The sequence below is a fragment of the Papaver somniferum genome, chromosome 5 (genome assembly GCF_003573695.1).
Source record: "Papaver somniferum cultivar HN1 chromosome 5, ASM357369v1, whole genome shotgun sequence".
NCBI classification, from domain to species: domain Eukaryota; kingdom Viridiplantae; phylum Streptophyta; class Magnoliopsida; order Ranunculales; family Papaveraceae; genus Papaver; species Papaver somniferum.
The window spans coordinates 24,398,361-24,470,449 of NC_039362.1; the positions used below are offsets into that span (position 1 = coordinate 24,398,361).

The window sequence follows — 72,089 nt, forward strand, 5'->3', positions numbered from 1 at the left end:
AGGGGCAACCAGGGGGAGATAAGGGCGGCACCCTCCATTAGGGAGCTGATAAGTGTCTTAAGACGCAAATGTCATGAGGCTTTTTATTCGCAAGGATATTAAGGCTTGTCATATTTTGCAACAATCCTGAAGAGGCAATAATACAAAGAAAAGGATAAGACGAGATCAATGGGTTTTCGCATGAAAGTGCGAAGACGTCCTGCGATTTCGTCGCAAGACGGCAATGTCATGGGACTTTATTTTCGCAAGAATATTTAGGCCTGTCATATTGTCGCAACATTCCTGAAGAGGCCATAATACAAAAGAAAAAGTTAAGGCAAGATCAATGGGTTTTTGCATGAAAGTGCAAGGACGTCCTGCGATTTTGTCGCAATGACAAGAGGTGGCATAATAAGACCTTTAATTAGGAAGGCAAAATAAGACCATATAAAAAACAAAATATTTATAAGTATTCGTAACAGATTATTTTTTGCAAGAAAGATAATGAGAGGCAAGTATGGGAATCAATACACAAGAAGCATTATCTTTCTCATCAACAAAATATTAAAAGGAAAAGTTGACTCCAAAGTTGGTTGAAAAATGTAACTCGCAAAAGTGATAAAAATAAGACAGTTCAAGAAACAAAGCTAGATAAGAAGCTCAAGCTTCAGTATTAATTTCAGTAGCAGGAGATAACAGAAATTCTTCGCCAATATTCTCGCAAGCCTCTCCTTCATTTCGGTTTTGATCTTCGCCTTGACTAGCATCTTGATTATCGCCAGCAATTACTTCTTCAGGAGAAATTTCTTTCTCATTCTGATTAACACCAGCAGATGCTTCTTTAGAAGGAATCCTTCTTCATCTTCCAAGAAATTATCCTCTGCACCGCTTTCGTAATCATAATCACTATCAGCAGGACGAGGAACTTCATCATCATCTACTTCTAAAGGATCAATTGATGTAGGAGGAAGAGATTGGACAATAAAATGTCATTTACAAGGACTTCAGCCCGGAGATGAACTTGGCGAAGAAGTGCTCTCTGATGATTCCTATCTTGAATATCCTTAAAATAAGCAAGATAATCAAGTCTTCTTTCTGCTCGGTCGCGAGAACCAGTAAGGGTAGAGACGAGCAATGCATTTTCTTTGCGAATTTTGGCATATTTAGCCTCCAAAACAGAAATGGAAGAATGAAGATTCTTCTCAGACTCTGCGAAAGATAGAATACAAAATTTCATTAAGATGAAGAATTCAGAGAGATATGACAAAGAAAAGATAATTAAGGCAGTCAAACTATTATGACTACCTTCCTTTTGCGAAATAAGGTGTTGAATCAAGGACAAACAACTATTCTCCCAACGGTCCACTGCGTCATCAAATTTATCTCCAACTAAACCTTTAAGTCGAGACTGAAGATTTTTCTCTTTAGAAATAAGAAAGGCATTTTTCTTCGCAAGAGAAGAATAAGATTCTTCTAATTTGGAATACTGTTCTTTAAGATGATTCGCCTTTACACTTAAAGCTATTCTACCTTGAATGAGTGTATCTCTTTCAGCGATAGATGACTCTGTTACTTCTTTAAGTTCATTTCTCAAAGAGCGAAGAGATTTATCTTGGTCATCACATACTTTTTGAAGAATACTAAGTTGTTGCGAAGATATCGCCATCTTGTTTAAATAAGTTCTCTTCTCTTGGGATAAGGTTTTATTCTCATCTGTTAAAGTTTTCATCCCTAAATTAGATTTAGTTAAAGAATAAGAAAGACGAGATACTTCATTACTTAATAAATCTTGTCTTTGAATTAATTGGGTATTTTCATTGGTAAGATTATTTATATGATCAAGAAAATATGAATAGAGGTTATCAATTGGTTATATTGATCCATCAAGATTTCTTTATCAACACGGGCTTCTTCAACAACAGATTCAAATTGATATCTCTCCATTATTCGTTTCTGGTTTAAAGCTTAACATGCGAAAGAGGGATTTCAAGGATAATTAAATATGGGAAGGATAGAACCATTAAAAAGGCAAATTAAAGACACAGATAAGAAAATCATACCTCTCAATTCATCATTCTTCTTGCGAAGATTGTCACGATCCATTAAAACATTCTGAAGCTTCTGATTTTCGAGACGAAGAGCATTACATTCTTTTTCCAAAGCTGTCTGCGAAGCAGCTCTGTCAGAACCCAAATGCTTGCTCAGAACTTCGCAAACATTAGACTTGATAGGATCAATAGAAGACTTCTTGACATCATCCATAACTTCAGATAAAACTTTGAAGGCTATATTTATCCCTTCCACGGTTTCTTTCGAAAGAGGAAGAGACTTAGGTAGAGAAATGGTAGAGATGGAAGGTTGAGAAACATTCTCAATGGGAAGAGAAGAGGTTTCATTCATAGCAGGATCAACAAGGGGAGTTTCAATCATTGAGAGGTCAGCTGAAGAAATGAAGTCTGAGGCAGCTTTTTCGTGAATTGGAGATGAAGGTTTATCTTGCGAAGATGTCGCAGAATATTTAGAAGAGATGAGTAAGTGGAAGGGAACAAAAGTTGGAACAATTTTAAGGTGGCGAGATTTCTTGAGAGGTTTATTAACATCTTTATCACCCTGCGAATTACAATCCAGATAAGAAACAGAGGCAACAATATTGTTATTATAAAAGGATAGTGTTTCTTACTACCTTCTCATTCGAAGACTTTCTTTTATGCGCAACAACCCTATGCTGCGATTTGGGAATGTTAGCGTTCTGAACTGTAAATCTAGTGTTGGAGGCGCTTTTGCTGAAATAACAAAAGTATGGGAATCACATAAACAACATCAAATAAGACAATAAACAAGATCAATTTCAGCAAAACTCATAAAGAAGAAAAAATAAAACTAACCTTGATGAATCCATGGAAGACAATAGCAGGGAGATTGTTTCGAATAAAATTACGAACTATGAAGATATGCAGAAGAAATAGTATGAAGATGAAGAAGAACTTAAAAAGATTGAAGAAGAAAGAAGAAAAGTTGCAATAATGGAATTTGCAGAAGAACGATGAAGTTGCAGAGAAAATAAAAAGAAAGAAAAAGAAAGTGAGAAGGAATATATATAGAGGGAATTTCTCCTCGAGAAAATAAACACGATTAATACGGAAAGATATAAGCGGTTAAAAAGCAACGGTTACAAAAGACGTGTCGAGAAATAAATAAAAGAAATAATACGTGTGATAAATGTAGAATATGAAGAGGAAAACAGCTGCGACATTTCTCACATCATTCTCTACTTCGCAGAAAAGATATGAGAAGAGGCAAGATGTAGGATCAGAATCTCGCAACGACAATATTTCAGCAAAATTATCAACAACACAATACAATAGCGTCGCAGAACAATTTCAGGAAGAATATAATAAATGACGTCACCTAAGATCACGAGAAAGATGTGATAGTCCTGCTAAAATTAGAGAGTTTGTGAAATTAATATTTGTAAGGTTGCAAGAATGTCGCAAATCATACCCGAAAATAAAGGATAGATTAGCTGTCACCCACTATGTATTTCCTTATAAATAGTCGTTCAAGTTGTAAAGAGATGAGAGAGATCTTTTTTGAGTAAGAAACAATTAAATAGGAGAGAGAAAGTCTAGAGCAGAGATCATTCTTGATTTCTTTATCTTTTCTTGTAAGAATATTCAAAGATTGATTAATAAAATTAAGAGTATAAACCTAAAATGAGTTGATTAATAATGAAATCATATGAGGGGTGTAGTGTGGGATTTCTTGCAACTACAATTAATTTACCTTGAATGAATGTATACTGGTGTTTTAATTTATCAGATTCTTGTTTATGTATAACGGAGTGAAATCTGATACTGACAATCTAGGGTCAGTTATGGCTAGGATTACCAGCGGTAAATTTTACGTACGACTAGAATTACCAGCCAGAAATCTGACAGTACCCAGAAATACGGTTGGGATTTCTAGCCGTGAACCTATTCACGGTTAGGTTTTTCAGCCGTAATTCTGCGACACAGTTAGGTGTTGCAGCTGTAATTATGCGAAAAGCTGATTTACCTGTTCATTGGGTCATTACGGCTAGGTCGTGTCAACGTATAACCTAGCCGTAAGCACCTCTACATATAATAAGAGTAAATTAGATTCTTCATTTACAATAATTGATTCAAAATACATAGGTTCACACCACATTGTTATCATATTATCATTTTAATCACCACTGTTCAAAAAAAATTGTTATCATATTATCACTAACCTTCACATCACATTTACTCATAGTCATCCTCATCGGAAGTCATTAGTATAGAAGGGATATCCCTCGACAACTGTAATGTCTCCCGCAATTCAAATCTTTCTTCGAACCTAGTACACCAACCCAATGGTATTTCACCGCCACCACTGTCTCCCTTCCTTAATGGAGGTAATGGGAATCCTTCTTTCAATTGGAGGCCGATATAATGGTTCATGTTCACAAACCCCATGATGACTATCCTTGGTGATTCTTCTTCGATAAAAATACGTCTTGCTGGTGCGTATATTACACTATGTGCATAGGAGATGGAATGAATAACGCAATGAAATGAGTTGGCGAGTAGATAACCACATATTGGCATTCACATCCAATATTCACTTGTAAATCTAGTGTTTCCCCTTAAATGCCATTCAAATGCTTGGAACTTTTCATTTAACACCGTCTCTGTTTCATCTCTTTCGAATCTCATCACTGGCTTGTAGAAATAGGGGAAACCACGTAATTCAAGCAAACATTTTCCCTTACATAAGTAATTTTGTCTACATTCCAATCTTTTGCATCCTCAAAGGGTCCAAGTTGATCTACAAACACATGGTAACCACAATTTTCGTCGCCCTCAACATCCTCGGTGGGCTTGACGTACTCATGAATAAAATGTGGTAAAAAGTGCATGTAATTTTTATATATTGTGTACGTAGATCATATATAATTACCTTCCTCATCTATAAGGGGTGATGTCATCAAACCTACTTCCATATAAACTGTCTCTTTCTCACCACTAACAACTCTTTGTGGGGTAATTTGCGATGGTTCGACCATCGGTGCTTTTCCTTCGACATCATTACCTAGGATTCTCGCTAATTGCTTAATACCAACTACACTATCAACTTTTATTTGGACTCTAGTACCTTTTTTGTTGTTGAACCTTGTTGGGATGGGACAACTGGGTCTTTAATTTTGACTACACTAGTAACTTTTCTTTTTGAACTTTCTTGGGATGCAACAACCACCATTTTCTTGGGGCCTTTTACCTCATTTTAGTAGCTCGGCTTGCTCCGCCTTTTTCCATTTCCTTTCGTTTACGTATGTTTGTAGCCGTATCTTTCAACTCGTTGTACAACTCGTTCTTCTCAAAACCCGAAATATCTCTTCGCATTGAAGGAGTCAATTGTGGACCCTCTTGAACCTTTCTCTTAGCTTCTGCCGTTTCCTTTTTTTTTGTTATTTTGTTCGAAGGCCTACCCTTTCCCTTCCCCTTGGTAGGTTCAAAAATATATTTTCTAGTAAATGGACAGTTGAATTTCCGCAATTCATACAACCAAAGTTGTCTTTGCACCGGTAGTAAAGAAGCATACTTCTCAAAAAGTTCCTTGTGTGCGTCGGTGTCGCAAAACACGTCCCCAAGGCCTTGATTGGGTAATGGATCACTGAATGATAATTGTTTCCAAAATGGATCTATATCTTCAATCTGAATCATCTTTGAGGGATAATTGGCTACCGCATGCTTACATGGGAGGCCCAAAGCCGGCTTGATGGGACAATTACATCTCATTCCCGGTGGAAAATCAGTTTTCTTCCAAGCCTCCACTTCTGTTATAATTTTTAGGATTGCCCATTGAAAAACGTATAAACTTATTCCTTGGAGCCAAGGGTTATCCCTGTAATCGATAAACTTTCTAGATCGGATATTTCCAAAATCCCCTTTAATTCTATCGAGATCACACTTGAAATACTCGACCATTGCTTCAAAAACAACAACAAATCCACCTTCACAACTATTTAACTTACTTTTGGTGAGACGACTCCACCGTGCTTGTGGCTTAATTGTCATAATGTATATAACGGTTTACCCATGCGCTAACAAACTTTTCTTTGTGGGAATCCAATAACTCGTTCTTCAAATATGCTATAACATCCGGGTAGGTAGCCCATTTTTCCGATACAAAACGCTCCCTTAGAAAAAAAACTTCTTTTGTGAGCGACCATATTAGTTGTTCCCAATCACCTTGAAAATCCGCCCATTTCACCTCGGTTATTTTCTCATTGATCTCAAGATTATCTTTCTCTTCTTGTTGTTTCTCCAACGGTAGTTTTTTAATCCTCTCCATCTCGGTCATTTTTGCTGGCCAAATAACCCTCTTACAATTAGTTTGCACATTGTTCCATAGATGAAACGTGCAAAGATGATGATGCGCGTCAAGAAAAACACGTGGTATGGCCCACATTAGTGCTTGATCCTTATCCGTAATCAACACCTTCGGAGTATAACTTTCTTGATACAATAACTTCACCTTTTGCGATGCCCACATATAACTTTCCTTCATCTCGTCTTTCAAGAAACAAAACGCAACGGTAAATGTTGACTTGACAGATGTTTTCCAAACAAAGTTCAATATCGGCATGTTTACTTGGTAGTTTTATACGTGCAATCCATAAAGAGAATTTGATGAAAGCATCTTGTCAATTGTACACATTCCGTATTCGCGATGAAAAGATATTCCACTTTATTTTCTTCATTCTTGTCATAGGCGGTAGAGTACTTTGCCTCCTCAAACAAAACAATAATTGTTGCATAAGAACTCTCTCTTTCCATATCTCATTTCTAAATTTTTCTCTTTCGTTGTAGATAGTTGACAATAAGGATGAGTTTTTGAGGTTTAACACCTTCACGCCACTAAGAATATCAACAGGTCTTGTGCGTCTTTTACTCAACACGTGTACTAACTCCTTTTCTAAGGGGTTGAGCCTTGTCGAATAAGGATCATTGATCAAACTCTCCGTAATAAGATGATTATGATAACCCGAGACGACTTTGACCATAAACCACATTTTCTTATCCTTGTTACATTTAAAATGAAGCTTAAAAGGGCATCCACACTTATTCGTATTATAATGTCCCTTCTTCCTCGTGCTTTTTGGTTTATACTCACTACCCTTTTTCTAATGGCTTACATACTTTCCACTATACTCACAAACCATTTGAAAGGTGGTGTTTGTAACTTATTTATTCTGAACTATGATGCACATATTTTTCAGCCCTTGTGATCGAGCCCACTTCTTTGCATCTTCCTTATCTTTTCACTCATAGTTGTTTGCGTAGTGAGCACTTGTGTCCTCGGAAACTTGCACAGGTGGGGGTTGCTCTTCCACAACCACCTCTCGGTCTTCCACCGGATGTACAATACAATTTATAATAAAATGAAATATGTCACATCATTTGTCAATTTTAAAAAAACAGAAACGTCTGGGTCGAAAAGGGAATATTCAAAGAGGGCAAGTAATGAAATTCTTAACAAGACCTGGCAATATGCAGAGGATGGAGTTACCTGAAACTCCATATTATAGGTTTGAATGATTGATTCAGTGCCTTATTTGGCACTAACAAAAATTTGAGTATTTGCTTTTTGCTTCTTCTGTTGGGACTTATACATGTGGTCCTCTTTAGCTCAGTTTTCAGTGTTTTAGTATTTTTCTGTTTTTTCTCTTGTTCCTTTTTTTTTGTAACCTTTTCATTTTAATTAATAAAAGAGGTTTTTTGTGGAAAAAAAAGTGAACATTCAGCCGTCATTGAGTATACGACTAGGTCTTACTAATGATATTCCAACCGTCATAATTTACACGGTTAGGTCGACTAGTGATATTCCAGCCGTCAAAACTTACACAGCCGGGTCGACTAGTAATATTCCGAACTGTAAAACGTTTACGTCCAGGAGTAACGGGCCGTTAATTGGCTTGTACATGGATGAGTAAGCTTACGGCCTAGAAAATGAGCCGTAAAAAAAAAACATCCAGAAAACCAGGACGTTAAAGTAGATACGTCTGGGTATCCCAACCGGCGCCGACAACATTAAATAGCATTTAATACTTACGACCAGGAAACCTAACCGCTGCCGATAATATTAAATCCTAGTTAATACTTCCCATGCACGTAGAAAAAACCTGGCCGTAATTTTTCAGTTACGTCCAGAAATATTCATCGTTCTATTCGTAATAGTTTGGAAACCTAGGGTTTTCAGAAGGAAAAAAATCGAAACTTCTTGCTACTCTGAGCTTAAAAACTGAAATTGGAGTTATAATAGAGGGTATACCTGGTAATTTTGAGCATTTGTTTCTTCGATTTCTTCTTCTTCTTGGGTTGGTCCTTCAAAATCATAGTAAAGTTCATAATAGTTATTTTGAGTTTGAGAAAGAGTTTCATGATTTTCTGAAAAATCAGCAAAGAACTGATCGTTGTTGATGGGTATTAATATGTTATCGTACTTTGAAGATGCGGGTTCACCTACATCAAAAGTCTTGCTTAAATCACTCATTTCCAATTTTTCCCTAATATTTTTTTTCTTTTCTTCTTCTTCTTCTCTTCCCTTCCCTCTCTGACTTTTTCTTGTTGTTTTGACTTTCATCTTCATCACTTAACTTAAAAAAATGAATCAGTCTTAATCGATTAGCTAATCATGATTAATAATATTAATCAAGTTTATTATCTCAAATCAAATCGGTATCATATTAGTCATTATATAAATATTTGGATATGGGTATTCACTATTACTACTTGGTGACCGGATATAGCCCCAAAAACCAATCCTCCATCGATATTAAATCTAAAGTTGCAACACATAACTCCAAATATCATCCTCCGGTCAAAGTCGATGGATTGACTTGACTGATCCTGAATTTTGTTATTTCCCATGGAAACTCATTTAGTCAAGCACTATAGTATTGGCATTTTCCTCCTACCCATGACTTAGCTATAAACCCTAATTTTAGCTGAGCCAAGGGGGTTTGCATCCCTAAGGTGGCGCTTGAGTCCAAAGGGCCAAAGGCACACACTCAGCGCGCTCTCCCCTCTCTCCAAAGTCCAAAACCTTTGTAAAACCCTACTCTACATTTCAATTCTGAAAAATGAGGTTAAGAAACTCGTCCTCATCATCATCATCATCATCCCACGGTAGAAAATCATTTACATCACCCAGAATTGTACGTTTCTCAGTCACTGACGCAAACGCTACCGATTCTTCTTCGGATGATGATGGTGGAGGTGATGATTACAAAGTAAGAGGCAGTAAAAGGTATATTACTGAAATCTCCATTCCTCCTCCTCCTCCTCCTCCTTTTACTGCTGCTGCTGCTGTCGCCGTTACTACTAACGGTAACAGAAAGGTAAAAAAGAAGAATTCCCCGAAGAAATCATCAAAAAAATATATTGGTGTCAGACAAAGACCATGGGGAAACTGGTGTGCGGAGATTCGAGATAGACATAGAAGTTTACGGTTATGGTTAGGTACATTCAAGACAGCTGAAGAAGCTGCATTGGCTTATGATAGGGAAGCTATTAGGTTAAGAGGTCCAAAAGCAATTACAAATTTTGATTATACACAGCCAGAATCACAAGTGCCGCTGGTTGCCGGACCTCCTAGCCGGGCTAGTAAAGGTACATTTCCAAGCCATGGAGAGTGTGATACTCAGGCAAGCTTCCAAAACCTGCAATTCTATAATATTATTGTTTCATGTAGACAATTAGACATAAAAATTGGCTTATGGGACATGTGCTATGCGTAGATGTCGTGAATTTGAAGTAGTACCTGACAATGTGGATCCCTGGTTTTAGCCTTTTAGCTAACCATTGTATTTCAATAAGAATGCCACTGGGAAATGATGCTATGTAGGTCTTGAATCCTGTGCATTCTTGATTGCAGTGCAGCTAGAATGCAATCTATTTTTCTTATGTAGACAATTAAACATAAGATTTGGGTTCTGGGACATGTGCAACGCATAGATGTCGTGCATTTGAAGTAGAACCTGACAATATGGACCCCTGGTTTTAGCTACGCGTTGTATTTCGGTTAGAATGCCACTGGGAAATGATGCTATGTAAGGTCTTAAATCCCATAGATTTTGATTATCACACTGAAGTGCTTGCGTTGTGCGTGCATTCTTGATTGCATTGCAGCATGGTAGAATGCATTCGATTTTTATAGACACGGTTAACAATGCTTGTGATTTGGAATTTGCATGTCCTGAAGTTTGCCAGGCTCATGTGATTTGTATGCTCATAGCTGCCCAATCTTCTTTTTCTTCTAATCGACATGTTCTCTTCTCATAACAGGAGAATTTGTCCAGGGAGAAATCGACAAATTCAGAAGCTGATCCATTGTCAGAAATCTTATCTCCATCTGAGTTTGGCTCTTCAGATAGACCATTTTACAGGTAAAATAAAGCTGAAGAACCTTCTAACGGTCTCTATAACCTCAAGATGTCTGAACACCACTATTGCTCATATTTTGTGTTTTATCTGCAGAATGGATGAAGTGAGGCTTCTGGATACTCGTTCTACTGAGTCTTCTAAGATGCCACCGGAAGTGTCTTGTTTGCAGAAGCTGCCTTCAGAAATGACTTGCGCTCCAAAGATTCCTCAAGTTGCAACCTATACACGTAAGCCCATTTCTCCTAAAATGATGCCACTAGCTTTATACTACGATTGCGAACAAACTACATGCTGCCAAGAAACAGGAACTAAAAGAAGAAGCCTTGCTTCTACTGCTATTGGTGTTATGTCTAGCCGTAACCAAACACTAAAAAAGAAAAGATATTGTAGAAATAATAAGAAATCAGCAAACGCAAATCCCAATCTGATTGTTAATGGTGGTTATGGTAAGAAGTATCATGGAGTTGAGCAAAGATCAAGGGGTGAATTGGCTACTGAGATTCGACAGCCAAACCGCAGTGAAAAGTTACTGTTACGTAAATTTGATACGGCTGAAGAAGCTGCAATGCTTTATGATAGAGAAGTTATACCATGTTTTGGTATAAAACTAGAACCAGAAGTGCTGTTTCCTGAGCGTCCTCCCGGGATTAATAGCAGAGATGTATTTGCAAGCTACAGAGATTGCGATTCTCAGGCAAGCTTCTAAAACCTATCTATCATTTCTGTCATATATTCCGATCTCTTACAACTACTGTACACATTTTTGATTCTGGGATGCACAGGTACGCCAGAGATTGTTTGTTGTTGTGATAATAGTGGTGTGAAACTTGTTTTAAAGTTTCAGGTCTTGATATATGTGAGTCTGTGACGCCTAGTGGCATTTGATATAGAACCTAAGAATTTGGAGCCCAAATATTGGCCAGCCTTCCTTGTGTGAGCCTAGGTACATGTGAAGCAGAACCTAAGAATTTGGAACCCAAAATTTGGCCGCGCATCTCGTGTTTGCATCTTTGCTTCCCAGATTAGGTTTATACATAATCTACTTATCTTGAATTTACATCTTACTTTACATGTAATGATTTAGCCTCTTAGGCAGTGTGTTTCAACTAGAATACTACTGGAAAGCATATTATGCAAGCATAACTGCAAGAACTCCTAACTGCAAGCACTCCTGCGTGGCCATAGATCCACAGGGGTTCATCAATCCCTAGATTTAGGTTCTCATATAGGAGTGCTTGCGCTGTGCATGCAATCTTGATTGCTTTCTAGCATGGTAGAGTGCCATTCTGTTTTATCCACACAGTTAAGAATGGCTGTTTAATTCCGTAAAATGAGGTTAAGAAACTCATCATTATTATCATCCCATGGTGGAAAATCATCTGCATCACCCAGAATTGTACGTTTTTTAGTCACTGACTCAAACGCTACTGATTCTTCTTCAAGTGATAATGGTGATGACGATTAAAAAGTGAGAGGTAAGAAAGGTATACTACTGAAATCTCCATTCCTCCTTCTTTTACTACTGCTGCTGTTGCCGTTACTTCTAACGGTAACAGAAAAGTAAAAAAGAAATCCCCCAAGAAATCATCAAAAAATGTATTGGTGCCGGACAAATGGTGTACAAAGATTCGTGATAAAAGTGTACGGTTATGGTTGGGAACATTCAAGACAGCTGAAGAAGCTGCTTTGGCGTATGATAGGGAAGTTATTAGGTTAAGAGGTCCAAATGCAATTACAAAGTTTGATTTTACGCAGCCAGAAGCACAAGTGCCGCTGGTCGCCGAACCTCCTCGCTGGGGTAGTAAAGGTACATTTCCAAGCTATGGAGAGTGTGATACTCTGGCAAGCTTCCAAAATCTGTACATGATCCTTCTCTATCATATTATTCAGTTTTTTTTTGTTTTATGTAGACATTAGACATAAAATTTGGGTTCTGGGACATGTGCTACGCGTAGGTGTCGTGCATTTGAAGTAGAACCTGACAATGTGGACCCCTGGTTTTAGCTATGCATTGTAATTGAATTAGAATCCACTGGGAAATGATGCTATGTAAGGTCTTAAATCCCATAGATATAGATTTCCACGCATGAGTGCTTGTTTTGTGCGTGCATTCTTGATTTCTCTAGCATGTTAGAATGCATTCTATTTTTATAGGCACAGTTAACAATGCTTGTTATTTGGAGTTTGCATGTCCAGAAGTTTGCCATGCTCATGTGTATGCTCATAGCTGCCCAATCTTCTTTATCTTCTAATCGACATGTTCTCTTCTCATATCAGGAGAAGTTGGCCAAGGAGAAATGGACAAATTCAGAAGCTGATCCGTTGTCAGAAATCTTATCTCCACCTGAGTTTGTCACTTCAGATGGACCATTTTGCAGGTAAAATGAAGCTGAAGAACCTTCTACTGATCTCTATAACTTCAAGATATCTGAATACCACTGTTGCTCAAGTTTTGTATTTTATCTGCAGAATGGATGAGGTGAGGCTTCTGGATACTCGTTCTACTGAGTCTTCTAAGATGCCACTTGAAGTGACTTGTTTGCAGAAGCTGCTACCAGTTGCAGCATGTACTCCTGAGCTGCCACCAGATATGACTTATGCTCCAAAGATTCCTCAAGTTGCACCTCATACTTCTAAGCCCATTTCTCCTAAAATGATGCCATTTCTCCAAAGATTCCTCAAGATTCCTCAAGTTGCAACTACATGCTGCCAAGAAACAGGAACTAAAAGAAGAACCCTTGCTTCTACTGCTGTCGGTGTTATGTCTAGCTGTAACCAAACACTAAACAAGGAAAGATGTTGTATAAATAATAAGAAATCAGCAAACACAAATCCCAATCTGGTTGTTAATGGTGGCTATGGTAAGAAATATGGAGTTGAGCAAAGATCAAGGGGTGAATTGGCCACTGAGATTCGACAGCCAAACCGCGGTGAAAAGTTACTGTTAGGTACATTCGATACGGCTGAAGAAGCTGCAATGATTTATGATAGAGAGGTTATACCATGTTTTGGTATAAAACTAGAACCAGAAGTGCTGTTTACTGAGAGTCCTCCCCGGGGTAATGGCAGAGATGTATTTGCAAGCTACAGAAATTGCAATTCTCAGGCAAGCTTCCAAAACTTATCTATCATTTCTATCATATATTCTGTTCTCTTCGACATATTTGAGTCTGGGAAGCACAGATACGCCAGAGATTGTCTGGTTTGTAATGATAGTGATGTAAAATTTGTTTTAAAGTCACGGGTTTTGATACATTTGAGTCACAAATACGCCGAAGTTAGCCACTTGTCCATGGGTGACGTCTAGTGGCTTTTGATATAAAACCTAAGAATTTGGTGCGCAAATATCGGCCAGCTTTCTAGGGGCGAGCCTAGGTACATTTGAAGTAGAGCCTTAGAATTTTGGAATCCAGAAGTTGGCCACACATCTCGTGTTTGCATCTTTGCTTCCCAGAAGTTGGCCACACATTTCAATTAGAATGCTACTGGAAAGCATATCAGTCAAGCAAGACTGCAAGTGCTGTGCATATTAGGCAGTGTATTTCACGTAGGAGTGCTTGTGCCGCGCATGCAATCTTGATTGCGTTCTAGCATGGCAGGGCCATTCTGTTTTTATCCACACATCTAAGAACGCCTGTTTTTTGGAGTTTGCATATCCAGAATTTGTTATGCCCATGTGACTCGTAGTAGCAAGTGACGGTCAGGCTCATAGCTACCCATCCTGGCTTGCTTCTCTAGAAATCTTTCTTCTGTTAACATGTTCTGTTCTCATGTCAGGAAAGTTTGGCCAACATCAAGGAGACTGGGATGAAATCAGAAACTGATATATGGTCAGAGATCTCAATTGTGCCTGAGTTTGTCTATTCAAATGGATCGTGTTTCAGGTAAAAAGAAGCTCAGGAATACCTTCTACCAATCTTTATCTTCTAAAAAGTTACCAAATCTCAAGGTGTATCAATAATATACATTAAAGTATTATTTTAATGCTCAACTAGTATTCTGCCTGCAGAGTCGAAGAAATGAATACTTCATCAGTTTCCAATTCTCCTACGATGTACTCAGCTTCAAACTACAACTATGGACAAGCTACATGCTCCCAAGAAGAATCAGTCAGCAAAGTCTCTGAATACTTCCGTGGATCCTTGCCTGCCAGCTTTGCTGCACAATTACCTATACATCCGTCTGAGGTCGAAATAGGTAGATCATAATCAGAAGTTACAGTCTACATATATTACTTTACTCTTTAGTATTAGCTGATTGAATTCACGTGTTTTTGTAGGGAAAAAACTACCTGTCCGTAGGAAACCATTATCAAGTGTCAAATCATGGTACGATTTTAAACTTTCGAAGTGAACAACTTCTTGGCAGTGATTAAGTTGTATTAAAGTGATTGGTAATTGCTAGGAACTACTGACCTTTACCTTTCGTGACAGAACTACCACATCTATTCTTGGGATTTAACTATTTCATGTACATTACTTAGTGTCTTCGTCTTATTATATTTCTTCTGTCAGCTGTGATGTTGGGTAACTGTGATTTCTTCTTTTTTTTGCCAGAGAATGCTGAGATAAGTAAAGCAAGTTATATCGGTGGCAAAGGAGGTGATTTGGTGCTATGACCAATTGCAGTTTCTTAGATGATCAGTAGTTTCTCTTTGGCTCATTCCATGACATGTTGCTGAAAATGTAAATAACACTACCAGCTCAGTTTTTTTTTTGTCTAATCTTTTCTTAGCTCTAGTTTTAATATAATTGATAGACCAGATTGACAAGTATCTAATGCACAGTCACAAGATACAGCACTTGTATAGTTTTTACATTCGGAAATGGAATAGAAGAGTCAACGTTGCTTCCCTTTTGTTTATCTTTCTCCATAGTTCTATATTTGTGTCTGGTTCACCTTGATCGCCAAGGGGACCCTCTTTCATCATTTTTGTTCATTATTTGTATGGAAGCCCTTTTAGAGCACTATTAGAGGCGGAAGAAAGAAAACTAATCAGTGGGGTAAATTTTGGCAAAGAATCTTCCTCTATCTCTCACCTCCTGTTTGCGGATGATTGTCTAATTTTCACAAAAACAGAAAAGAAAGAGTGCAAAAACCTAATACATCGTCTCGATCTTTTCAGCATGGGCTCGGGCCAACAAATAAACTATGCCAAATCCGGAGCTTTCCTGAGTAACTCTGTCTCCAATAGAGAAATGAGGGAAATTCTTAATATCCTTAAAGTGTATAGAATTAGTCTGGATGATAAGTATCCAGGAGTCCCCCTATTTACTCATCAATACAAGATCAAATGTTTCTGGAAAAGCTAAAGATAAGACAAAGGTTGAAGCAACCAACTCCTATCCCCAATAGGAATAAGAGTCTGCATTAAACATGTGGCAGATACCATTAAACATGTGGCAGATACCATGACAACATACCAAATGTCGTGTTTTATTATCCCAAAAGAAATTACAAAGAAAATGGATGATGCCCTAAATAGATCTTTCTGGTGGGGTCATTCGGAGAAAAGCAATAGAGGTTGGTACCCTAAAGCGTGGGACTCAATAACACAAACAGAAAATGGAGGATTAGGTTTCAAACAATCTGAGCAATTTAACATAGCCATCATCAGAAAAACTGCTTGGATGATAATACAAAACCCAGATTCCCTTGCCTCAAGAGTTATAAAATCTAAATACTTTCGAAACAACTCCCCTCTTAGTCTGCACAAACCAAAGTACAATAGCTCATGGTTCTGGAAAGGATTGTGGAAAGGAATTCAAATCATTCAAGACGAAGCAACATGGAAAATAGGAAATGGAAAGGACATTGAGCTCTGGGTGCATAACTGGATTCCCCTAAATAATCCCAACCCTATCACAAGGAGTGACATAAAACCAATAATAACAAACACCTTGAGTAAGGTTAGTATGTCCTGACTCATGATGCAAAGAAATGAAATGAAAATTTCCTCTGTCAGGTCCTGCCTCAAAATATTGTTCAAAACATAATTGACACTGACCTCAATCTGAACCCAACCAATTGTGATACTCTAATCTGGCCTCACAGCAAGAAAGGAAACCTCTCTACCACCACAAAACCTAATATGGAGAAAAATCTGGTTTTTAGATGTGCTACCGCGTATAAGAGTGTTTGTATGGAAATGCTACTGTGGTATTTTACCGGTTAGTAGCAAACCGGGGAGATGGGTAACTGCGATAGATACTACATGCACTATGTCTGATACCTCCACTGTAGAAACCGATGAACATACCCTCCTTCAGTGCCCATATAGTAGAGTTGTCTGGTTTGGGGTCCAATGTAGAGTTACCAACCATAATACTATTCAAAATTGGGTTGAATCCTGGATCAATAACACCTGATTCTAGTCCAGTCAATGGAATCCATATAATCAATTGTATGCTCTTACAGCATGGCATATGTGGAAAGCTAGGTGTCTTAGATGTTTTCAAAAGAAGCAACAAATACCTGCGGTAACTGTCAATCTGATAAAGAATCATATCACCACCAGAAGCAACAACCATGTAGAAATGAATTACAACAGAAACCCCAATATGGAACAACTTCATCAGTTACAAACCATGTCCCCACAACAAAAACTAACTATGCTCTGCTACATCTGCTGGCAAGATTACTATCACACTGCTGTTCTAATTACTGTCTTAATAGATGAGCAAGGAACAACAAAAGGAAGATGGGCCTTCCACAAGGAAGTAAGCTCCTTACAAGAAAGCACAACGATGGGGGTCGTTGAAGCAATGAAATGGCACCAACAAAACAAGCGCAGGATCTGCAACATTGAAATGGACGACAAGAAGATGATAAAGAAATTGAAGATGAAATGGAAGGTTCCCCAACAAACCTCCCATGTTGCTATGCTTGAAGATAATGCAGAATTATTTAGTTATTTTAGACAGTTTAATTGTAATTCCCTAAGGCAAGGTTGAAAAACAAAACTAGTAACCATGACCAAGTCATGTGCTCCATCCTCTGGAGATGGTAGTAATTTCTTTTCTATGTTGAATTGTGATATGGCAGTAACAAGCAATGCTTCTCAGAATTTGGGAGCTAATTTCCTTTAAATAGATGTTGTTTCAAGGAAAAAAACAAACCTGAAAACTCCCATTCTGCTATGGCTAACCCAAGGTTGGTGCTTGTTCTTGCAAGACTCTAATTGGTATCTAAATGAAGTCCATTATTAAATATCAGCGGATCCAGGTTTTGCTAATTCTAGAAAGGATAATTTTCCAGTTTCTAGACAACACTGGCCTCAATCCAGAGCTACCAGAAGTTGGGTTTTGTTCAGTTCAACCGAACAAATTCCATATATGTAACAACACTGACCTCATCCATTGTACATGTTGGCTTGTAATACTTTGTAGGTGCAAAAGCATCTATACGAAGGACTAGACATCACCAGTGCTGTAACGGCACTTCTTTTAAATAGTTTGCCAATTATGTAAGGCAAAGCTTGCTTTAAACCCCAAGATGAGAGTATAAAAAGTTCTCACCATTTTTTCTGGATGATGCTGAGACTGGTCTGAATCCTAGTAGATTAGAAATCCATGGAATTTAATATTTTTGATTGGAAATCCTAGAAAGAGTATCTTGCAAGTATTTGGATGAGAACAACTGCGCCCCCATATATAATCTGGATTTGTAAGAAATCTCCATACCGATTTTACTCGAATTCGTTCAAATTTCTTCTCATTTCATTTAATAATCTTACAACATCACCATAATTTCCTCTAATGTCAGTACAATCCACTCTAATTTATCCAGCATGCAACAACCAATGAGTGCACACAACACTGCGCGTTAAATTGCTCAAGTAAAGGGGATTTTTACCTGTATTTAATAGCAAAATTTACCAACACGGGATAAGCAAGAAATTCATCAGTTTGGAACTACTAAAAGTCCACTCTGGCTCAGCTCTCTCCTCTCTCCTAAAATCGGTTTAATAGGAAGGCTCATCAGTTTAATAGAAAAATCCATAGTATCTTTGACACACAAGTCCACTCTGGCTCAGCTCTCTCCTAAAATCGGTCAAAAAACGGGTTAACTCAGTATTTTCTTTCTCACTTTCTTTCATGATTTGATTTGTTCACTCTTTCAGCTCCTCTACTGATTCCTCTTCCCTTTTGTTTCTTAATCCTCTCTTCATGTCTTATCTGTGATTTACAATTTTTCATAGATCTATCTTTTAGTCATTGCATTTTTCAAATTTTATAATACTACCGTTTTAATATAATGTGCAACTAATTTCTTACTTTAATTTTTAATATGCGTTTACAAATTGAAGCATCTCAAATGGCGTTTGCCTTCTTTTGTGTTGTGATTATGGTGTTTGCCGAGCTGATTATCTTACGTTTGTTTGAACAAGAATCCTGTATTGGTCTCAAAGGTATGTGGTGGATGAAGAACAAGATCGGCCTCAACTCAACGATCTGCAGCAACAATGAAGTCCGCAATTATCTCAATTTCAAAAATTTGAAATTCAAAAAGGTCAATTCTCTGTTGAGCATAGTATGCCTAATTTTTCTCACGTTAAAAGCCAGCTGCAAAACTTACCATTTTGAAGAATATATATCTTTACTGGAATTGAATTATCCTTGCCCAGAATCAAGGAACAATATTTCAACAATATATTTTCACACCCTTTTCCTTTATATTCACAAAAATTCTTCTCAAAACCAATTGAGTTACAGATCAACTCTTTCTCTCAACACCAAATTGGAAGGAGAAAATTCATCTCAAGTTGGAGATTTAGTGAATAAGTTTAAGAAAGCTGCTTTAGAACTAGGGGATACTTCTGAGATTTTTGATTTATCACAAGCTGAAGGAAAGGAAAAAGAAGTTGACTCAACTTGGGAAGCAAGTGCAATAGGGAAAATCATCACTGAAGGAAGAATGAGAGCTGAAACAGTAGAAAAACACATTGGGTTCACATGGCCTTTCATGACTGCTGAAGATCTGAGAATCGTGGAAACAGATCCTAATATAATGATTTTCAAGTTTAGCAATTGGGATCCGTTGAATCAAGTTATTGAACAGCGTCCATGGAGCATCAACAAGGAACTACTGGTGGTACATGATTACATACTTGGAATGATCTACACAAAGGAGAAACACTGGGGCTTTCAACTTTTTTGGATACAACTAAGATACTTGCTTCCTGAACATATGAATGTCGTTGCTGTCACTAAAATAGGAGAAATCATGGGCCACGTTGTGAAAATCGAACCCGAAGATGCAATCCCAGCTGGAAATGTTCCTGTCAAAGCATGCGTCAATATTGATCTCACCAATCCTTTAAGGATAGGTGTTAAAGCTGTCACCAATGCAGGAGTATCTCACTAGATCAAGTTTTTCTATGAAAGGCAACCTCCTGGTATTTTCACTGAATGCTATATCATCAAGCATTGCAAGGGTGCATGCAAAGCTGCAAAAGAATTCCTTGAAAAGGCTCATGAAAAGCCATACTTTTTTTGGCAAAGTCACTAATGTCAGGAAAAATATTGTCATCAACCCAACAACTGCTGCACCAACTTCTAAGAAGATCAACAAGAATGTTTCCAAAACTGCAATTTTTATGCCACCTAAAGATGAAGTGCAAATTAATCTTGACTTCTTACTGTCAAAATCTGAGAATATGGATGATGGTGAAAACAACAGACACAGAAAGAGTCTAAGAGCAAATGAAGAATGCAGTACTTCCAACAGCAGCATTGAAGTCATTTCATCCACCACTGCCAATACTGAGACCCACACAGAATTCCAATCAGCTCAGAGAATCGCCACAGGAGATACTCAGTCCACAAACACAGAAAAAGAGATTCAGGTAAATTTCATACATTTCCAAACTCTTTTGTTTACATCTCAATTGTTACATTCCATTACACTTAAAGATACATCTGCCTTTGCCATCCTGCATTGTGTTAATTTGAATCAGTTTTGTCTAGGAATAGCTTATTCTTTTACTCTTATTACTCTTTTTGAAAACATGAAGATTTTATCCTGGAATGTTCAAGGCTTCAAGAATATAACTACTAGAAATCATCTGAGTGACCTCATAAGAACCCAAAACCCAGATATTATCTTTTTATGTGAAACTAAGCTAAATCAACAGAAATGTAAACCCCTTCTTAAACAATTTCAATACCCCAACAGTGCTTTCATTGATCCAGTAGGGCTATCTGGAGGTCTAGTTTTACTTTGGAAACAAGGTTTCACTTGTGATATTGTGGACACTCATCTTAACATGTTCAACATCATTGTTCAATATGATCTTAGTAAACCAGAATTTTTGATAACATGTATGTATGGCTACTCTAATCACTCTAAGAAAAAGGAACAATGGAATTATATTCAAACCTTTAGCAGAATCAATATAAATCCCTGAATTGTTTTAGGTGATCTGAATTTCCATATTCTTGACAATGATAATGATGTTTCCAACTCTACTGATAATTGGGTTAATAACATTGTTCCTAGTTGTGGTCTAGAAGACTTAGGGTTTGTTGGTAAAGATTACACTTGGACCAACAATAATATGGGTACTGGTACCATATAATCTAGAATAGACATGGCCTTAGGAAATGCTAATTGGTCTTTAAACTATCCTAATTCTAAGTTACTCCACTTAGCTCAACTAGGTAGTGACCATAGCCCTGTCATGTTAGATACTGATGTTTCTTTACCTAACTGTTGGAAGCCTTTTAAGTTTTTTTGGACTTGGTTAAATGATGCTTCATGCTCTACAATTATTGCTAATGCTTGGAAAGAGATATTTAATGGTTCTCCAGCTTTTCAACTTGTTTCTAAACTGCACATAACAAGGAAAAAATTATCTTTATGGAACAAAGAGCACTTTGGTGATATTAGTCAACAAGTCAACAAACTTCAGTAAGAATTGCAGCAACTACAAGAACAAAGTACCACTTCAGATAACAACAATGATATCATCAACATCAACAATGAGCTTAGCAAGTGGCACAAAATAAATACCGAGTTCTATCAACAAAAGTCCAGAGACAACTTCATCAAAGATTTGGATGCAAACAACAAGTATTTCCACAACAAAGTCAATAAAAGGAAAACAAGAAATAATATTGACTCAATACAAGATCACAACAACACATGGCTTCAATCAAGAGATCAAATTTCACAATATCTTACTCAACATTTTCAAAGTATCAGCTCAACAAGCAATCCAGTTATAAATGAAGGCCTATATGCAATACTTCCTACAATTATTTCATAAGAAGACAACATATCCCTCACCAGAATCCCCACATATTAAGAAATATATGTTACTTTGAAGAGTATGGAGAATTGGAGTGCCCCTGGTCCTGAGGGCTTTCAAGCTGGATTCTACAAGAGCCAGTGAAATATAGTTGGTAAAGATGTATGTCTAATGGTCAAGAGGTTTTTTGAAACAAAGCATCTCCTCAAACATATCAAGAAAACTTACATTTCACTAATTCCTAAAAACAAGAAATGTGTTAGTGCAGCAGATTACAGACCAAATGGTATGTGTAATACTTCATACAAGATTATTTCTAAAGTCCTTGTCAACAGAATGAAGCCATTGATGGAGAAAATCATTTCACCTTTTCAGGAAGCTTATGTTTCAGGAAGACTTATTAGTGATAACACAATGATAGCTTAAGAAATCATCCATTCCATGGAGAAGAAAAGATGAGAAACAGGTTGGCTAGCTTTGAAGCTTGATATGTCAAAAGCTTTTGACAGGTTAGAATGGTCTTTTTGTTAAAGGTTCTTTCATACTTTGGTTTCAATAATGATTTCTGTGATCTTATTCATCAATGTATAAGCACTACTACTCTCTCAGTAATGCTTAATGGATCACCTTGTGAAGAATTCTCTCATTCTAAAGGCATCAGACAAGTGATCCATTGTCACCATATTTATTCATTCTTGCAATGGAGTTTCTTTCAAGACAACTCTCAACAGCTCAAGAGAATACATCAATCAAAGGAATTAAAGTGGATGCATTATCACCAGCCATTAATCATCTACTTTTTGCAGATGATTGCTTGATCTTTACTCAAGCGAACCTTACTTCAGTTAACAATATTCTTGAACTTCTTCATGATTTCAGCAGTCAAGCTGGACAAGTAATAAATTTTGATAAGAGTGCAGTCCATTTCAGTAAAAAGACAAGGCCTGAGATAACTGAGACACTTAGACAAATTCTTGGAGTTAAGATTATGAATTCTAAAGAAAAGTATCTGGGTTCTCCATCAATACTTGGACATTCTAAACAAGAGTCTTTCAAAAGCATTAAAGAATCTTTTGAGAACAGACTATCCATATGGTCTGCAGTTTCTATGTCTCAAGTAGGAAGAGGAACTATGATTAAACATGTGCTCAATGCAGTACCAATCTATCAAATGGGAACTTTCAAATTGCCAGCAAATCTTCTTTAACAACTTACTATCATTGAAAGAAGATTCTTTTGGGGTAATAGGGGGAACAACCCTACATCATGGATAAATTTATGCAGGCCTACTGAGATGGGAGGCCTTGCTTTCACATATATGGAGAAGCTCAACTTGGCAATGCTCACTAAGCTTGCTTGGAGATTATGCAATGAGCCTGACAATTTAATGACTAAAGTTCTATCCAGTAAGTACTTCAAATCTGGAGATATAATTCATCAAAACATTTGTGCCAAAAACTGTTCTTATGTTTGGAATGGTATTACAAAAGGTCTTTATGTGGTGCAACAAAATTATTTCATGGAAATAACAATGGCTTGAAGACCAAGATATGGATAGATAGATGGATACCTGGTATAGATCATCCTCCTCTTCCTAAGAATGATATTTTTCGATTTTATGAAACTGTGGCTGAGCTCTTTCTTCCAGATATTTCTCAATGGAATGTGGATTTGCTGGAAAACCTATTTGATCACGATACTTCTCTGAAGATTCAATCTTTATTCATATACAACAGCAAGGATGATACAATGATCTGGATGCCCTCCAAAGATGGTAAATTTTCTGTTAAGAGTACTTACAAAAAGCTTACTTTTAATGACAGGGAGGTTATAATTAATGGAATCACAGTAAACAAGAAAGTGTGGAAGACATTGTGGCGCTGTAAAACTGCTCATCGTATCAAGCTCTTTGCTTGAAAATGCATAATGGGTCTTCACTGTACCAATTCTAGAAGAGCTGTGTTTGATAATACACAAGACTCTAGTTGTGATATATGTTGTAGGGATGAAGAAACAATGAAACATTTGTTGTTTAATTGTACACATCCCAGAGAAGTATGGAGAGGACTTAATATCCATATAGATCAAGCCAGAAACAACAACAACTCAGTTTCCGAATGGATGATAAGTTGGTTCACCTCTACACAGATTGATGAAGATGAAAAAGATTTCTACCTCTTTTAATAGGTGCTTGGGTCATTTGGAAGGACAGATGTGAATTAATTTTTCAGGGAATAACTCTTAACTCTATTACATATGTGCATAAAATACATTACCACCTTGCTTCCCATTCGCATATAGAAAATAACTCTTTGAATACTGCTTTGAATGATGATAAGATTTCAAAATGGAGACCACCTTTAGAAGGTGTTATTAAGCTCAACATAGATGCATCTTATGATCATGATACTAATGAATTTGGAACTGGCATTGTCATGCGTAATTACACAGGTAACTTCCTTGGAATTAAAGGAACATATGACAATGGAGCATTAGGAGCTGAGTCTGGGGAGTGCATGGCTGTTCGTGAAGCGTTACACTGGGCTAGAAGACTTCAACTACCAAATATTCAGATTGAAGCAGATGCAAAGCTTGTGATTCAATCCATTAACAGTCAGTCCTTGCTCGTTCAATGGGAAAATAGGAATTTCATTAAAGAGATCAAACATTTAATCTCCAATTTTATTTCTTGTTCTTTTGTTTACGTTAGTCGCGATGATAACCAAGTAGCAAATTCTATTGCAAGATCATCTAGAGAAACTAGTCAGGCCTGTGAGAGTTATGCAAATTTTTCTCCTGCCATATGTAGTCTCCTTACAGGAGACAACAATTCTATTCATCAATAAAATTTTCTTGTTGTAAGAAAAAAAGAACTACTAAAAGCATAAGGAAAAAAAATAATGTATTCATAAGTACCTGAAAAATATATGAAGCTACTACTACCCTAAACCTTAAAACTATTTTTACCTATTTCACTCTCTGTATCTCCATGAATCCATTCTTGTACATTTTCATCGAAACTCGCCAGCATCAAATTCTTTACCGATCAGAAAATAAGAAAATAATATAATCAGGAGGTTTGAAATAAAATCATGAGATTCAAAATGAGAAAGCTTGTCCGGGCATTAGGAGATATGATGGGGAGGAACAACAGTGTTAGCTGTGTCAAAGGCTTACATGAAGTTACGCACACATTCCTAAGGTATGCACAATAAATGACGAGTGAGCATGTCCAAACAACACCGGCTTACGATTTTGTAACTTTTTTTTAATACACTAAAGAATATAGATTAATTAAACTGAATCATAGGCTTGTGATTTTTTATACGAAATAGAATAAATATAGTACGATGTCGGGAAACATGAAAATCTACTCCTACGATTCCCACACTGACAAAATCATAAGACGATCCTCAAGTTTTGGATTCCCTATTTCGTCGGGATTCTCGATCTAGGATTCCTCACGAAATGATTCATGCAGTCTCGACAATTGTATGAGATTTTGACCAGGAATTTAAGCTGGACTCAGTCAGTCTCGACCTGGCTCGACCTAACTCGCGGAGATTTCAACAAGAAGTTTGGCCCGTTTCGATTTGTCTCAATCAGACTCGGTATACACGGTTATAGGTATAAAATCAGAAAAAAAAATGCTTAAAAAGTCATTCCGAAATTTTAACGAGGACCGCACAGGAGTAAAATTATTAGAGTGTCTCGGCTGAGACTGAGATCCGAAATTCACTACATTAGGTCACTTTCACTTGATTACTCACTTTTAACACTAATGTACTCAATAACATTTCTTTCAAGCTCGAGTCTTACGCATACCCAACAACATTAATCGGTTGCTGATGTGTTACTGTAGTATAATGGTAATGTCTTTGAGTGACAATACTAACACAATGTATTGGGAACTCGTCAGCACCAAGTTCTTATCGATCACCACACTGATAAAATAATATCCATTTTCTCTTGTCAACTTAAGACACAGACACTATGGTGACACGGGCATGCCACCTTGAACGACCAAGGTCGGCCCTTATGCTTGCAAAGAGACGATCCCACATTCTTTAACAACTTTGACCTAATTACTCTTTATTGGGTTCAAACTCTTTCCAACCAACTTGGAACTTGTTCAATCGACCACCAGCTGGTCCCACGACCACCAAGGGCCGGTTTCATACCCTTTGGTCGGTCCCTCATCTCTCCATAATTAGGTTTTATTGCTTAATGCTCGGACGAGCACTATTTTAATAAATGATTAAACCATCATTTAATCATCCTTTCACCGACTGGTCTACAAAGGAATTTGGTACATGCTTACTCGAGCACTTGGACGTTACATGGTCGCCCATCATCCCATGTAGCTGATTCCTCCCTCATTCAGTGATTGATTTTCAATCATCAATTGATCATCAAAATTAGGGTTTTGAACTGAATGCTCTGCAAATCATAATTCTAAGCAAGTTCAAGTACTAATAAATTTATGTTGATCCAGCAATCAACTTCTTGATTAATATTTTATTTGGTCATGCTACCAATAATCATTTGAACGAGCAATATTTGCTCAGACTATCCATACTGATTCAACTATCAATATTCATTAATCCATCAAATGAGAAATATTTGCTCAGGCGTGACTAGTAATATTATTCAATTATCAACGTTTGATAATTTATTAATCAAGCAATATTCCCTCAAACGAGCAACATTTTCTCAGGCTATCAATATTCATCATGTTGATTCAATAGTCCAGTGTTTTGAAATAGTAACTTTGGAGCATTGACAAACCATGAATTTTTGAACAAACTTCTGCACATCTCTCTTTAAAGAAGGCCAATAATACCGTTCTTCAACTAAGGAAATAGTTTTGTCACGACCAAAATGATCACCAAGGCTACTACCATGCAGTTCATGAATCAAATGAATACGCAAAGAACCTTGTGGATACAAAGACGAATACCCTTGAATAGAAATCCATCCTGTATAAGAAAGTCGTTGACTCCAGTAGCCAAATATCCACATTGATCCCAAATTGTCTTAAAATCATCATCAGTAGTATACAAATCCTTGATGTAATCAAAGGCCACACTCCCATTGCAAAGAGTGACAAGAAAGTAAGCACGTCTACTCAAAGCATCGACAACTTGATCCAATTTACCATTCTTGTGTTTAATAGAGAAAGTATATTGGTTTGTTGTAGACAGCCACCTATCATGCGTACGATTTATCTTAACGGATGTTTGTAAAAACTTCAAAGCTTAATTGTCAGTGTTAACAAAAAACTCACGGTGAACTAGATAAGGATGCGAATGTTTTAAAGCTTTAACAAGAGTATACAATTCAAGTTCATAAGTTGAGCACTTCCTTTTAGCTTCAGAATTTTTTCACTATGAAAAGCAATTGGATGGCCACCTTGAGATAATATAACACTAATTCCCATAATAGAAGCATCACAATCAATTTAAAATGGTTTAGTAAAATCCGGCATTGCAATTACTGGAACACTAAATAACTTTTCCGTAAGTAGATTAAAACTCTTATCTGTTTCTTCAGTCCATGGAAATTTCTCTCATTTCAAACAATCAGTCACTCCAGCAGCTATGGAGCTAAATTGCGAATAAAACGTGTATAAAAACATGTCAAGCCATAAAAAATCCTAACATCCTTAATACATGTTAGAATGGGCCATTCAGATATGGATTTAATCTTCGAATCGTCAACTGCAATTCCTTGATCAGATATTATGTATCCTAAAAAAGTGACTGTATTGGATAAAAAGGTACACTTTTTAAGATTCACATAAAGTGCATCATTTGCAAGTGCCTGAAATACTTGTGAGATATAAAAGAGGTGTTCTTCTTCACTACGACTGTAAATCAAAATATCATCAAAATAAACAATGATGAATTTACCAAGGAAAGGTTGCAGTACCTGATTCATTAGTCACATGAAAGTACTAGGTGCACTAGATAACCCAAATGGCATTACTAATCACTCATATAAGCCTTCACGAGTTTTAAAAGTTGTTTTCCACTCATCACCCATTCTAATACGAATCTGATGATAACCACTGCGAAGATCAATTTTAGAAAACACTTTAGAACCAACAAGTATATCAACCAAATAATCCAATCTTGAAATTGGGAATCTGTATGAAATTATGATCCTTTTTAAATCTCGACAGTCAATGCACATTCTCCATCTTCCATCCTTTTTATCAACTAGAAAAGTTGGACTAGCACAAGGACTTTTACTTAGTCTGATCAAACCCTTCTCCAACAAATCATTCACTTGTCCTTGTAAAATCTCATGTTCTTTAGGGATTAACCTATAATGAGCATGATTTGGAAGAGATGCACCTGGATGAAATCAATATGATGTTGTAAATATCGCAGGGGAGGTAAAGTTTTAGGCAGTTCATCAGGAAATAAACCATGAAATTGATCGAGTAAAGGATACACTTTTGCTGGAATCTCTATCATTGGTTTGGAGTCTTCATGTGAATTAAGAGTATGTGTCTATCACTGTTCACTGTGGCAGCTACCAAAGCACTTGTTTTGCCATCACTATGCTCCTTGTAAATGGCTGATTTAGAAGGAAATAAAATTTTCTTCTTGCCATCCTTGTAGAAAGTATACGTGTTCTCAAATCAATTGTGAACAACAGGCATATCATACTTCTATGGTCTACCAAGAAGTAAATATGTAGCAGTCATGTTAATCACGTCACACAAAACTGAATCTTCATAACCAATGAAAGAAAGTTCGATAAGACATTGGTGGGTAATTTTTTGAGAAGAACAACTATTAACCCAACCAATTGAATAAGGATGAAGACGTGGGGTAACTGGTAATCCTAACTTCTGAACCACTTCAGCTGAAATATAATTATCCATGCTTCCACTATCCATAATCAAATCACATGTCTTTCCCTTAATTAAACACCTTGTTATGAAAATACTGTTTCTTTGTGAATAAGAAGGTTGAGACAGCAACAAAGGTCGAATCATTCCCAAATAATGTTCATTGTACAACTCACGAACTTCTTGATAATCCTTGTTATTTTCCTCATCATCCTCAGATTTCTCTAAATCATGTGAATCTTCATTAAGAAACACACTATACTTATGCACATCTTCCTGTCCTTCATTCATTAACCCATGGAATCTACGACATTCATAAGAGGTATGTCCAGGTTGTTAACATTTATTACACTTCCCCCCTGAATTTGGCATAAGGATTTTTAGTTTGGATTGAGGTGGAAAAGGTGTTTGGTTTTTATTGGAAAAATGAGTATTAGAGTTGTAACTTGGTTGAGAAGTAATAATTTGTGGCTGCTGTACGGATTGATTTTCAATATGACTATGAAGAATAGGAGAATTATTCATTGGTACCGGAGAATTAGTAAAATTGGGTGTTTGTTGTTGTTGCCGAAAAGAATTATACGAAACCTCATCTTGGGAATAAGGACTTTCATTGTAATAATTGTTGAATGAAGTAAATGATCTGAAATTACCTTGATAGCGATGACTATGTTTAGATGGAAACCTTTGAGAACGGAAAATATGACGTTCCATTTTGATGGCCTGCTGTATTTCTTCCACCATAGTGAAAACAAATTGAGTCGTTCCTTCTTGAATCAGTCTGTTCAATCCTTCAACGAATCTAGCTAAGAGTTGTTCTTCAGTTTCATTGAGTTGATTTCGCACAACCAAACTGTAGAACTCAGACACATAATCTTCTACTAACCTTGCACCTTGCTGACAAGCTTCTAACTTCACAAACAATTGTTGTTTGTAATCTCTTGGTAAAAATTTATCCCTCAAGAGTATCCTCATTCTTTCCTAAGTACGTACAGGTGGTTTATCATACTTGATACGATCCTCACAGAGTTTTTCTCACCAAGCAGCAACACCTCCTTTGAGTTTATAAGCCAACAATTTAACTTTGGAATGATTAGGTACTTCCATAAACTCAAAAAAAAAATATTCGACCTCGTATAACCAATCTAATAAGTCTTCAATCTTGAATCTACATTGAAATTTGGAATATCTTCCTTTAGTTTATATTCTGGTAAAAACCCATAAGGGTTTTGACCGATTTGAGAAGTCTATCTTCAGTCTAACTCTTCTCTAATTCATCTTCAAGATTATCATCATCGTCGTTATCAAACTTAAGACTTGAAACCTTCTTATTAGGGGTATTGAGAAAACTTTCATACTTTTTTTCTCTTAATTGTTGCAAAATCTCTTCAGGAATATGAGTGTCATGTACAAAAGAATGTTTTGTTTTTCCTTTCAAAATATATTTAGAATATGATGATTTTCCTTCACCTTCATATTTATCTTCAATATCAGAGTGTTCTTTATCATTAATCTTCATCTTCTTCCTTATTTCTTGTATCATGCATACTGGTAAGCTTTGTGAAATTGTCAGTTATCTCTATACATCTCTTATCACATAGTTCTGATAACTTTGTAAACTCAGACCTAGTAACCTGATCTGCCATTGAAAATAAAACTACAGAACTTTCTGATTTGTTCATTTATTTTTTTTATTTAGGGTTGCAGAAGCGTAAACTCAAAGATCTATCCTAGATGAGAATCTAGAATTGAGGTTTTGGTACCAAATAATGTAAAACAAACTAGATGAATGCAATTCAGAGATTGCAGGGGATGAGAAATGAAGAATATGGATGAGAAAAGAGAAGAATTTCTAAATAACGGGAAGAATAAGCCATACAGAAGATAGTTAACAACTGGCGAGTCGTTATTTTGAAGTAGTCACTAGGAACATACGCACTTCTTACACGTTATCTACGAGGGACTCAATCTTATGGCAGTGTAACAAAAAACCACACGCACAGGATTTTTTAAAAGCTATTCCAATTCAAGGTCTTAACCAGTCCATAGGGCCACGTCAGTTCAGATAAGTGCTTCAATACCGACTGGGTATCCCCCTTTTTGAGGAGAATAGTACATGCTCATGCTGTAAACGCGAAATGGATCGTTTTGGTGATCACGCAATCCATTGTGCAAGCGAAGTGGGCCTGAAATACAGACATGATATGGTACGAGACCTCTTTGTGGAATTATGTTATAAAGCCGGAGTGGCAGCCAGGAAGGAAGCTTCGTTAGGACTTACCTCCAACACGAACACACCCCTTAAACTAGCAGATATTATGGTCTTCAATTGAGAGAATGGAAAAGATACATGTTTCGATGTGACAGGTGTTTCACCATTTTCTAAAGGTGGGAATCAGTCCTTCACTCCAGGGCATGCAATATCAGCAGCTATTACTCGCAAACGTAACAAATACGCCAGTCTATGTCTGACTCATGGATATGAATTTGGGGTTCTAGCCTTCTCAACCTTAGGTGAGTTAGGTGATGACATTATCGTCCTTGTAAATCGTTTGAAAAACTGTATGGCCAGTCATGATGTTAATAATAACTTGGGTAGTTCTCTCTTCCATAGATTAGGCATTATTATTCAAAAAGGTGTGGGAGCACAACTTGTTGCTCGACTCCCTGCCAAATCTTTGTAATTAACTCTTTTTCTTCAATATAGCCTTAGTGGCATCTTTTATAATAATAATAATAATAATATGTTTTCTCACAAGATACGAGCCTGTTTATATAGGCATGAATCAGAATTCTAAAAGAAAAAGGAAAAATAAAAGAAGTCTAAAAACAAGAAATAACTAGACTTGTAAAACAAGTCATGAAGAATTTTAAAAATTAAGTAGAAGAAGAAAGGAAAGAATATCCAGATATTCTACATTATATGTACTTTGTAATTTCATATTCGTTGAAGCATTGAAATAAGGAATCGAAAAAAATAAATGAATGAAGAGTAAGCTTTATGTTACAACTGTAACAATAAGACACTAAAAGAAGATGTGAAGATGTTAGAAATAAATTTCTGAAAGGTAAATAAACACTCAATTGATAGCAAACAGAGGAAAGAGTCACGTGTTCAACACGTTGTCCTTAACACGATAGTTTACCGGTACGCCTCAAGAATGAGTGATGCATATACCCTGTGGTCGAGTCGTATCTAGGATAAAACTGCCCGATGCAAGCACTGTTAGCACTACAGTACTTTCCCACTCTTACGAACTCAACAACAATTGCACAGAAGAAAAGAAAAGACCACACAGAGGGAGAAAGACGAAAAGAAGAGGATAATAGCTCTTCTGGACACAAGTTGAAATGAAGAATGTGATCGGTTTATATAGGGGAGAAGAGAGAGGTCAAATTGATTGTGGAATAAATGGGAATTAAAGGGAGAATAAAATTTGAATTAAAGACAAATTAAATTCAATATTTCATGTAACAGCAATAAAACGGTCATGCACATAATGTCGACATAGAGAAAAAAGGAAAGAAATAATTATCTCCAGGTCATACGCCCCCCCATAATTAATCACAAAATTTAATTTAATTTTTTTTAGGAAATAATTCAAAGGAAATTTTGCCAAAAAAGGAATGTCTTGGTTGACCTGTCCACGGCGGTGGCACGAGCCCGAGCCTTGAGCCCAAGCCTTAGTGGAAACAAAAATATTTCGCTCCACCCGTTCCACCCACATTGTTTTACTAACTATCCATAAAGGAATAGCTATATAGTGGATCTCCTCTTTAGTTATACCCAATGTGGGACTAAAGGACTTATTTCATTCACTCATAGAAAATGAATAAGAGCTCTTAGAGACCCAAAGGTCCTAAGTTCCATTCCCACCAAGACCATAAAATAAAAACATTAAAAACTCATTTTCTCCAATAATCCCCCACATGAATGAAATACCGATACAAAAATCAGAAAACGAAAAGCGAGAAATACCACTTAGGCAAGAGGTGTCCATGAGGTCTTGAACCATTGCTTAGTGAGAAATTTCCGGGACTACTTGATGGACAGTGAACGCGATGTCTTGAACTGCCATCATTTGGTGTAATCCGCGATAATAACCACGCGTGATATCTCTCTAGGTGTTGTCAAGTTCGTGCCGTTGTGTCCTTTTTGGCCCTGGACAAATCCCGTTTCTCGGAATGCTCTAGAGAATCAGCTTTATTCTCATAGGAAGTGACCCATTTCCACATTCAGATAGGTGAGTTCCATCAAGAGTGTTTACTGCTACACCCCAGTTCAATCTTAAATTGAAACTATAGAACTCATTAAGACTTAGTTAAAAGTCATCCTTCACATGCAGTCACACTATCACGTCTACACCATAGGGAAGGGGCAGAGAATGAAATTCTCTGATAGTGTTTACCTTGACCCACCAAAAATTAGTTGTCTCATTCAAAACCTTGATCTTGGGATCTCCAGTCAGCAAGGTTGATTATCCTTCATGGCAAGTTTATTTAATGAGCCTAAGCCCCACCCCCCTGGATGCATTACTAACTATCTCCTTGGACAAACCTTTCATCAAAGGGTTCGCGATATTCTCCTTAGACTTTACCCAATCAATTGAAATATCGCCTTTTGAGATTAGTTTTTCATGGTATCACGTCTTCTCTTAGTATGTATAGACTTCCCATTATAGTAGCTGTTTTTAGCCTTAGCTATAGCATCTTGATTATCGCAATGTATAGATATAGCTGGAACAGGCCTATACCAGAGAGGAATGTCTTCTGAAAAGCATCTTAGCCAAGCGACTTCCTCTCCTTCTTTATCTAACGCAATAAACTCGGATTCCGTAGTGGATCGATCTATGCATGTCTCTTGGGAACTCTTCCAAGAAACAACCCCACCTGCTAGAGTGAAAACATATCCACTCGTAGACTTAGACTCCTCTGAGTCTGATATCCAGTTTGCATCACAGAATCCCTCAAGGACGGCAGGGTACCTTTCATAATTCAAACAAAAGGTCAAAGTGTATTTCAAATAACTTAACACTCTAAAAAGCGCATCCAGTGTTCCTTCCTTGGATTACAAGTATACCTACTTAACCTACTCACAGCATAACCAATGTCTGGCCTAGTATAGTTCATCAAATACATCAGACTTCCTATAACTCGTGAGTATTAAAGTTGTGACACTCCATTACCCTTATTCTGTTTGAGTTTACAACAAGGATCATACGGAGTAAAAGCAGGTTTACAATCAAAATGATTGAATTTTCTAAGTACAGATTCAACATAATGAGATTGACTAAGACTATAACCATTAGAATTTCTTCTAATTTTCATCCCTAAGATTACATCTGTGGGGCCTAAGTCTTTCATGTCAAAGTTCTCATTTAGCATGCTCTAGTGGAATTAATTACATCCATGTTTGTACCAAGTATAAACATATCATCAACATACAAACATACAATCACACATGCATCATTCACAAGTTTAGTATAGACACACTTGTCAGATTCATTGATTTTAAAACCACTAGAAAACATTACATGATCAAATTTTTCATGCCATTGTTTAGGTGCTTGTTTCAATCCATGCAAAGATTTTTTCAGTTTACAAACTTTGTTTTCACAACCTTTCACTACAAAGCCCTCAGGTTGTTCCATGTAAATTTCTTCATCTAGTTCACCATTATAAAAGCTGTCTTTACATCCATTTGGTGTATCTCTAGGTTATGAACCGCAGCTATAGCAATTAACATCCTAATGGAAATAATTCTCGTAACGGGTGAGTAAGTATCAAAGAAATCTACACCTTCCTGTTGTTTATAGCCTTTAACTACTAACCTATCCTTGTATTTTTGAACAGTTCCATCTATATTACGTTCCCTCCTGAAGATCCATTTACATCCTATGGCCTTACACCCGGGAGGTAAATCTACCAGCTCCCACGTATCATTTTCTTTGATGGATTCCATTTCACTAATAGAAGACTCTTTCCACCATGGAGCTTCAGAAGAAGTCATGGATTCTTTATAAGTTTGAGGATCATACTCTGCTAGTGTTACGAAGTCAGGTCCAAAGGAGGTTTTGGTTCTAGCCCTTTTACTTCTCCTAGGCTCAATTTCTGCTTCGTCTTCCTCTAAAGGTAAATTCTGACTGGTTGAAGGGACATCTAGGGGATCAACACCTCTCTTATGAGAGTCAGTTTTCAAAGGAAAAACATTTTCAAAAAACACAGCATCCCTAGACTCCAAAATAGTATTCACACCAATTTCAGAAATTTCAGAACTCACAACCATAAATCTATATGCAGGAGTATGCTCAGGATACCCTATGAAGACACAGTCAACAGTTTTGGGTCCTATCTTGGTTGCTTTAGGTTTAGGGATCTGAACCTTAGCCAAACACCCCCACACTTTGAAGTATGCAAAAGAAGGTTGACTACCTTTCCACAATTCATATGGAGTTTTATCTGATCATTTAAAGGGTACTCTATTTAGGATATAGCAGGCTGAGAGGACAGCTCCCCCCCACAAGTTCGAAGGTAATCCTAAACTAATTAACATGGCATTCATCATCTCCTTAAGGGTACGGTTTTTACGTTCAGCTACACCATTAGACTGAGGTGAATAAGGAGGGGTAACCTCGTGTATTATGCCATGTTCTACACAAAAATTTCCTATCGGAACTATGTACTCACCACCACGGTCAAACCTTACTGTTTTAATGGTAGCATTCAACTGGTTTTCATCTTCTAGTTTATAGATTTTAAAGGCTTCTAAGGCATCATCCTTACCCTTAAGCAAATATATATGACAATACCTTTTACTAGAAAACCTATAAAAGTAAAAAACCATTTCTTACCACCTCTAGTTTGAACCGATTTCATGTCAACTAAGTCTGAGTGAATTAATTCTAAGGGTTTAGAATTTGTATGAACATTTTTGCTAAAAGGTTTTCTAGCATACTTTGATTCTACGCATATTTCACATTAGTGTTCCTTTTCCAAACTAAATTTGGGTATGAAGCCTACATTAGCCAGTTTATACATTGACTTATAATTTACATGTCCAAGTCTACCATGCCAAACATTCAGAGACTCACAAACATAAGCAGAAGAATCATTCTTATTCATTACAGCAGAGTTTACATTAAGCTTATACAGACCCTCAGTCTTATAACCCTGTCCGACATAATCTTTACCCTTAGTTACAACACATTTCCTAGATTCTATTACAATCCATAAAGAAATAGCTATATAGTGGATCTCCTCTTTAGTAATACCCAATGTGGGACTAAAAGACCTATTTCATTCACTCATAGAAAATAAGTAAGAGCTCTTAGAGACCCAAAGGTCCTAAGTTCCATTCCCACCAAGACCATAAAATCAAAACATTAAAAACTCATTTTCTCCAATACTTTATACATAGTATATACAATTACAATATTAACATTTACATACTCCAATGCTTTATACATAGTATATACAATTACAATATTAACATTTACATATTTCAATCCAAACATGGAGGACATGGAGTTTCATTTATGTGATGCAAGGAGGGTACATCTTCGGAATCTCTAGTTGGTTTTACCCATCTACCATAAGGATTCTTTACAAGTCCTTTATGCTCCAACTGATACCAATTTTCTGGAATTCTTAGTTCATCTACTAACATTCCACAAGCTTTGTTAACTAATGCCACATCCCTCTTAGCATGTTCTCGAAAACTTGATTCTGAACTAACCAACCCATCCACAAGATGAAGGTATGTCTCTAGACTATGAAATCCTAACAGATCGAATTTACGTTTTAGATATGGAGATGATCGAACATCGACTTTGATTTCAGCTCCTACATGGGTATAAACCCAATCTAAGTTCCCTGTAATCTCTTCAAATTTCTTAATACTCTCATTTAGCATGATTCCCGGGGCTTTAGGAACTAAATCTTGTTTAACCACCACTCGCAATGTTCTGACACCCATCTTATGTAATTTATCTCTGAATGCCACATTCCCAACTCGAGGAGCACCGAATGAGATGACACTTATCGGAAGACCAGAGATTGTTTCGGCGGCTTCGTAAGCGTTGAGTAGTGCCAAAGCTCCTCCAAGGCTGTGTCCGGTGATTGTAAGGCTAACTGCTTCACCTTTTTCTCTGTACAATTTTACAAGCCTTTTTACTTCATTCATCACCTGCTGAGATGCACTGAGCTTGTTATACCTAGTAGTTTCACTCTTGGACGTGTATATATGACGAAATCCATGCTCAACTTTCACTTCACCTCCCGATTCGTCGATCGGTTCTAATTTATTCTGTAAATCCTCGAACCATTCCGTAGGTGCGACAGTTCCACGCCACGCAACAACAATGTCTCGCCGGCCTAAGCGTTTTGTTTCTTCGTTATCGCTAACTGCGATGTACCCCATCCAGTTCGAATCTTTACTCCATGATGTATCTACTAAATGAGATCTTTCGAGCCATCGAGGAACATCTACATGCGACATGGCATATATGTACTTTGTAATTTCGTATCCGTTCTTGCTAAGTCCAAGTTTCTCAAAAAGCTTTTGACGGTTATACCTACAACTCCCGCAATACTCCGAGAATGAATCGAAGTCGAACGCGTCGTATGTAGCTTGAGCAAACTCGCCATATTTAACGATTTCTCGTCTTAGCCAAGGTTGGAGAGGGCTCAACAAATTCTCATAGCGATCACTCGTATGGATTTCGTTCCATTTTGCTGATATATCCTCTTTAGGGGACATTATAGGAGCTTCCGGATCAGCCATTTTATGTCGACGATCAACTATTTCTCGACCGTGTCCGGCGTACGAACTATTATTAGTCGGAGCATCGAAATGAAGATGAACAAAGTTTAACAACGATTCAGCCAGACGAGCAGTGCGATTTTGTGTTTTGTGGGGACTTGGTGGCTCGGCTACTAATGCCGCTTGACGGGCATATATACGAAGTGATGTTACATTACGGTTTTTCTTGACGGACTGAATTAGAGGAATATTATTTTGACGAGGATTAATGGTTGTTGCTGATATAGAAGCTAACATGATGAAAAACAGGAAGAAAAAGAAGATATAGATAGGTTTTGTAAAGAGAATAGAGAGGATGGAACTCTCTATATATATATATAGATGTAAAGAGACGGACACGAGTTTGCACATTGACTTTAGCACGAATGAATGAAGCTGCATGGAAATGTCAATTAATTAGTATAGTACTAGATTGGCTGCTCAAGTTCAAAAAATGAAAACATAAAATACTTAGAAAAAGCAAGTTAGGTAATAATTTTGAGTCTTTACTCGTTTTATAATACGCGTTCATATTGGTTGACCAACTTCACTAATGACACTTGATTTGGTAAAATCCAGACACTAATTACACTTGATTTAGTATATAATATGTGTGGTTTTGTTTTATCTTCATCGTCCCCATCTATGACAATTGATCCTTAATATGACCAAATATATGTTTTCGTGTCGTTAACAAACACTACCTGGTCAAAAAGAAGTGGTATATCACTCAATTACCTAGAAACGGAGTTGTACTGGTTCAACCTCATAAGTATGACCTTATGTTAGCCAGACTGCCAGAGCCTAAGGTAAATCTAGCAATTACTTAGTATAACCACTTGTTGTTCTTAATTAATCGGAGTTGGGAGGTTCTAGAATTCAGTTGCTTTGGCGTCAATTTAATACGGAGTACGGTACATGGAAAGAAAACTGATTGACATAGACATGACACATTTTCGCAATAAGTTTTATCCAAGCAGGTGGAGGTTATCTTTATTTGCTGATATTTCTGACATTTTTAGGGGCGACCCAAAAGGAATTTGGGGCGATATTAAAAGACAAAAAAGGTTACCTAAACGTAATTCTAAGCTATCTCTTATCTCTGATTTTTCGAAATGGCCAATATGCCCTTATACAATCGGGAGCCTACACCATAATCGGTAGGTTAGAGGTGAATCGGTAGGTTGAATTGAAACTATACCTACCGATTATAGTGTAGATACTTCGACTAATAATCCCTTATATAATCAGTAGGTTATCCAACTTGTAAGACTACCGATTATAAGGAGCCCCATATTCAACCTTGGTCAAATTTCATAGGTTCTGAGGGGTGCAGAGCCAACCATAACCACTTGGCTTAAGTTGTGGATGTAACCAAAATCGGAAACTAAATAGGTTACAAAACCTACCGATTATAAGTTGCCCCAAAATGAGTTTTTTCTAAAATCCTTCACGTAATGAATTTTGAAACATGTTATAATCGGAAGTTTGTACAGCTTAACAACCTACCGATTATAAGGAGTCCCAGATCGAACCCTTGCCATATTTCATAGGTTTTGAGTGTACATAGCCAGCCACAACCACTTGGTTCGTGTTTTGGATGCAGCGGTAATCGAAATTTTAATATGTTCCACAACCTTCCGATTATAAGTTGCCCCAAAATGAGTTTTTTCAAAAATCCTTCATGTAATGAATTTTGAAATCTAGCCGAATCGGTAGGATATATTACTTCTTACCGTCCGATTATATGAAACCCCAAATCCAACCTTTGCCAAAATCCATAGGTTTAGAGGGTACAGAGCCAGGCATAACCATGTGGATCGTGAATTTTGAAATCTGCTATAATCGGTAGGATATACAAATTATAAAGTTCCCGATTATACAAATAATCGGAAGTGTAATCCTGTAATCGGTAGTCTGGGGTATATATATTAGTGTGTGGAAATTGTTTTTGGGTCATTGTGAGATATCTTCCGATTGAGTGAGAGAAGAAGAAGAAGAAAAAAAGAATAAGAAGGGGTATATGTCGTCAACTTCCGATTGTTTCCAACTTCCATAAACATGGATGGGTACGAAGAAGAACGTGAAGTTGTTGAAGTTCAAGTTTCACTACCGTTTAGAGATGACGATTTGGGGTATATGTTGAATGATCAAAACTTTAATGGAGATGAAACCCTAGACGACGACGCTTTCATGGAAGAATATGGAGAATCACCCGAGATCGAAGCTAACGATGCATTCAACGTACATGTATGTTGTTATCAAACTCTAATATCCAAGTTATCCATGTTATGTGTGTTTGTGTGTGTTTTTGAACGTGAAAATTCGATTTCTGCATGCATTGAATGCCATGAACGACATATATTCGGTAGTTAATTTAGTACCATATCTATCGATTATTGAAAATCGGATATCTGTTGATGTAATAATCTGCCGAATATGGAAAAAATCCCCAAATTGAAAGCTTCAATTTCTCACAATCGGAAGTTTTATACATCCACAAACGTCTGATTGTAAAACTTAGCCACAAATACGAAATTCTCCAAAAATGAAATATTTGTGATTCTTGATATTTCATAATCCGTTGTTTATGAATTACTTTTACCTCCGATTGTTGAAGTTTTTTTTACAGGAAAATTGTTCATTTGTCTATTTCGTTAATCGGTATCTTATGGTCGTAATAGGCTACCGAGTAATCTATAATCGGTCGGTCTGTGTCCTAATTATAATCGGGTGTGTTGTCTCTAAACTATCTTCCGATTATTAATCAACAACTTGTTCTTATGGTGCGTAGGCGATTGTAGCGGTTAATGACGATTATTATTTGAGGCCGGATACTTCCTTACGATATGTAAACCATTTGGTATGGTCATGAATCATCTTCTATTTTTCCAATCATGTATGTTACATGGTTATGCTTATTATTTTTGTTTTGTTATACGCGCATTTAGATATTTGGAAGTAAGAAGGAGGCAAAGGTATGGCTTGTGAACAAGGCAAAAGAGAATATGTGCGTGGTAGTTCAGAACCCTTGTGTGAAGGATGTTAGGTTTGAAATGGTGTGTGAGCGAAGTGGGAAGAAAAAGGGTCACGAGGGAAAGAATAATAAGTATGTAAGGAAGACGCAGAGGAAGAAGTACCGAACTCATACAAAGAAGATTGGATGCCCATTTAAGATTGTCTTCTATAAGACCTATGGTAAGGAAAGTAAAGAGTGGAAAATTTCTAAAGTTTCTAATGGTTGTCACAACCACGATGATCCGGATACTCTTATTGGACATGTAATGGTTGCGAAGTTAAAACCACATGAAATGGAGACGGTGAGGTCTATGCGTATCCAAAATGCGAGTGCGATCTTAAGTAAAATAAAGGCGGACGACCCCGTCAATTAACTTTCACTCCAAGCACCCCCGTAGTTGATGGTCCGTCGTTCATGGAGTCGGAATTGTGTGCAAGAATAGCCGAGCGTTATGCTACATCAAATGGCGCCAAGAAGAAAATATTGATGCATGATTTGGAGCAAGCTCTTCACCCTCGTTTAAGGGAGGTTGATGAACCTATCAACCAAAAGAGTGCGGGTAGGCCAAACACCGAAGTGTCGAGTACCATTGGAAGAAAAGAATTGAAGGAGTATTTTTCTAATAAAAGAATATTGTGTAGGCATGAGCGTTCGGAAGCCGAATTTGAAGATAAGTCGGTACCAAAGAAAAGAAGTCGTCCAAGAAAAGATCAAAGTGGACCGAACGTCCGACAAGTGAGGCCAAAGGTCTCTACCGAGCCTTATCAAGTAAGTCAAGCCGAGACGGTGGAAGAAGTTGTGTTGGTGGAGACCCAAACTAGCTCCGTAGTTATTGATCAAATGAGCAACTCGCAACAAACACAATCAACGGAAATGGTGACTATAAGAGAGAAGTATGGTACTCTTCGTTGTCCTAGGGATTTTAATGGAAGACCAACACGATCAAGGTATACGATTATAGAAGAGTATATGGAACAACTCCCTCCACTCATTGTTCCATTTGTTTTGTCCACCGACGAGGTTGATGGGGATGGCAATTGTGGGTTTCACGTCGCTACGGAACAAATTGGTTACTTTGGAGAGGCGGTGAACGAAGATGTCACCCAATGGCAAGATTTAAGAACTAAGATGGCGATACAACTAATCAAGGACAAGGATTTCTATATTTGGATGATGAAGGAAGGAGATAGACACGACAAATAACTACAATTCAAAGACTTAGTTGCCCGTGTAAAGTGCCGAAAGGATTGAAGACAATCGGATCAAAGTATTGGATGACAATGCCTAAATGTGGATATATCTTAGCGGACACTTTGAATTGCGTGGTACATTTCTTTTTTCCTCCTAAGTATGGACACTCTTTTACGTTTGCACCTACAAGGACGGTTTGCGATGAATCGGTTAAAGATAGAAGAATTGTTATGGCATTTTTGAATGAGATGCATTTTATCGGTTTAACAGTAAAGATAGAGTGTCCATTACCTCTGTTGGGTGATTGGAGTGATTACTTCCCAACAAATCATTGTAACGATTGGTTGAAACAATATGAGACCAACATGTTGGATTGGGATCGCGTCATGAAGGACAACTTTCCGAAAGGCCTACTCGAATTGGTTCCGTCAGATGATGAAGATGAATGATCGTTACTTTTGAAAGATGTGTTTTTTGGAACTTTTTGGAAACTTCTGTGAAGTATAAAGCTATAATCGGTAGGTATATTATTAATATATCAACCGATTATACAAGCTTTTATAAACAGAAACAATCAATGTTATAATCGATTATCATATTTTATAATGCTACTTCCGATTGTAAGTCTGACAAAAAAACTTAAATTTTTTCCCAGAATCGGTAGATTACATATTAAATAAACATCCGATTGTCAACAAACTCTGACTAAAAAGAGTGAAAAATTTTCCCAGAATCGGTAGACAACATATGAAATAAACTTTTGGTTTCTTGTAATCGGTAGACTACACAACTTAATAACCTCTGATTGTAACCATCGATCAATCTTCACACTGTTGCCACAGACTTCAGGAATTCATAACTCCCATCATAAGTGAATTCTTCACCCTTTTCCACTAAGTACTGTCTTTTTGCGAGTGTCTCCTACATAAACAAACACAAAATTATGTCAACTTTGTTTTAGTAAGAAAGATTAGACACCCGGTATTATTTAAAAAAAGTATGCAAATACTTAAAAATTGTTGGATCGACAAGCTTAAGCGGATAGTGTTAAACATCCTCTTTTGTATCGTTATGTAATCATTTACCCCTTTTTGTACAAGTCGGAAACGATCATGAACTTGTTGGAGTGATCTTTTCTTTGGATTTCCATACTCTCGCACAAATTGGCTATATACCCTCGCCCAAAAGACTTCGGGTGTTAACCTTCCTGCTATGACATGTTCACGTCTTGTTTCATGATACCATGTTTTCACAATGACCAAATCTTCAGCTGCGTCAAACGTTTCCATGCTTGTAAGTTAAGATATAAAGTGAATTCACAAGAGTAGACGATGGAAAATGTATTTGTAGAATACACGATGTTATATATGTGTTGTTTGGTGCACAAATAAGAAGAGTTTACTCTCCTTATATATATGAGAGTCCGAGCGTCTCTATTTTTTGAAAATATGGCCGTTGATGCGTACTTTTACAAGACTATACTGAAATTACGTACAATTATTCCATAAAATCGATAGGAAATGGTTGAACCAAAGCAACCGATTATACGTAATCGGTAGACATTGATAGTCATATACTACCGATTATAGGTTGTTTGTCTACAGAGTTCTCAATCTCATTAGAGTGGTATAATCGGTAGACATTGATAGTTATATACTACCGATTGTGTGTGGTTTTCGAGGCACGGCTAGATCCTTTTGAAAGAAATAGTCGTTGGAGTATAATCGGTAGGTATATAAAGAATTAAAACTTCCGATTTTCATAAATATTTTGAAATTCATAACAATATCACCTACATATCATCATAATTTTACATTGAACTTCCACAATTCTATTACAAGGTATTGTGATTAGCGTCATGGACGTGTTGGACGAGTCCTAAACGGATTAAATCTTTCCATCGCCCTAAGGATTCTAAAATGAGCTTCATAATGGAAGCTTGGTCTTTTCCATCTCCGCCATTCCCCGAGAGATCGTTCTATAATATCATCATTGGTTTCACCCATCAATCGATATTGATTCACAAGATAAGTTAAATGGACGAATTCTTCGACGTGTCCGTTTATTGAACCAATTCAGCAGAAAAGATCAGCGGAGTGGCGGTTGTTTGTGTTACCGGTGTCGGCGCAGAATTTTTCGTGAATTCTCCCCAAATAACTCATACTCATTATGCCGCCTTGTCTACGTTCTTCTCCTCGTCTCGGATAGAATTGAACATATCGCCTACATAAAGATAAATCTTCTTCAATCGTGAACTCCCTTGGATTGATGGATGGTTGGGGCATTATGTTGAAGATAATGTTGGAGAGAGTTTAAAGGTTCCATAGAGGGTAATAGGATACAATCCTTATATAGATTTTAGAGTTCCAACGACTCTATTTTGTTGGGGAAACTGTATAATCGGTAGTCAAATAAGGTGATGTAACTTCCGATTATATAGTTGCCCCAAATTTGGTTTTTGCATAAATCTCAAATTTTTCGAATTTGAGAACTAAAATAATCGGTAGATAATAGGACTTTCGATTATACAGTTTCCCCAAATTTTGTTTTTGCAGAAATCTCATTTTTTTCGAATTTGGGAACTAGAATAATCGGTAGTTAACCTGCCTACTGATTCTAAGTTGCCCCAAATTTCTTCTTTGACGAAGTCACCAATTTTGGAAATTTAGGAGGTACTATAATCGGGAGCTTAGTGAGGTTCTCAGTCCTACCGATTGTTATAGAAGCCAGATACGAGTTAGTCACAAAGACGCACTTAATCGGTAGTATAATCACGTTAATAAGCTTCTGATTGCGGTATATTAATCGGACACAAAAAAGCTTCCGATTGTGTAAGGGTATTAACGTATTCTCCGCGTTTTTGGACATCCCTTAACGTTGTGTATGGGTTGGGAATAAAAAAGTCGTCCCTAATTCTTTTGGGATCACCCCTAAAAATGCCAGGCTTTATTTCTTCCATTAACCTTGGATGGAATAAATGGCGGTGGGACTTCCTAGTGTGGGATTCTACAACTACGGTTTCAACATATTTGATTTTATATTTCTTTGCTTTGCTTGGCTATTTTTCTACCAGTTTTCTTTAATCTTAGATACAAGGTAACGATTCCATTGTGTATTTTTTTTTTGTTTTTTGAAAATAACCAGATATATAACTACAAAGAAAACTAATATCTAGATTCAGACTCATGTGGGATCAACTCTGATTGAGTCGTCCGTCCGAATTTTTCAACGATTTCATTGTGTATTAAGACAGTTTTGTGCATCTTTTTTGCTATGTTGGATGAGAATATTTTAAGAATTATATTACAGGGGTTCCAAGTATTTGGTTTCAAAAGCTCACAGGATGACAAAACTGGGCCATCAAATAGCAATCAACAAAACCTCTTATCCTGGTAATTTGTTAGTGGCTAGACTGCCCTAAATTAATTATTATTGTTAATGATTTGATTAACTAAACTAAATAAAATTAGTGACTAATAATTTAATTTATAGTTAGCATTTGAAAATCAAAAATCGGAAAAATTTGATGAATAGAAAAATTTGATTGATTTATCAATCATTTTCACGAAACATAAATCTCTGTATACTTTCAAAGATTAAACGGAAACATGAAGCCAAATTAAAGGAGGTGTTGACTCTTCCAGAATTTTATAATCAACTAATGATTGTCGGTCTTCAAGTTTATTTCGGGGAAAAATCAATCGTTGTTGATCTGGTGGGATTCTTTGTTCGCGTTATATCTTTGATGAAAAAGCGGGGTCTACCAACACCACCCAATATTTCGCTTAGCAATCTGTATGGACTAACTCCGAAATACTTTGCTAGAGACTCAACTAGACAGTCAGACTCAATCTAAATAAAAGTATCTCAAGGAGTTAATATCTCTCTCTTGTTTTTGATATTACTCAAGCTAATAGAAATCAGCGAGTCCTAATCAAACACAAGGAATACTTGGACGGTAGCAAAGACCAATGTCCAAGGATCAATCAATATCAATCAATAACCAAAGGTCGGATTTCCAATTGACGATCACAAATGCACAACCTGTATTATTTCAATTATATAACAAATATAATGCGGAAATGAAATAACACAGACATCAGAATTTTGTTAACGAGGAAACCGAAAATGCGGAAAAACCCCGGGACCTAGTCCAGATTGAATACACATTGTATTAAGCCGCTACAGACACTATCCTACTCCAAGCTAACTTCGGACTGTACTATAGTTGAACCCCAATCAGTCTCCCACTAATTCAAGGTACAGTTGTACTCCCTACGCCTCTGATCCCAGCAGGACACTGCGCACTTGATTCCCTTAGTTGATCTCACCCACAACTAAGAGTTGCTGCAGCCCGAAATCGCAGACTTGATAATAAAAAAATCTGTCTCACACAGAAAAGTCTATCAAAGGATAAATCTGTCTCCCACAGAAGAACCCTAGGTTTTTGTTCCGTCTTATGATATGAAATCAAGGTGAACAGGAACCAATTGATAATCCGGTCTTATATTCCCGAAGAACAGCCTAGATTAATCAATCACCTCTCAACAGTCTTACTTGTATAAAAAAAGAGGACGTCGAGGAATCACAAACAGTGAGACGAAGATGTTTGTGACTTCTTTATCTTGCCTATCGGAGAACTCTCACGATCTCAAGCCAATCAATAAGATTGTAATCGTACGATAGAAGATGCAAGATTACAGGAGAATCGACTCAAGTGAGCGCACTAGTATCACACAGACGTGTGGGGATTAGTTTTTCCCAATGCTAGATGTCTCCTTTATATATTCTTCAAATCAGGGTTTTTCCTTAGGTACAAAGCAATCAATATTCACCGTTAGATGAAAACCTGATTTAGATTCAAGCTAATATTTCTCAACCGTTAGATCGAAAACTTAGCTTGTCACACACACTTGAGATATACGTTTACTGGGTTTGTGAAAACCATGCCCAAACGTGTACGTGTATGTTGGTTCAACATAGTAACCCAAAAGGTTAACCATATGAGCATTTCATATTAACCTTGTTCTTCTTCACCATAACTAGTTCAATTGACTCAAATGAACTAGTTAGAGAGTTGTTCAATTACTATGGGATCTTATGTAACTACACAAGACACAATTGAAACAAAGATGATTCGATTCGATTTGAATCGGCTCATGAACTTTATAGCCACGGTTTGCATACTGCATTCCTTTGTAATTTAAGTTTCATATTCAGGGCACATCTTTAGATCATAACCCACTCAAGTTCGCAAACAAGTTCGCGGACTTAAGGAAACCGGCAGAGTTTTCCAAACTCAGCAGAAAATATCGGCAAAGAGACTTCCACCAGTTCGCGGACTGAGTTCGCGGACTAAACACGCAAACGCGTTTTTGGAAATCCCAGCAAAAATTCTCGTTAAGAGAACTTCCGTCAGTTCGCGGACTGAGTTCGCAAACTGAGTTCGCGGACTTGGAAAAGCCAATTCCTCCGGTTTCTCTCAATCAACAAAGTTCGCAAACTTCGGATTAAGGAATAGGACTTATGCACATATGTGTTACCACACAATGATTATATCCATCATTGGTTATATTGACCTAAACTCTCATTCCAACCATTGAAACATTCTTAGAGGACGTTATATAATTGTTACACTATTTCTCGTCAAAGCGATTTTCAAAGTGATTGAAACATTATGACTTTCGTCACTAGGTGAAGATAAACCCGATCAAAGCGAAACGCTTTACCAACACATGATTTCGAGATATAGATAAGCGAGATATACTCGGCTCGAAATGTCAAATGTGTATGATACAGTCTATATAGCATACGACTTTTGTCTCATAAGAAGTAGGAGATAGAAGAGATAGACTTTTGAGTGATTCATAAGTTCAAGTCTCCACATACCTTTTTGTTGATGAAGTTCCATGGTTCCTTGAGTAGATCTTCGTCGTTTTATGATGAATCGCCATGAAGTCCTTGAGCTCAACTACACTTTTCTATTCTAGTCCGAGACTTATCTATGTAGACTAGAAATCAAGACTCATAGTTTTGATCACTAACATTGACAAACATGCTTGATATAGCAACGCATGCGAGGTAGACCGAGCTATGCTCTAACAATCTCCTCCTTTGTCAATTTTAGTGACAAAACTATTAATACATATGGAATACAAAAAAGATAAACTTTAGTGGCTCCTATTCCATAGTCTAATCTTCAACGTTCCCTGGAATCTTCCTCCTTCCAAGTACTCCAATGATCCCAAATGTTGTAAGTTTAGCATCACCGTTGTTGAAGATCCGTAGCTATAACAATGAGATAAATCGAGATTCTCGATCATCATTATACAGTGACATAGTATTATTATGTAACATCAAAGTCCAATTGCATCACGACTTTAACAATAATACTACGGTGATATGTATCACTCCCCTTTAGTCAATACTCTGTCTCACATGGAAACCACTCCCCCTTACACAATGATCCAAAAACCATATGTATATGTAGTAGAACTACACATTAATTCTCCCACTTTTTTTCAATAAAATTGGCAAAGGTACAAGAACGGGATCCTAATGAAATTTCCGATAAGAGACGTTTCATAGACTAAAAGAAAAAAAATACATACAAACTTAGTTTAGATGCAATCATAAAGCCGAAGCTAAATGCATTCATCAAGGAGTTTTAAGATACAAGATAACCCCTATAAAATTCCACATCCGCACACCCCGCAAGATATTACCATTAAGCACAAGTTCAAAAGAACTCTCCCTCATTTGATCTCATTCCCGAAAGAACAACAAGAGCGACCTTAATTTCGAAAGAAAAGAAGGATTTTTAAATTGGACACTAAAAACCATAGGATTAATTTTCTATATCCAAAACTCAATCAAATTAATCACAATTAAACCCATGATTAATTTAATTGGAATACGCAACTAAATCAAACCACAAAAGTGATCAATTTAATTGATTGTGCTCAACATAAGTAAACTCACGGAGCTACGACTAAGGTAATCATAGGGAGATGACTAACTTAATCGTTCACATACTCAACATAAGGAAAACATTACGGAATATACGACTACATTAACCAATAGAACATGACTAGTATAGCCGTTCATATACTCAACACAAGGACTTGTGGAGTATATGAATACTCAACTAGACTAATTACAAGAGAACCTATAATTAATCTAATTGGAAAACACAACCAAACTAATCACAGAAGTAATCAATTTAATTGTCAAGTGTTTTGCTTGACAAAAGAAAACTTTCGGAGCAAATAACTAAATAACCAATCAACATGATTAATTTAGTTCAAAGATGCTCGACATAAAGTACCTTACGGAACAACCAACAAAGTTAATCACAAAATAATCAACTCGGTTGTATCGTGCTCGAAACAAGACACATTACGAAGTCTCACGATAATACAAAAAGAATGGATCAATGAAGATCAATACCGTGGAATACATACAAGGATCTATTCTATTTTTCCATCACTATTTGCATAACGACATAACAGACTTTATCCTTGTCACACAAAAGATTTTACCCTATTTTCCGTCAAATAAATGACTGCATAGTCATAACTTTTGTATTTATCAAAAGTCTATTCGTCCTTTTATCAATACGAATACCATTTTATGAACGACTTTACTTTTGATAACATATGGGACCTTCAAGTTCACGGATGCAAACACTACATATCCCATAAAATTATTGCAATACTTCAAAATCAAACAGATTAATACTGCAATAACATCATCCTCCAAATATTTTTAGAATTTAAAACCAATAAACCTAAAAAATAACACAAGAAGATGAGAACAAAAATAACTATGTGTTGTCACAATCTTCGCTATTCAAAGCGCTAGTTATTCTTCCAACTAATCCAAAAGAAGACTTACTAGGTATCGTAGATTTTCCTCAGACATTCAACTGAGTACTCTTTTTCATTATTGAAGAATCCATAGATTGTTAGAGGAAGAAATTTTTCCAAAGATTGTTGACTTCTTCTTTATTGTCCTTAAGGAAGTTCCTTTGCACAGAAGTACATTGACAGCTTCCATTACATCTTTCCTGGTAACACCTCTAGTTACAGAACCATTAGAACAAAATAACAGAAGGAGAAAACAACCAAAAACTAGAGAATTATAAGCAACAAACCCTAGAAAAGTTTTGAGAAAAATCTTTTCCTATCAAACATACAAGAAAATAAACATTGACTTGAGCCACTTTCGGAACACTTCTCATATTTCTCAAGTTAGATATGAGAAGGCAAACATCACCACTTTAGTTGGTGTTTGGACGGGACAAACGCTCACGTCCTTTGTTTTTCTGTGGCTTGTCACCGTAGGTTGTGCTAACAGATTTATTACCTCTTCTGGAATTCTTCCTTGGCATATCTTTATCCAAACTTACTCGTTGCATGTTCTTTTGAAGTTTGGTGATCCTTTTGTTGTTCCTCTTGAATCTCCAACAAGTATCTTTATCATGGTTAGAGTGTCCACAGAAGGAGCATATTATTGTGGATTTCCTGTTACCAAGCAATTTTTTCTGTTTGACACTGCAACCAACCATTGTTTCCTGATTTGCAGACACCATCACTTTAGCTGATTTGTTGTTGAATCCTAAACCTTGATTGTTTCCAAAGGATCTCTGACCAAACAGCATTGCTGCAATTTTGTCAGAACTTTCAGAAAATCTTTGCAGATCATCTCTGAGATAGTTAATCTCATTTTCCTTTAGAGACAAGGCTTTAACGAATTTAATATTAAGTTGCTCAATCTCAATATTCTTCGTCTGGAGAGAAGATTCAACATTCCTCAAGGAGGCTTTAAGACTAAGGTTCTCACAAAGAATCTCTTTATTAAGGAGATTAATGACCTCAGAGTCAATTTCAAGTTCAGAATCAGAATTTTAAGTTGAAAGCGAGTCTACAGTAAGTGCAGTAAATCCATTACACAGACTAGACTCATTTGAGTTATTCGGAGGGTTGTCGTCTTTTGTTGAGATATCCTCAGCACAAAGAGTAGATGAAGAACCTGCAAACATTTTTCTCTTCTTTATTAAACTCTTGACTTCTTCGACCATTAGTGAAAGATCACATTCATCATCCCAGGACATGTGAGAGGAAGACATCTCAGTTTTGTTGACAGCGTCGAGTGTGAACGTTCTACCTATCTCTTGATCAAGAATTCTTAACTTTCCAATAAGCATCGTCCTGAAAAGTGTATCAGGGTTATTTCCCCTCAACGATGGCATGTTTCTTAGAAACGTATCTCTTGTCTTGAAATACAGTTTCTAAGATATCCCAGGCATCTTTAGACTTAGTGCAAGTAGACACATAGTGCTGAAGGTCTGGGGTAACAGCCTGTCTGATAGCATTTAATCCGTTAGAGTTTTGCATTGCAGCAAGAGATTATTCAGGACTATAAATACCAACATTCTTAGGTATAGATACATCGCCTTTTGTATTAACCGGAGGATCATAGCCTTTAACAATACGTACCCAGGTTTGAAAATCCTAATCTTGAAGATAAGCACACATAGCAACTTTCCATCCTGAGTAGTTTGAGCCATCGAAGACTGGTGGTACGTTAACTAAGATAACATCTCTGTCCATAGAGTCAGATCGCTACAAACACAGACTTGTAAGGTCTTAAACGTGTTTGCCTGCTCTGATACCAATTGAAAAAGCGAGGGTCTAACAACACCACCCAATATTTCGCTTAACAAGATGTATGGACTAACTCCGAAATACTTTGCTAGAGAATCAACTAGACAGTCAGACTCAATCCAGGTAAAAGTATCTCAAGGAGTTAATATCTCTCTCTTGTTTTTGATATTACTCAAGCTAATAGAAATCAGCGAGTCCTAATAAAACACAAGGAATACTTGGACGGTACCAAAGACCAATGTCCAAGGATCAATCAATATCAATCAACAACCAAAGGTCGGATTTCCAATTGACGATCACAAACGCACAACCTGTATTATTTCAATTATATAACAAATATAATGCGGAAATAGAAATAACACAGACACCATAATTTTGTTAACGAGGAAACCGCAAATGCAGAAAAACCCCGGGACCTAGTTGAACCCCAATCAGTCTCCCACTAATTCAAGTTACAGTTGTACTCCCTACGCCTCTGATCCCAGCAGGACACTGCGCACTTGAATCTCTTAGCTGATCTCACCCACAACTAAGAGTTGCTGCAACCCAAAATCGCAGACTTGATAATAAATAAATCTGTCTCACACAGAAAAGTCTAACAAGGATAAATATGTCTCCCACAGAAGAACCCTAGGTTTTTGTTCCGTCTTATGATATGAAATCAAGGTGAACAGGAACTAATTGATAATCCGGTCTTACATTCCCGAAGAATAGCCTAGATTAATCAATCACCTCTCAACAGTCTTACTTGTATAAACAAAAGGACGTCGAGGAATCACAAGCAGTGAGACGCAGATGTTTGTGATTTCTTTATCTTGCCTATCGGAGAACTCTCACGATCTCAAGCCAATCAATAAAATTTTACTCGTATGATAGAAGATGCAAGATCAGATCAGACAACTACGATAAAAGTAGTATCGTCCTGGCTTCACAATCCCAATAAAGTCTTTAAGTCGTTAACCTGGTTTTAGAGAAGAAAACCAAAGGTTAGAGGATAATCGACTCTAGCGAGAGCACTAGTATCACACAGACGTGTGGGGATTAGTTTTTCCCAATGCTATATGTCTTCTTTATATAGTCTTCAAATTAGGGTTTTTCCTTAGGTACAAAGCAATCAATATTCACCGTTAGATAAAAACCTAATTCAGATTCAAGCTAATATTTCTCAACCGTTAGATAGAAAACTTAGCTTGTCACACACACTTGAGATATACGTTTACTGGGTTTGTGAAAACCATGCCCAAACGTGTACGTGTATGTTGGTTCAACATAGTAACCCAAAAGGTTAACCATATGAGCATTTCATATTAACCTTGTTCTTCTTCACCATAACTAGTTCAATTGACTCAAATGAACTAGTTAGAGAGTTGTTCAATTGCTATCAGATCTTATGTAACTACACAAGACACAATTGAAACAAAGATGATTTGATGCGATTTGAATCGGCTCATGAACTTTATAGCCGCGGTTGACATACTGAATTCCTTAGTAATTTAAGTTTCATGTTCAGAGCACATCTTTAGATCATAACCCACTCAAGTTCGCAAACAAGTTCGCGGACTTCAGGCAACCGACAGAGTTTTCCAAACTTAGCAGAAAATATCGGCAAAGAGAGTTCCGCCAGTTCGCGGACTGAGTTCGCGGACTAAACACGCAAACGAGTTTTTGGAAATCTCAGCAGAAATTCTCGGTAAGAGAACTTCTGTCAGTTCGCGGACTGAGTTCGCAAACTGAGTTCGCGGACTTGGAAAAGCCAATTCCTCCGGTTTCTCTCAATCAACAAAGTTCACAAACTTCGGATTAAGGAATAGGACTTATGCACATATGTGTTACCATATAATGGTTATATCCATCATTGGTTATATTGACCTAAACTCTCATTCCAACCATTGAAACATTCTTAGAGGACGTTATATAGTTATTACACTATTTCTTGTCAAAGAGATTTTCAAAGTGATTGAAACATTATGACTTTCGTCACTAGGTGAAGATAAACCCGATCAAAGAGAAACGCTTTACCAACACATGATTTCGAGATATAGATAGGCGAGATATACTCGGCTCAAAATATCAAATGTGTATGATCCAGTCTATATAACATACAACTTTTGTCTCATAAGAAGTAGGAGATAGAAGAGATAGACTTTTGAGTGATAGATAAGTTCAAGTCTCCACATACCTTTTTATTGATGAAGTTCCACGGTTCCTTGAGTTGATCTTCGTCGTTGTATGATGAATCGCCATGAAGTCCTTGAGCTCAACTACACTTTTCTATCCTAGTCCGAGACTTAGCTATGTAGACTAGAAATCAAGACTCATAGTTTTGATCACTAACATTGACAAACATGCTTGATATAGCAACGCATGCGAGGTCGACCGAGCTATGCTCTAACATTTGATAACTGGTATATCATAATGAATTAGATGATGGGAGAGTACGCGGGTAAGATATAACTTTAGATTTAGTTGGACGAACAGAAAAATAAACAAACAAACAAAAAGGTTTTCTTATTCATCACGAGGATGATTATATCTTCATCGTAGGGACGACTTTTTTTTCTGCCACTCTAAATTAGTCATGCGTGTCTTTAGTTTTGCTCATCTCGATTCATTTAATTTTTCGGTTTCGAGTTGGTGCTAAGGTCCTGTTTTTCTTTCCTATTCAACCATTGCTTTTTGTCTCACCATGGCTTCATCATCGAATCAAGTGGATGTCATTGATTGTGAAGATCTTACTGACAGAATGGCTTCCCTTCTCAAGGAGGATTTCTTTACTATTTATTTTCTTGATGATTTTATAGAAGAAGCTCCTGATCTCAAGCACTATCTTATTCTAAAAACAGTCAATAATAAGGAATATAACTTAACCATGTTAAAAAATGTACTTACAAATGCATGGAGACCAACTGGTCAAATTGAATTCTCTGTATTTGCACCTTCAATGTATATGGCTAAGTTCGAAATCCGTTGTGATTTGGTAGCTTCCCTAAGGGGTTCCCCATGGAATATCAAAGATGACCTTGTTATCATGGAGGTTTGTGATCCTGAAAATTCTCCTACAAACTATATTTTTTCAATATGTTGATTTCACAGTTCAGTTCCATGGTATACCAATGAGAGCCTTGACTGAAAATAACAAAGAGTTATATCTCAATTTCTCGATTCAATACTTACTCAAGCAAATAAAAATCTGCGAGCCTAATTGAATACAAGAGAAATTAACTTGAACGGTACCAAAGACCAATGTTCAAGGATCAATCAATTTCAATCAACAACCAAAGGTTGGATTTACCAATTGATCGATTCAACGCACAACCTGTGATATTTCAATTGTATAACAAAATATAATGCGGAAAAGAAATAACACTGACACCAGAAGTTTTGTTAATGAGGAAACCGCAAATGCATAAACACCCTGGGACCTAGTCCAGATTGAACACACACTGTATTAAGCCGCTACAGACACTAGCCTACTACAAACTAACTTCGGTCTGGACTGTAGTTCAACCCAAATCAATCTCACACTGATCCAAGGTACAGTTGATCTCCTTACCTCTCTGATCCCAGCAGGATACTACGCACTTGATTCCCTTAGCTGATCTCACCCACAACTAAGAGTTGATACGACCCAAAGTCGAAGACTTTAATAAACAAATTTGTATCACACAGAAAATTCTACAGGAATAGATAAATCTGTCTCCCACATAAATACCTACGGGTTTTGTTCCGTCTTTTGATAAATCAAGGTGAACAGGAACCAATTGATATACCAGACTTATATTCCCGAAGAACAACCTAAAAATATCAATCACCTCACAATAATCTTAATCGACTAGCGAAACAAGATATTGTGGAATCACAAACGATGAGACGAGGATGTTTGTGACTACTTTTCTATCTTGCCTATAGGAGATATAAATCTCAAGCCAATCTTACGATTTCACTCAATCACGATAGAAACAGCAAGATCAGATCACGCAACTACAGAGAAAATAGTTGGGTCTGGCTTCACAATTCCAATGAAATCTTTAAGTCGTTAACATAAGGGTCTCAATAGAAACCTAATGTTAAAGGAGAATCGACTCTATCTAATAAAATTAGTATCACACAAGAGGTGTAGATATTAGGTTTCCCAGTTGCTAGAGTTCTCCTTTATATAGATTTCAAATCATGGTTTGCAATCTTAGTTACCTTGGTAACAAAGCATTCAATATTCACCGTTAGATGAAAACTTGATTAGATTCAATCTAATATCTTTCAACCGTTAGATCGAACTTAGCTTGTTATACACAAATGAAACGTGACTTCATTTAGATTTGAGTAACCGTACCTAAACATGTACACTTAGTTGGTTCAACAGTAGTTAACCAATGGTTAGTCATATGAGCACTTTCATATCAACCTTATTCATCTTCACCATAACTAGTTCAAATGACTCAAAAGAACAAGTTAGAGAGTTGTTCAATTGATTAGATCTCATAGAAGTATATAAGACATAATCGAAACAAAAACAATTTTGATTCACTCGTATCGATTCATGAACATTATAGCCACGGTTTGAAAAGATTGCATTCCTTAGTTTATATATGAATAACCGTTTTTAGGAAATAACCCACTCAAGTATGCATACCGGTATGCATAGTTAAGTACCCGGATTGAGTTTGTTTTCAGTTCACAAACTCCAGCAGAAATTCACGGGATGTGAACTTCCGGCAGTACGCGTACGGGTACGCGGACTTAGCTTCCGGACATTCTAAACCAGTAAAGTACGCATACTTTGGTTCAAGGATTTTGGACTTACACAAGTATGAGTTCACATACAATGTTTATATCCATTCAAGGTTATGCATTCTAAACTATCATTTCAATTATTGAAACATTCTTAGAGGATGTTAAATAGAGGTTATTCACACACTATTTTTCATCAAAGCGATTTTCAAGATATTGAAATAATCAACATGACTTTCATCACATGTAAAGATGAACTTGGCCAAAGAGAAATCTTACCAACACATATTTCGAGAAATAGATAAGCGAGATAAACTCGGCTCGAAATAGCAAATGTGTATAATCAAAGTCTACATAGCAATATGACTTTTATCTCAAGATAGGAGATATGGTAGATAGAATTTTGAGTGATAGATAAGTTCAAGTCTCCACATACCTTTTTGTCAATGAAGATCCACCAGTTCCTTGAGTAGTTATTCGTCTTTGCATGAAGAACGTCGTGGAGTCTAGAGCTCAACTACACTTTCTATCCTAGTCCGAGACTTAGCTATAAGTAGACTAGAAATCAAGAATTATAGTTTTGGAAACTAAACTTGACAAACAAGCTTGAGATAGCAACACTTGCGAGTTCGACCGAGCAGTGCTCTAACACATACAAATTGTTATTCGAAATATTGGGTGAGGTTGTTAGAACCCCGCTTTTTCAATTGGTATCAGAGCAGACAAACACGTTTAAAGACCTCATAAGTCTGTGTTTGTAGCGATCTGACTCTATGGACAGAAATTTTATCTCCATAAACGTACCACCAGTCTTCGATGGCTCAAACTACTTGTGGTGGAAAATCGCTATGTGTGCTTTTCTTCAAGCTCGTGATTTTTAAACATGGGTACGTGTTGTTAATGGCTATGATCCTCCGGTTAATACAGAAGGTGATATATCTATACCTAAGGATATTGGTAGATATATTCCAGAAGAAATCCTTACTACAAAACAAAATTTTGACGGCTTAAATGCTAACATACATGCCATTACCTCGGATATTCAGCACCATGTGACTATTTGCACAAAGTCTAAAGAATCATGGGATATCTTAGAAACCGTATTTGAAGGGAATACCTGTGAAAAACAAGTTAGGCTTCAAAAATTAAATTCTTATTAGGAAAACCTTCATATGGCAGATGAAGAGTCATTTGATGAGTTTAATCACAAAGTGTCTGAAATTGTTAATGCATCTTTTGCATTAGGTAAGCTTATTCTTGAAAAGGACATTGTGATTAAAATTCTTAGATCACTGTCATACAGATACGATTCTAAGAAGCATGCCATCGTTGAAGGATTTAATCTCGCAACTCTTTCCAGAAATACTCTGGTTGGGAAGTTAAAGATCTTTGATCATGAGCATACATCCAAACCCAGAAAGGATGTTGCTTTCAAAGCACAAAAGAACACTAAATTACTTGACAAAAGTAAAAGTGTTTGCATCTCTGAAGATGATCTTTCTGAGGCTGATTCATCAGATGAAGATCTTGACAAGTCAGTCTCCTTCATCACAAGGCAGTTTAGGGACCTTCTTTTGAAGAGAGGTAAACGGTTCTCTAGAGATAAACCCAGGTCATCAGTTAAACCCTATAACCGTGTTCCTCTTAAAAACAGGGATAATGATGAAACTGATGACGAGGATATGCCTCAACTCTTTAAGTGTAAAGGTTTTGGCCATTTTTCAAATGAGTGTCCATTTATCAAATGGCTATCTCGAGCTTGTTTGTCAAGTTTAGTTTCCAAAACTATAAGTCTTTATTTCTAGTCTACTTATAGCTAAGTCTCGGATTAGGATAGTAAGTGTAGTTGAGCCTTAGACTCCACGACGTTCATCATGTGAAGACGAAGAACTACTCAAGGGAACTTGTGGAACTTCATCAACAAAAGTTACGTGGAGACTTGAACTTATCTATCACTCAAAAGTCTATATATTTTATATCCTATTTTGAGACAAAATTCGTATTGCTATATAGACTTCGATTATACACATTTGCTATTTCGAGCCGAGTTTATCTCGCTTATCTATTTCTCGAAATATGTGTTGGTAAGCTTTCGCTTTGGCCAAATTCATCTTTACTCGTGACGAAAGTCATGTTGATTATTTCAATAACTTGAAAATCGCTTTGATGAAAAATAGTTTGTGAATAACAACTATATAACATCCTCTAAGAAAGTTTCAACAATTGAAATGAGAGTTTAGAACATGCAACCATCTTTGGATATAAACATAGTGTGTTCTCACATTTGTGTAAAATTTCAAAACTGATAACCCAAAGTATGTGTACCCGTACGCGTACTGGCGGTTGTTACGCATACTGGCGGAAAGTTCACGTCCGTGAATTTATGCTGGAGTTTGAAAGTGAAAAGAAAACTCAATCCGGTTACTTAAGTACGCATACCCGTATGCATACTTAGGTAGGTTACTTTCTAAAATCGGGTTGTTCATGAAGTAAAACATTTATATAATAAGGAATGCTCTTTGCAAATCGTGGCTATAATGTTCATGAATCGATTCGAGTTAATCAAAAACGATTTTTCTTTGATTGTGTCTTGTATACTTCTATAAGATCTAAGTAATTGAACAACTCTATAACTAGTTCATTTGAGTCATTTGAACTAGTTACGGTGAAGATGAATAAGGTCGACATGAAAGTGCTCATATGACTAACCATTGGTTAACTATTGTTGAACCAACTAAGTGTACACGTTTAGGTAGAATTACTCAAACCTAAATGAAGTTACATTTCGATTGTGTATAACAAGTTAAGTTCGATCTAACGGTTGAAAGATATTAGCGTGAATCTAATCAGGTTTTCATCTAACGGTGAATATTGAATGCTTTGTTACCAAGGTAATTAAGATTGCAAACCCTGATTTAAAATCTATATAAAGGAGAACTCTAGCAACTGGGAAACCTAATCCCCACACCTCATGTGTGATACTATTTGTATAAGCTAGAGTCAATTCTCCTTTAACCTTAGGTTTTTCAGGAAACCCTGTAGGTTAACGACTTAAAGACTTCTTTAGGATTGTGAAGCCAGACCCAATTATTTTCTCTATAGTTGCGTGATCTGATCTTGCTGTTTTTATCGCGTTTGAGTAAAATCGTAAGATTGGCTTGAGATTTATATTTACGATAGGCAAGATAGAAAAGTAGTCACAAACACTTTCGTCTCATCGTTTGTGATTCCACAATATCTTGTTTCGTTGATCGATTAAGATTATTGTGAGGTGATTGATATTTCTAGGCTATTCTATGGGAATATAAGTCCGATATATCAATTGGTTCATGTTCACTTTGATTTATCAAAAGACGGAACAAAAACTCGTAGGTATTTTTGTGGGAGACAGATTTATCTATTCATATAGACTTTTCTGTGTGAGACAGATTTATCTATTCATATAGACTTTTCTGTGTGAGACAGATTTTTTTATCAAATCTTCGACTTTGGGTCATAGCAACTCTTAGTTGTTGGTGAGATCAGCTAAGCGAATCAAGTGCGTAGTATCCTGCTGGGATCAGAGACGGTCGAAGTTAGCTTTGTAGTTGGCAAGTATCTATATCGGCTTAATATAGTGTGGTGTTCTAATTTGGACTAGGTCCCGGGGTTTTTCCGCATTTTGCGGTTTCCTCGTTAATACAACTTCTGGTGTCTGTGTTATTTCTTTTCCGCATTATATTTTGTTATATAATTTAAATATCACATGTTGTGCATTGAATCAATCAATTGGTAAATCCAACCTTTGGTTGTTGATTGAAATTGATTGATCCTTAAACATTGTTCTTTGGTACCGTTCAAGTTATCTCTCTTATATTCAATCAGGCTCGTAAATTATTATTTGTTTGATTGCGGATTGAATTGAGAGATTGAGATATACCTCTTTGATATAATTTTATAAGATTGAGTCTAACTGTCTAGTTGATTCTCTTGTAAGTATATTAGAGTTAGTCCATACAGATTGCTAACCGAAATATTGTGTGAGGTTATTAGACCCCCGCTTTTTCATTGCCTGTCGGAGATTAAATATCGAGCAAATATTAGAAAAAATAGTACTCAATACGATAAAACAAATTAAGATCGTAACATGCAACTACAGAGAAAATAATTGGGTTTGGCTTCAAAATCCCAATGAATTCTTTAAGTCGTTAACCTATAATGGTTTTAGGAAAAACCTAGGTTAAAGGAGAATCGAATCTAGTCGCAAATAGTATCACACATGAGGTGTGGGGATTAGGTTTCCCAGTTGCTAGAGATCTCCCTTATATAGTCTTCAAATCAGGGTTTGCAACCAATGCTACCTTGGTAACAAAGCATTCAATATTCACCGTTAGATGAAAATCTGATTAGATTCAAGCTAATATATTTCATCCGTTAGATTGCTTAGCTTGTTACACACAAATGAAATGTACCTTCATTTAGATATAGGTAACCGTACCTAAACATATACACTTGGTTGGATCAACAATAGTTAACCGAAGTTAGCCATATGAACACTTTCATATCAACCGTGTTCATCTTAATCATAACTAGTTCAAATGACTCAAATAAAACTAGTTATAGAGTTGTTCAATTGTTTATATTCTCATAGAAGTATACAAGACACAATTGAAGAAAAATCGGTTTTGATTCATTCGAATCAATTCATGAACACTATAGCCATGGTTTGCAAAGATTGCATTCCTTATTATATAAATGTATTTGTTCATGAGTATGTAAACATACATAATCGATTTTATAACTTAACCCACTCAGGAATGCAAATAGGTGCACATACCTAAGTTCCCAGATTTGGTCTTGTTCGCCGGAATGCAAACAGGTACGCATACTGTTGTTCATGACCGAGCTCAGTTGAATCAGTACGCATATGGGTATGCATACTATAGTTCCCGGACTTCAACTGTTGAATCAGTACACATACGAGTATACATACTAAATTCTCGTACTTGGAATACACTTGCAAAAATTAGCATACAAGTACACATACTATGCTATATCCAATCAAAGTTTAATTTTTCTAAACTCAAATTTTAATCATTGAAACATTCTTAGAAGACGAGAATAACTTTCTCACAAAAACTATTAGCTTCAAATCAATTTTCAAGTAATCAAATGATCAGTACGAAACATTCTGAATCTACATCAAATGAATGTCTCACACAAATCATGTAAGATGTTACTAGGCGATTTTCACATGATCATCTTTTGACTTTCGTCAAGAATAAAGATGAACTTAGTTAAAGCGAAAGCTTACCAACACATATTTCGAAAAATATGTAAGCGAGTTAAACTCAGTTCGACATATCAAATGTGCATAATGTAAAGTCTATATAGCTACACGACTTTTGTCTCAATAGGAGATAAAATAAAAACAGACTTCTGAGTGATGGATGAGTTCAAGTCTCCACATACCTTTTGTTGATGAAGTTCCACAAGCTCCTCTTAGTAGTTCTTCGTCTTCAATTGATGAACGTCGTGAAATCTAAAGCTCAACTACACATTCTATCGTAATCCAAGACATAGCTATAAGTAGACTAGAAATCAAGACTTATAGTTTTGACAACTAAACTTGACAAACAAGCTTGAGACAACAATGTTTGAGAGTCCGACTGAGCAGTGCACTAACAATCTCCCCCTCTTTCAATTTTAGTGACAAAACTATCAATACATATGGATTACAAAATAAATAAAATTTATAGCTTCTCATCCAAATGCTTGATTTCCTTGGTTCTTTAACATTACTTGAAATCTTCGTCACTTCCAAGTACTCTAATGATTCTGAACGTGTTCAACTCAGCATCATCCATAACAATAATAAAACAATTGTTCTCAATTAGTGTTATACAGTATCATAGGATTATTACACAACATCAAAGTTCAATTGTATCACAACTTTTTCAATAATACTACAGTGATATGTATCATCCCCCCTTAATCAATACTTCATCTCACAATGAAAACCACTCCCCCTTACATAATGATCCGTAAACCATATGTATTTGTAGCGTGAACTAAACAATAATTCTCCCACTTTTTGTTAATATAAATTGGCAAAGGTACGAAAACTAGTGGGATCATAATGAAATTCTCATAGAGATACTTCATAACTAAAAGAGAACATATCAACTTTGTTTCGATGATTTCACATAGTTGAAACTTAGTGTATTCATCAAGGAGTTTATAAAGATACAAGATAACTCCTACAATATTCCACGGTCGCACTCCCCACAAAGATTTGGCAATTAAGCACAAGTTCAATTAAGAACTCTCCCCCATAAAATGTCATTCCCGGAAAAACAACAAGAGCGACCTTACTTTTGCAAGAAAAGAAGGATTTCTTTGGACATTAACAAATCACATGAAACACGAATTTGTATCCAGAAAACTCAATTAAATTAACCACAAAGGAACCTCAGTGATTAATTTAATCGGAAATGCTCAACATAAGAAAACTTACGGAGCCGTACAGTATTTTCACATAGAAGTGGATCAGGGAAAAATCAATACTGCAGTATATTCAAAGATTCATTCTATTTTTCATCAATATTTGCATAAAGATACCATACACTTAATCTTTGACATCAAAAGTTTATTCTATTTTCCATCAGTATTTGCATAATGACACAATAAACTCAACTTTTGACATATATGAGACAATCATAATCACGGACGTAAACACACATATCCCATAACATTATTTACAATATATAAAACCAATAAAGATTAATACTACAAAATCATCTTCCAAATAAACTTTAGAATCTAAATAAATAAATCTAAAAACATTGCAAGATAAAAATCGTCGGCAATAACTATGTGTAATCATAATATATGCTATTCCAAACTCTAGTTATCCTTCTTAAAACACAAGAATAAATTCTCATAAGAAGTTTCCTATACATTGTAGAGCTTTCTCAGGGCATCTACTGAGATTAAGAACTCATTGATAATGGGATCATTTAATTCCTCCAGATCTTCAGAAATATCAGTTAACTCACTAAAATCTCTTTTCAGTTCACACGAGGTGTTCTTTGTCAGAGACAACATTTGTTCATAGTGAGCTATCCTTTCCAAAGAGAACATGATTTGAGATTTTAAATCATTTCTTTTGCTGATGAAATCCTTCACCATAGCCCTAAAGTTATTATCATCTAGACAAATAGACAAAAAACAGTTAGAGGAAGAACATTTTTCATCATTTGTAGATTTCTACTTTTTCTTCCTTGGGTATTGGATTCCTTCACAAAGATACATTAACTGCTTCTAGTGCATCTCTTTTTGTGGTACCTCTAGTTACAGGAGCCATGAAACTGTTTCTTTTAAAGAGAAAGGAGTGAAGGGCATTTTGATCACAGATGAATATAAATAGAATACCAGATAAGTAAACCCTAAGAAAAAATTTGAAAAAGTCTTCACGGTTCACGATCCATTATCTATTTTTGATAAGAAAAAATTCAATTGCACATTTTAACTTAAATAATCTCAAACTGCCAAGGATAAGAAATTAACAACTATACAAGATTTGAGTAAACTTGATGCAATCCTCATATTCTCAAGTTAATAATGAGGATGCAAACATCACTATAATTAAATACTGATTGAGTGAGCAGAATGCTCACATCTTGTGTCACCGGGTGACTTATCAAGTTTGTTGTATAAACAGATTTCTTACCTCGTATGACTCTGCTTCTCTTAGGATTCTTCTTATCTTCAGGAGTTCCCTATTGATTACCCAAAACTAGATCCATCCTTTGCATGTCATTCTGAAGTTTGGCAATTCGTTTGTTGTTCCTCTTGAATTTCTAACACTTACTTTGAACATGATTTACATTTCCACAAAACATACACTTCAGAGATGAATTTTCGTTTTGCAGATTCGACTCCTGTTTATCACAACTTTTAATACCCATAGTTCCAGATCGTCCGCAACAAAGGAATTATTTGTGCTCACAGTCTTGCTTTTGAACCCTAACCCATTTGTGTTTCCAAAAGATTTCTGACCGAATAATATTGCTGAAATCTTGTCAGATCTTCCAGATAACCTTTGCTGGTCACACTTAAGAGTATTAATCTCTTTTTCTTTTAAAGATATAGGGTTCTGGTGAATTAATCATTGAGGCAGTCAATCTCAAGATTTTTCACCTGAAGTGATGATTCAAGTTTCTTCAACTTCATTTTTAGTTGAACATTTTCTTGGTAAATTTCTTCATTTTTATCCAAGAATTCAAAAATCTCAGTGTCAAACTTGCATTCTGAATCAGAATTTGAGATAGTAGAAGTTTCTGTGGCGAATGCTGAAATTTCTGTGCAAACTTCGGAAGTATACGGATTGACCAGCTGAATTGATTTCCTTTGTATTGAATCATCTGAAGCATCAGAGAGAGAGATACATTCCTCAGATTTTGTTCTTCTTCTCACAATATCCTTGATCTTTTATAAAATCAATGACCTGTCAGGAACATTACGATTTGAACAACATTCATCAGCCCAAGAAAAGTAAGGAAGAGTACTTGTGTTGGTCACAGCATTGAACGCGAAAATTCTGGCTGTGTTCTGATCATGATCAAGAACTCTTAACTTTTCAATGAGTGAATTTCTGGAAAGAGTATCAAGGTTATTTCCTTCAACGATGGCATTTTTTTAGAATCGTATTTGGCTGGCAACGATCTGAGAATTTTCATCACAATGTCCTTCTCAGGAATAGTCTTGCCCAATGCAAAAGATGCATTAACAATTTCAGACACTTTGTGATTAAACTCATCAAATGAATCTTCATCAGCCATACGAAGGTTTTCCTAATCAGAATTTTTAGGTTTTGACGCCTAGCTTCTTTCTCAGAGGAATTTCCTTTGAATACAGTTTCTAAGATATCCCAAGCTTCTTTAGACTTAGTGCACGCAGTCACATGGTGTTGAAGATCTGGGGTAATGGCATGGATGATAGCATTTAATCCGTCAGAATTTTTCTTTGCAGCGAGAATCTTGGCAGGATCATATGCACCAATATCCTTTGGAACAGTTACATCGCCTTCTGTAACAACCGGAGGATCATAGCCATTAACTACACGAACCCATGACTGAAAATCACATGCTTGAAGAAAGGCATGCATAAAAATTTTCCACCATAAGTAATTCGAGCCATCGAAGACTGGTGGTACGTTTATTGAGATAACGTTTTTGTCCATAAAGCCAGATTGCTACAAACACAGACTTATGAGGTCTTAAACGTGTTTGCCTGCTCTGATACCAATTGAAAAAGCGGGGGTCTAACAACCACACCCAATATTCCGTTTAGGAAATATGTATGGAATAACTCCAATATATTTCAAAGAGAATCAACTAGACAGTCAGACTCAATCAAGGAAAATACATCCAAGAGTTATATGTCAATTTCTCAAATCAATCTGCAATCGAACAGTTAAAAATCTGTGAGCCGGATTAATATGAGAAATAACTTGGATGGTATCAAAGACCAATATCCAAGCATCAATCAATTTCAATCAACAACCAAAGGTTAGATTCACCAATAGATTGAACTACGCACAATCTGTGATATTTCAATTTGTAGTAGGGTAAAAACTGATTCTGCTGAAAATGGTAAATCGAGTGTGCCGCTGAGAAACGAATCTAAACTCTAAAACAAATATAATGCACATGAGTACTTTAGATTCGAGAGATCAATCTGTAAAATTTTGGCCTAAACCAAGAAATAGTCGTTCCAGTATTGCTTCGGTCACAAAATGAAGGAGAAGGGTTGATCTTAGGGGGCGAAGCGAATAAGGTATTGAGATCAGAATGATGAATTATGAAGGTATGGTTGTTTTATGACTTGTATCAGAATGTGGAACTTGCTTGCGGAATGTAAGCTATAAGTTCTTGGTGTTTTCTGGATACTTGTGTTAATAACATTGTTGTTGGTTGGAATAGATTGAAAATCTATTTATATAAGTCATAGTCGAACACATCCTGATCTCATAGGAAGTGGAAGTAGTTGACTGATGGAGAAGTGGGGATCGTGTATAATGGTGAAAACCACGTCCCTACTATGAGGGGAAGACTGGTTGGTTTTATTCCCACTACTTCTCTACCATCACTAATTATCCGCCTTTCCAGACACTTTATCATAATTGGTGTGTTGCACGCCGCACGTTGTAAACCGCCAGAGAAATACCCTGATGAACATCCCCCAGTTTCTGACATGTTTGATGTCTCGAGTATTTTGTAGAAAAATATGTAGCAAGTTGTTGAATGGGTCTTGCTCACAAGACCTAATTATTTCGACAAATCATGCGCAAGCTATGCAGCAGGAAGTCATATGTGACAAGTCAAGTCATGAAACTTGCCGTAAAAAATAGCATGCAATGCCTTTAAGTTCGATAATTAAGTTATTTGTGAAATCTATATTTATAAAATATCGTTTGTAATCGATGCACATAAAGCACCGCTTTTAAGCAAGCAGCTCAAAATAATCGATGCATATGAAACATCGTTGTATAGAGCCTGTCTTGGTTGGTCGCGAAACCTAATGCCTTAAAAGAAGCGCGGTCGACCGTCTCTGGGAAGCTTCCAGAAGCCGTTTGGGCAAGTCAAGGGCAAGTCGATCGACCCTCATGGAAGAGGAGCGGCAGGTGAGCACGGCGGCACCTTATTGGTCGCCCAGGATTTGATCTAAGCCGATCAATTTGGCTGGCCAAGTTGGACGACCAAGATGATTTTAGGCAGTTATTGGTTGTCGTTGAATTTATTTAAGACCTTTGTAGGCAGCGCGAATAGCCTACTTTGAGCAGCTGCAAGGAGCCTATTAAAGCGAGTTGAAGATGGGCCTATCAGTTCCCATAAGAGGGGGGCGGCCGGTAATTACGATGGCACCTCATTGGTTACCCAAAAATCGGATCTTGGACGGTCGATTTGGCTAGCCAAGTTGGACGACCGATATCATTTAGCGACAGTGATGCGCTACCGTTAACATAAATTAGGGTTTTTAAGCCGCACAACCAACCTACTTTGAGCGATCGGTTTGAGGCTCTGTTGGCATATTTGAAGCAATGCGATTGGTCGGAGATACCGTTGAGCCTCCGGTGAGCATGACCACGCCTTGCTGGTCGGTTAAATTCAGATCAACGCCGGTAAATTCGGCTAGCGAAGTTGGATGGCCACGATCGATTTGAGACTGCCATGTGCGGTCTTAATTCGATTAGACTCTTTTCTATCTGCGCGACTAGTCTACTTTGGTTAGTGATCCTGGGCACTGCCTACAAGCTAGGGAGTTTCGATTGGTTGGAATAGACGTGGGCCCGTCGGTGAATACCATGGAGCTCGTTTAGTCTCGCCAGGAGGCGGCTAAGCTTGAAAAAACGTCCGCCCAAGTCGTGCGGCCGTGATCGTTTTAAGACTGACATGGACAGTCTAGATTCAACTTCTTAAGGAATTAAGCGTGTCGACCAGCCAACTTCTACCTTTAGGGTTGCGCATTTAGAGCGATTTGTTTGGTCGGTAGGAAACAAGGACCGACAGGCAGCAATATGGGCATGGTCGGCTGACGGTACGACGACGCATGCTAGGCGAACCGGACAGCGAAGTGGCACGACCGCCTCCCTTTTGCTGCTTCCTTTATTTGCCGCAATTCATTTTTATTTCTTGTTTTTTCAACTTTTGGTAGGATTTTGTTCCTACTAGTCCACGGTAGATCATTTTCCTAGCTTGCCTAGGTTTAGCCTCGACCAATAGGGATCGAGATATTGTGCAGACCGTAAAACCGAATTTTCGCAAATTGATAAAATTAGGTCAGAAAAATTGAAATTTGCGGGCTTACACAATATCAATCAATTTTGGTGAATTTTGCGCATTGACACAAAAATCACTAATTTTTATCTCAGTGGGCAGCGCAACTTGCGTGCTTCTAGTATGTTAGTCAATTGATGACTTCGTGGTTTGATGGGACGATGAGTCCATGTAGTTGCTGAGTTGAACATGGTGTTCTGAAACTCATGAATTGAACATGTCATGAGACAGAGGTATAGTTATTACGATGAAGTGAGCGAGTATTGCTCATTCGATGGATCGTTGAATATTGATTGTTGAACCAATATTCCTTGGTTTGAGAAAATATTTATCATCTGAGCAAGTGTTGCTCATGTAATGAATTGTTGAATATTTGATCGTCTGAGCATGTGTTGCTCATCTGATGGATTATTGGCAGCGTACCAAAAATATTAATTAGAATACTGGTCGTTGAACCGAGCACAATTAATAAAATTAATGACCATGAGGTCGTCGTAAAATTATTAAGGTTGGAATCTGGAATGATGATCCTTGGATTCAGAAACCCTAATTTGATCAATTGATGATCAATTCATGGTTCATCAGAAGTTTAACCATGGGACGAAGGAGGGAGCGACTACATGGGACCATTGATCAACCATGTAGTGTTATGCTCACGTGAGCAAATAAAAAGAATTCCTGAAGAGTTGACGATTTGTTGGTGAAAGAATGATTAAATGTTGGTTTAATCATTTATTCGAAAATGCTCGTATGAGCCTTAGGTGAGAAAACCTAATTAATTATGACAGAGTGAGGGACCGACCATAGGGTCATGAAACCGGCCCTGGGTAGTCACGTGACCGCCTGATGATCACTTCATGAAAATCCAAAGTGTTTGGAAGAGTCTTGGACCTAATACGTGCAATTGTGCAAATTAGGTCAAAACTGTGAAACTTGATGGGACCGGCTTCTGTAAGCCAAAGAGCCAATCTGGTCGGTCAAGATAGTGTGCTCGTGTCTCCAAGGCGTCTGCATATCAGTCCTGAGAATTTTGATATTTTCTGGCGTGCAATTGAGCATCCATTCGAGAAAATATGCCAAAATTGGGTTTCGACGAAACTGAGGAAAAACACCATGAGATGATGGAAAATAATTATAAAATAAGGAATAAGGAGGCGTGGGACCGCCGAGGCCAAGGCATGGTCGTCCGGTCGTGACCACGGTCCCATGGTGCCATTTTCCTTAATTTTATAATATTTTTGATGATTTTATGAAGAATTCATGAATTTTAAGAAATTTGATGAATTTAGGGAGTTTCCATGAATTCAAGGAGTTTTCATGAGTTCAAGGAAGCAAAAAATATTAAAATAATAAAAACACGGGCGTGTGGGACCTTGGGGGCGTGGTCGGCCGGCTAGGGGCCCGGTCCCACGAGTTTTCATAATTTTTTATATTTTTTAAGTATTTTTCATGATTTGAGGGAATTTTTCCTAATTTGAGAGAAATACCATGAAATCAAGGAATTTGATGAATTCAAGGAAAAATAAAATAAAATAATAAAACAAGGGGCATGTGGGACCGGCTAGGGCATGGCCGGCCGGCTAGTGGCCCGGTCCCACAAGTTTTCATAATTTTATTTATTATTTGATGATTTGTGCAAAATACCATGAAATCAAGGAGTTTTTTCATGAAATTAGAGAAATAATAATAATAAAATAATGAGGAACCGTGAGGTGTGGGGCCGGCTGGGACCAAGGCATGGCCGGTTGGCCAACTGTCACGCCCCACACTTCTTTCCTTAATTTTTTATAATATTTTTTACGAATTTATGAAAATACCATGAAACCGAGGAGTTTCCTCGAGACGAAGGAGATTTGATAAAATGAGAGAATTTTCATCAAATCATGGAAAATAATAAAAATGCATTAAAAATATAAAACTGGTGTGGGATTGACCACGACACGGTCAGTCGGTCGTGTGTCCATGCTCCCAGCACCCTAGTCAATATTTTTAATTATTTATTATTTTCTTCCCTATTTTGCATAGGTTCATCGTTTCGTTGTATTTTGAAATACTCGTTCGTGCTATGACTGTTAGTATATCGTCGTTGAATATACCTTCACCATTTGAATCGAGGCTTACTTAGAGGTAGCTCAGACGCACGGTTGTTGATTATTTATTACTAATTATGGAATTCAGTGGAGAATAATTCACAAAACTGAGTAATAAGATGTTTATTATTAATTCATAAGATCAGCTGAGGATTCGACTACGAATTCAGAATAATAAAGTGAGCATTACCATTCCATGGGATCGTAGATTCGACCATAGAATCGGAGTAATTAAGATTTATCTATTACCATTTATGAGACCAGTTGTGGATTAGATCATGAAATCGGAGTAATGAGATAATATAGTTATTGATATTCTATGAGATCAAGCCGTGGATTCGATCATAGAATCAAAAAAATTGTTTATTGCCATTCCATGGGACCAGTCGTGGATTCGACCATGGAATGGGAGCAATTGTTATTGCCATTCTATGGGACCAGTCGTGGATTCGACCATGGAATAAGATAAATAATAGATTATTCTGGGAATTCAGTAGTGAATGTCACGACAGAATTAATCTTAATTAGGAATAATTAACTTTGTGGCTCTATACTAGCAGAGCAAGTTGTCTAGGAGCATTAATTATCCCGATATGAGCTTGTCGGCAAGTCATATCCTTTATATAGTCAGGGTAAACTCGTTGTTTGTTCCTGAAGACGTTATCGATCTATACTAGCAGAGCAAGCTGTCTAGGAGCCGTCCATCTCATGATACTATATAGAAATAATCACTGAAAGTGTTCAGTATTCATGAGATATGTCGTTGTCCAGTCGTGAGACTTCATATCTACATGTACTCTAAGAGAAAGTACTCTCCGTTAAGAATTTGATGAGAGACCCATGTCTCAATACTCACGTCTTATTGCTGGATCAGAGCTTCGTATAATTATGAGTTTTATTTTTGAAATTTATTTTTCCTTGAAGAAAAACTCGTTCGACAGAATTTTTCTGTCCACCTGAGGTTAAATAAAATGATGTAGTACTATCCTTTTACTGCATTATGCTGATTTCCTGCACAATGTGCAAACCTTGATGGTTGAACGACGTAGAATCCCACTTTCCATCTATAGGTCGCGGTTCATAAACGGGTCCAAGCCCATTAATGGGTATGTAAGAGTTGTGGTACGCGTACCCTTCTTTCTCCTTCCCTTGTCCGCGTACGTGAACTAAGTCATTTCTAGGGTTCGCATTTCTACTCCATTAAAAATTGTTCTTGGAGGTCCAAGAGAGGCAAAGGGTTGTCTTCACCCTCAAGAAGCATTTCAAGTAAGTTTTTTCTTCTTTGTGATCTCTCAATTTTTAGATCTCATGGGAAATTTCAAGGTTTCAAAGAAGGTTTCAACAAAACTTAGACTCATCATGTTCTAGCATGATTATACATAAAAATCAAGATTCTATTAGAATTAGATTTATCAATGATTCTAGTAGTAAGATCTTTGAAAGGACTTTTTCTAGTGGTTTCATTCTAAAAAAGAAATTGGATATGGTTAGTGGTCATAAAGAAGATTTGGTTCTTTTTGAAAAATTTAATCTTGGAAACATCTTTAATAGTCTTGGTGAAGGTTTTGACACTCTCACAAGAATCTTTTATGCTAACATCCATGATGTTAATCTTGATGACATGGAATTCAAGACCATGATAAATAGAGAAAGGATTCTTGTTAATAGAGAGTTGATATCAAGGATTACCAAAATTCCTTTGGGTAATTTTCGCCTTCCTAGACCAAGAGAAGAAAGACCATCTTATGAAACCTTGTTTAATGGTCTTTGTGGCAAGAGTGTTGATTGGATTGAAGGAAAATTTCCTACTAATATCTTAGTCTTGCTTTGATGTCTTTAGAAAAACTTAGTATATCTAATCTTTGTCCCTCCACAATTGAGAACTCTCGGTGGAGTCGTGAATTTGCGAAGTTAGTCTATTTCCTTGAATTGGGTTATCGAAGTCTTGATATTTGTGGATTCATCATTCTTCAAACGCTCTCAATGACGTCATCCAACAAGAAGTAAGGCTTTCCTTGCTTAATTGAGCAAATTTGTCGAGCATATTCTATTGTTCCTATTGGCAACTCTATTGGAACTCCCAAACTTGTTCGTCCTTGTACTTTCAAACGTATGAAGGAGAATGCTTGCAAAAGACAAAGATGTGATTCCCTTGACGGTTTTTGTGATCCTACCACCTTGAGTCTTCTTCATCAAATTCACAAGGGTATGTGTAAGACCAATTTCAAGGT

General features: G+C 36.8%; 2 protein-coding genes across 2 annotated transcripts; one reads left to right on the forward strand and one right to left on the reverse strand.

Annotated features, from left to right (window-relative positions):
• The first annotated feature begins 9,007 nt into the window (after window positions 1–9,007).
• On the forward strand, window positions 9,008–15,273 carry LOC113281185. Its single transcript, XM_026529852.1, has 9 exons — window positions 9,008–9,691; window positions 10,332–10,432; window positions 10,524–11,124; window positions 12,708–12,808; window positions 12,900–13,536; window positions 14,208–14,314; window positions 14,440–14,627; window positions 14,710–14,758; window positions 14,987–15,273. Coding segments are annotated over exons 1-9 (2,349 nt in total). The 5' UTR covers window positions 9,008–9,127; the 3' UTR covers window positions 14,988–15,273.
• A 20,439-nt stretch (window positions 15,274–35,712) lies between these two features.
• Window positions 35,713–37,633, reverse strand: LOC113281186 (phospholipase A1-Igamma1, chloroplastic). The gene has a single exon (XM_026529853.1). The coding sequence runs from the start codon at window positions 37,599–37,601 to the stop codon at window positions 36,045–36,047; it is 1,557 nt and encodes a 518-aa protein (XP_026385638.1). The 5' UTR covers window positions 37,602–37,633; the 3' UTR covers window positions 35,713–36,044.
• Between the last annotated feature and the right edge of the window lie 34,456 nt (window positions 37,634–72,089).

Excerpts from the sequence above, each read along its gene's own strand:
- LOC113281186 (XM_026529853.1), bottom strand. The coding sequence starts at position 37,601 with ATGTTAGCTTCTATATCAGCAACAACCATTAATCCTCGTCAAAATAAT.
- LOC113281185 (XM_026529852.1), top strand. The coding sequence starts at position 9,128 with ATGAGGTTAAGAAACTCGTCCTCATCATCATCATCATCATCCCACGGT. Across the intron at positions 9,692-10,331 it reads ATGGAGAGTGTGATACTCAG|GAGAATTTGTCCAGGGAGAA; the intron begins GCAAGCTTCCAA and ends TTCTCATAACAG. Across the intron at positions 13,537-14,207 it reads ACAGAAATTGCAATTCTCAG|GAAAGTTTGGCCAACATCAA; the intron begins GCAAGCTTCCAA and ends TTCTCATGTCAG.